Source organism: Rattus rattus, chromosome 9 (assembly GCF_011064425.1).
Source record: "Rattus rattus isolate New Zealand chromosome 9, Rrattus_CSIRO_v1, whole genome shotgun sequence".
In the NCBI taxonomy this organism is placed as follows: domain Eukaryota; kingdom Metazoa; phylum Chordata; class Mammalia; order Rodentia; family Muridae; genus Rattus; species Rattus rattus.
The window spans coordinates 55,183,558-55,255,256 of NC_046162.1; the positions used below are offsets into that span (position 1 = coordinate 55,183,558).

General features: G+C 43.5%; 2 protein-coding genes across 6 annotated transcripts; both read left to right on the plus strand.

Moving 5' to 3' along the window:
* Positions 1-17,621: 17,621 nt before the first annotated feature.
* Krt222 (keratin 222) lies at positions 17,622-27,830 on the plus strand. 2 transcript variants are annotated; one of them, XM_032913359.1, is made up of 6 exons: positions 17,622-17,938; positions 21,963-22,091; positions 23,758-23,978; positions 25,861-25,937; positions 26,128-26,263; positions 26,965-27,830. In XM_032913359.1, the coding sequence occupies exons 1-6, from the start codon at positions 17,843-17,845 to the stop codon at positions 27,191-27,193; spliced, it is 888 nt and encodes a 295-aa protein (XP_032769250.1). In that variant the 5' UTR covers positions 17,622-17,842; the 3' UTR covers positions 27,194-27,830. The 2 variants fall into 2 exon arrangements, with proteins under 2 accessions (XP_032769250.1, XP_032769251.1); XM_032913360.1 differs by having other exon boundaries at positions 17,837-18,019.
* Positions 27,831-33,310: 5,480 nt separating this feature from the next.
* On the plus strand, positions 33,311-54,325 carry Smarce1 (SWI/SNF related, matrix associated, actin dependent regulator of chromatin, subfamily e, member 1). 4 transcript variants are annotated; one of them, XM_032912136.1, is made up of 11 exons: positions 33,311-33,925; positions 35,769-35,820; positions 35,998-36,041; positions 39,097-39,201; positions 43,456-43,536; positions 44,298-44,429; positions 44,674-44,845; positions 49,091-49,263; positions 49,944-50,045; positions 50,575-50,785; positions 53,172-54,325. In XM_032912136.1, exons 2-11 carry the CDS (start codon positions 35,814-35,816, stop codon positions 53,378-53,380), a joined length of 1,236 nt encoding a protein of 411 aa, XP_032768027.1. In that variant the 5' UTR covers positions 33,311-33,925; positions 35,769-35,813; the 3' UTR covers positions 53,381-54,325. The 4 variants fall into 4 exon arrangements, with proteins under 4 accessions (XP_032768027.1, XP_032768028.1, XP_032768029.1 ...); XM_032912137.1 differs by lacking the exon at positions 39,097-39,201; XM_032912138.1 differs by lacking the exons at positions 35,998-36,041; positions 39,097-39,201.
* Positions 54,326-71,699: the final 17,374 nt, after the last annotated feature.

A 71,699-nucleotide genomic window follows, 5' to 3' on the forward strand; every position in this document is an offset into this window, starting at 1 on the left:
TAATCTCTTGGTGAGTTGAAATGTAGTTTTTCCAGCTGTCCCTTGTGACCTCTTAGTTTAAAATAGTGGGACACAAGCAGCGTTTTAAAATGGAATGGAACAGAAAAATACCAAAACCCTTTACACAGAGTTAAACATTCCGAGGTTGGGTCAGCAAGATGGCTGGGTGAGTAAAGGTGCTTGCGGCCAAGCCTGATGACCTGAACTCAGTACCTGGGACACACATGGTAAATGGAGAGAACTGATTCCTGCAAGTTGTCTTCTGGTTTCCATATGCATGCTGTATCGTGCATGTATACACACACACACACACACACACAAACACACACACACACACAAATGCACAAGTAAATGGTTAAATGAATAAATGTAAGTTTTAAATTTTAATAAATAATATTTCATATATTTCAGGTATTATCTCATATAGAGATAACCACCCAGACATTAGCTGGGTATGCTGCTACATTCCTGTTAGCCAGCACCCCAGAGGAAAAAGTAGGAGGTTGGATAGTTCAAGCCCACCCTGAACCACATAGGGAGAGGTGTCCACAAATACTATTTTACAAAGGTTTTGTTTTGCTTCCATATCTGTGTGGCGGTCGGAATGAGAATCTTCCCAAAGGCTCAGATGTTCCTAGACTTTGTCCAGATGATGACAATGTTTGGGTAGGTTAGGAGCTCTGGTCTTGATGGAGGAGTGACCCTGGGGGTGTGCTTGGGGGACTCAAAGTCTCACACCACTCTCAACTTTCTCTGTTTCCTACTTGCAATTTGAGACTTGAGCTCTCCGCCTTCCGAGTCGCCAGTGAGCTGTCTGATGCCGCCATCTACTACCATAATGTGCTCTAAGCCCTCTGGAACAGGAAGCCTGAGTAAACCCTTCCTTCTAGAAGGTACCTTGATCATGGTGTTTTATCACAGCAATAGAAAAGAAAATGATTCGATGCGTATGTGCGATGTGCTGACGTCACAATGCAAAACGCGTTTCTTCCGGTAGACTGCGGTGAAAACCCGTGAAGAGGGTTTTTCTTACAATCTGTCCGCGCGCGCGCTCCCATCGGGCCATCGTCCACACTGCTGCCACACCCGCTAAGGTCAGAGCTCATCCTTCTCTTCTTCCCAACACCCTTGTGCTTCCTGTGCATGGCCCACCTCACCTGCTGGCACCAACCTGATTAATTCCGTTCTTCTCTCCCAGCTGTACAAAGGCTCTAACTTCCGGCCACGTCCTGACCTTCCCTCCATCCTTGCTACCCTCCTTCCTTTCTGCTTGAGCTATTGCACTTGGTTCTGCTCTAAGCAGTTCACATGCATCGGCTGAGTCTACCTTCTCTCTGGTCCTAGAAGATGGAGTGTTTCTTTCTCCATGAGAAAGCCGAGACCCACCAACTAAACAACTTGATGAAGCAGCTGCTCCGTCATCCCTTCAAGCTCCCAGCCCGTGTAGTACGGCCACAGAGCCCACGCTCTTATGCCAGGCAGCCCTTGCTTTCCTAAAAGAACCATTCCCAAACTTTGAAAGAAGCACAGCGACCTCGGTGACAATCTCATTCAGTGGAGGCGTCAGCAAGTGAGTGCACGGTGGCAACTCGCAGACATCTCAGAGATAATGGTTTTTGAAGGTGACCGAGCTTGTGGTACCTGTAGGCCAGCAAATCCTCCAGTCCCATGTCTGGACTCAGCGGTGACAGAAGGCGCGGAGCCACAAGCGAGTTACGAAACGTGAGAAAAACAATTAAGGATGCGCCGAAGCTTGGCGGATCCACATAATGGATTTTTCTCCTGGCAGCCGTGTGAAAACTATCTGGGAAGGGCGTGGCCGAATGTGGGCTCTCATCCATTCAGCCTGTCCCACCAAGGGCTTTGCTTTCACATCCGCCGCCCGACTGCATTTCAGAAAGGCTGGCGTGGTGTTCGCAGTTTCCAAAATGGAAAAGCTTGCAATCGAAGGCAAAGGGCATTTGAAAAGGCGATATAGCTTTGCGTGTGTGTGTGTGTGTGTGTGTGTGTGTGTGTGTGTGTGTGAATGGACCAATCACATGAAATCAGAGAAAAATAAAAGTCAGGGCTGGCAAGTTGGTGTGGCAGGCAAGGTGACTGCCACCAAGCTTTATGACCTGAGTTCCATCTCAGGACCCATGTGGTGTGTAGAAAAAACTGATTGCCGTCAGTCCTTCTCTGACCTCCATATTCATATTCTCTCTCTCTCTCTCTCTCTCTCTCTCTCTCTCTCTCTCTCTCTGCTTGTCTCTCTCCTTGTCTCTCTTGTGTCTCTGTCTCTGTCTCTCTGTCTCTGTCGTCTCTCTGTCTCTGTCTCTGTCTCTCTCTCTCTCACACACACACACACACACAAAGTAAATAAAATGTAGAAGGAAGAGGAGGAGGAGGAGGAGAAAGTAAAGAAATATGTTTGCCAGGACTGAGAACCTAAATAAACAAAATAAGAAAAGAAAAAGAAACATTCAGCTGAAGAGCTAATTACAAGGATATACAAGTCACTCAATCTGAGAACTCTGTGGCACCAAGTGCAAGAGTATTTCAGACTACAGTGTTCAGGAGTACACCAAGCACTCAGTGGGTTGGTTATGCTTAGGCAAGGTGACCGGGAGCTGGTCAGCTCACCATCTGGAGAGTGGACTGTGCGTGCCTTCGCTTTACTGCTAGATGATCACTCCACAGAGAGCTCAAAGCCCACTGAGTACTCATCAAAGTGCCACAGTCACCTCAGAGAGCGTAACTCTCAAAAAGGGTCAAACCTGCTATGTTCACACTTTCACACTGAAGAGGGAGGGAGGTGCTTCCCCTGATCCCCACAGCGGCGCTGGCCTCAGCGCCCTCATTCCACTCAGAGTTGCTTGTCCAGTGGCTGTTTAGGGAGGTCCCAGAAACAATGACTTCTGAGAGTTCAAAAACTATACACCCTAGCATCCTCTCCAAATGTTCAAAGCTATTTACGGGAACACATGTATTCTATTTGTGCAAAATGAGATGGTCTGTTGACACAATTAAGCTGCCACAGACTGGATAATTGCTGGTATGCTGTATTCATGTCTTTAATCTGCTCTCACGCCCAAGAGGGAAAGATTATCGTTCCATCCTAATTACACAACAGCAGTGCCCAAGTGAGCAATCTTCTCCTGCTACACACACCACAGGGAAACTTGGACCCCGCAGTGGATATTTTCTGAGCGCAAAATGTGTACGATGGGTTCAACATTAGTCCATTCCATTAGGGCAAGATATAAAGGAAATCCAGTAAAAGATCGATTGACTGCCCTAGAGCCAGATGTTGGACACACCTCTGTGATCCCAGCCATAAGGGTTGTCCGGGAGAAGAGAAAGGAAGAACTATTAGGGAAGAGGGCAAAGGAAGAATGGACATGACCAAGGCATAGCACACATATGGATGGATGGATACTTCCATGCACAGATGAAGAGAGGCATAGGTGAATGAGTGGGTGAATGCATGGATGAATGAATAGTGCATGGATTGATTAATTTGTCTATTCATTTGTAAAAATTAATTTGCATTAAAAATTATCACTATAAAAAAAAAAAGATTGTTAGGCCAGTAAGACGATTCAATGTGTAAAGGGAAACAAGCCTGATGACCTGAGTTTAATTCCTGGCCCCCACATGATAGAAGAGAACAGGCTTGGGGCTAGAGAGATGGCTCAGTGGTTAAGAGCACTGACTGCTCTTCCAGAGGTCCTGAGTTCAATTCCCAGCAACTACATGGTGGCTCACAACCATCTGTAATTGGATCTGATGCACACCTCTGGTGTATCTGAAGACAGTTACGGTGTGCTCATATACATAAAATAAATAAATCTTTAAAAAAAGAAGAAAAGAGGAAGGAGGAGGAGGAGAAGGAGGGAACAGACTTTCTGCAAGTTATCCTCTGACCTACACACACACACACACACACACACACAGAGAGAGAGAGAGAGTGGTACATGGACCCCACCACCACCTATACTGACAATTTTGGAATTTCGGTTTCTTTAAAAAGCACAGAAATAAGCTGGGCATGGTGGTCCACACCTGTAATCCCAGCACTCCAGAAACAGAGGCAAATGGATCTATGAGTTTGAGGTTAGCCCGGGCAACATAGTGAGTTCCAGGAAAGCCAGGGCTAGACAGAGAAACCCTGTCTTGATAAACGAAACAAACAGAAACCAGAAATATCATCAGGAAGCATTTCCGTTTTAATCCCAGGTGTGGGGATTTGGGGCCGCTTCAGACTGAACGCAGCAGCTGACTATTTGCCTCAGGCTCTAGCAGAAGACATTTTACCAGCTGTAGCCATTTGGGATTCTGGGAACTTTTCCAAGAGTATACAAATGCTAGGGCCCTGGGAGACATAGTGGGTGGTTGTTGGTCATTCAGGGGGATTGGTTGTGCTTTGTTAGTGGTCATACTCAAAAAAAAGAAACAAAATAGATTCAGGGATCTCTCTCTCTCTCTCTCTCTCTCTCTCTCTCTCTCTCTCTCTCTCTCTCATTTAGTTTTAGAAATCAAGGGCAGGGGATAAAGGGTGGGAAAAAGAAGAACCCACGAAGTAGCAAAGGCCAGCAACAACCCCCACATGCACACAATGTAAAAATGCAAAGTAAACTTTAAAACAAGATTGTCTGCTCTGATATTTATTCACAACAACATTAATTGCTAACCTTAAAGGGCAAGTTCCGAAGAAATAAGAGAAATAAAATGGTTTAGAACGAGAGGGTGATGAAGGTGACAGTACTTTGTGAGTGGGTCTGTTTATTTTATCAGAACTTTACTTTGGTTAATTTTTTGTTTTAATTTGAAAGTAAACTCTTTCCTCCTCCTTCTCCTCCTCCTGTTTAAAATACTATTGTATGGGCTAGAGTGATGACTCAACTTTAATATTCTGCGTGGATAGCTGAGTGGTTAGCTCATAACTGACTTAACTCCAGCGCCCTCTTCTGGCTTCTGTAGGCATCTACACTCACGGGCACAAACCCACACTCAGACACATAATGCATATTTTGAAAAGTAAATCTTGTTTGTTTTTTGTTTGTTTAAAGCATTTTTTAAATGTTATTTACTTATTATTTATAAGTACAGTGTCACTGTCTTCAGACACACCAGAAGAGGGCATCAGATCCCATTACAGATGGTCATGAGCTACCACATGGTTGCTGGGAATTGAACTCAGAACCTCTGGAAGAGCAGTCAGTGCTCTTAACCCCTGAGCCACTCTCCAGCCCCGGAAATAAGTAAATCTTAAGGTGCCCCATCTGGAATTTAAACTACAAATAGGAAGTGTTAGATATTTCAAATAAATCACTTATAACAGAATAATATACTAATAGCCCCCATGTATCCATTGGGGAAATAAGATTCTTCACAAAAGATAAAACATTTTATTATCCAATAAACATTAAGCCAGGATGTAATGTGTGTGGCAAATGACTCACTAAGAGTTTATAAGCACCGAGCAAAAGTTAACATATTAGACTGTCAATCAGATATATCTACAAGGTTGTGCTCTCAAAATACGCAATGATTAATTCTCTAGGAAGATGGTTCAGTGGACCATTTCTCACACAGATTTAGCCTAAATATCAGTAATTAGGGTGATGTCTGTCTTATTTAATAGGCTTTATATACAGGACAAACAAACTTCTCCTACCTTTATAACAGGAGGTAGTTTGAGAACAACGAACCCACGGACATTAGGCTTTTTTTTTTCAACCTACTTAGTATCTTTTGAATATTTACATCCCAAAGAGAGAGTTTCCAGGTCCTTAAAAAAGGCATTTCTTAGCTAGGAGTGGTTGTGTACCCTTCTAATCCGAGCACTCAGAAGAGGCAGGCAGATCTCTGTGAATTCGAGGTCAGCCTGGTCTATAGGTGAGTTCTAGGACAGCCAGGGCTACACACACACACACACACACACACACACACACACACACACACACACACATCTCAAAAACCTCGAACAAAAACAAAAAAGGAGTAATTTTCTGCTATTAAAATCCAGCTGCCAAAAAGTCATACTGAACTGCTTTGTGTGCTTGTCCCTTTGCTCTGGTGTGTGTGTTGCTGCTGGTATGGATACATTGTAGGCAGAGGTTCTTGCCCAGTGTCTTTCTCCTTCACTCTCCGACATATTTGTTTTTCTTTTAAACAGGGTCTCTTCCTTAACCTAGAGTTTCCCAGTTGTCTACAGTGAGGAGACACTGGGGATCCACCTGTGTCTGCCTTCAGCCCTGAGGTAGCAGGGGCACGCAGCCACACCCCACTTTTGAGGTGGCCTCTGAGAATCCTCATTTCTCTCCCATGCTTGCACCACAAGCCCTTTGCCCACTGAGCATCGCCCCAGCCTGTGCTGGACTTTTCAGAAGACTAATGCTTCAAAAAGCTCAAGAAATAATTTACAAAAGCATGTGTAAGTGATCAAATTAAAGGGAGTGAGGGGACAGCAGCCTCCTGGTTTTGCTTGTTTTGAGAGATGGTCTTACTATGTAGTCTTTGAGAACCTTCAGACTAGAGCCTTCTGCCTCAGCCTTCCCAATGCCACTGGGTTACAGCCATGTACCATGCCCACTTCTTCCCTTGTTGCTGTTGTTGATGACGATGACCATGATAATGTGTGTGTGCATGTGCATGCGTGCTTGTGTGCTTAAATGTGTGTGTGCATAGTATATATGTGTGTGGGCATATGTGTATATGTGTGTGCATGTGTGTGCTTGCTTGTGTGCTTATGTGTGTGTGCATGGTGTGTATGAGTGTGCATGTATGCGCTTGTGTGTCCATGTGTGTGCTTGTGTGTGCTTATATGTGTGCTTATGTATATATGTGTGTTTACGTGTATGTGTATGTGTATGTGTATGTGCATGGTGTGTGTGTGTGTGTGTGTGTATGCACGCATGTGTGGTTGTTCTGGGAGTTAGAAGAACTACTCTTCCCTTTTTCTTTTTTCTTTTTTTTCGGAGCTGGGGACCGAACCCAGGGCCTTGCACTTGCTAGGCAAGCGCTCTACCACTGAGCTAAATCCCCATCCCCGTCTTTACTTAATCTTACAACAAAATGTAAGTAGATAAATGGTAAATCAATTGAGAGATAATAGATAAACTATAGATACATAGAGAGATAGAAAAACTATAGAGCGAAGATGTATTTCCATGACAGATGCACACACTCAGCACACAGCAGGTCCCAGCTTCTATTCCCTGTACGAAACAATAAATTGTTGCCCCTGAAGACTGTTTCTTCCTACCTCCTCCTCTAAATCAGAGCAATCTCTACAGCGTCAGCATCAGTTTGTAGAAACTTAGAAAGCACAAGGACCTGAGGGTGGGTCTGCAGCACCTCAGAAAAGGCTGAAAGTGGTCACGTACACCATAGTTTATAGCTCAGCCCTGGGGAGTAGAGACAGAAGGATCCTCGAGGCTCACTGGCCAGCGAGCCTTGTCCAATCCATGGACTTCATGTTGTGTGGGTGATCCTGCCTCAAGAACTAAGAGACAGGGTGCGTTTGAGGAAGACACCCGGCATTAACCTCTGAGCTCCACAAACACAGGCATATATTCTAGAGAGAGAGAGAGAGAGAGAGAGAGAGAGAGAGAGAGAGAGAGAGAGAGAGAGAACAGATAGATACACATGGATAGGTACAAATACACAGCACCCACACATAAAAGATTTTTTTTACATGTTGATTTATTATGTGCACAATGTTCTGCCTGCATGTATATCTGCACACCAGAAGAGGGCATCGGATCCCATTACAGATGGTTGTGAGCCACCATGTGGTTGTTGGGAACTGAACTCAGGACCTCTGGGAGAGCTCTTAACTGCTGAGCCATCTCTCCAGCTCTAAAGAAAAGATATTCTTAGCATAGACTTAAGTAGGGGGCTACTAGAAAGAGAAGCACTCGGGAAAGAACTGCACATATCCAAGCACGGGCACTGACTTTCAAGGCAAAGGTAACACTGAAGGTTTCTTATCAGTAGCTTGTCCCAGGACTCAGGATTCTCTCTAGTTCTATCTCATATGGTTGCAAAGAACCCTGCCTTTGGTAAATGGCACATTGGGTAACTCCTGGGGTGCTTTAGATAAAAACAAAATCACATAAGATGAACCCATGGGTCACAAAGGTTAAACAATGGGACTAAGGCAAGCTTTATACTGTGAACAGAATTTTGTAAATGTAATTCTTGGGGGATTTCTATGCCCCTTTTGCTCCCAAATAACTTCAGGGCATTTCTACGCCTGCTGTAGCCCATTTTAGCTCCCAAATAAAGACACAGAAATTTGGTATCTTTATTAATTAATCTGCAAGCACTAATAGCTAGGCAGACTCTGATCTGTTCGAGCCCATCTAGGCTCCTAGCTCCTAGGCAAACGGTCCTTTAACTGCATCTGAGTCTTGCCTTGGCTTGCTCTGGTCCATGTGTTTCCTCACGGCTGCTCTCTCTTTTATGAACCAACCACAGGTGACGGAAAATAATTTTTACATAACATAAAGACCAGAGATTCTTGACCACGCCATCCTCCACTCAGCAAGTGATAACTGTGTTTCAACCCCATCATTAAGCTCTCACGGCCACCATCTGATATGATTGGCTAATTGTCACAAAGAGGAAGGGGGGAAAGTTAGGAAACATAAATCCTTGTCCAGCTAACTGCCCTTTGATAAAAAAAGAAAAAACACAGCTGAGCTGGCCATGAGTATACCAGATGTCTGAGCATAGATATCAGCATCTGAATACACAGTGCACAAAACCATCCCCCAACAGAAGTTTGTTTGATTCCTAGAAAACTGCAGGTTTGCATCTGGGCAAGGAGAAAGCCACACTTGATCACACGCACTTAGGCCTGAGTGAGGATCTGTTGGTGTTTCAACACTCTTGTTTTAAGTAGTTATATGAAGGAATTAGTCTTTCCTTCGGCAACCTTCGCGGCTCATGGATACATTGTGCTGGTACTCAGGACCCTGGGAGACTTCAACCGGACACCAACCAGAGGGAGGGGCTATTCTCTCTAAGCTTTGTGTTTTGTTTTGTTTTGTTTTGTTTTGTTTTGTTTTGTTTTATCTTGCCTTTTTAGGTCCCAACAAAGATCTTCCTCTCTTTTCTGGAAAGTGAGTCTGTATCTATGGCACAGGAGTGTCATTTTAGTCACAAGTTTTAATCCAAGGCTGGTGTTAGAAGTAGCTTCAGTGTGCCACAGAGGAAGGTAGAAAGCAAAAGTACTTCCCCAAGGAAATGTTTTTGAAAAAGAAGGGGAGGGGAAGATGTGAGGAAACTCAAACTAGGATAAGTAAAGGCGCCAACATGGCCCTGAGTTCTTCATCCCTCCAGCAACTGGTAACTGTGTTTCAACCCCAATTAGTAAGGGCTCAACTCCACCATCTGATGTGATTCGCTAATAGTCACAAAGAGGAAGGGGAAACTTAGGAGATGTGAGTCCTTGTCCAGCTAAGCACCCTTTAATAAAAAAGAAAGCACAAAAAAGCAAACACAAACCATGTTTCTCACCATGGCTACGGAGAAAAACAGGGTGGAGAGGAAGAACCAGATGCTAAAGTTTTCAGTCTGTCAAGCTAACAATAGAATGTAATTGTGCTACTCTGTAACCATGTGTGATTAAGGTTCTAACATGAGCTCATCCAGTAATAAAGTGTTTGCCTGTGCTCAACAGCAAGAAACACAGCAGGAAGCGGAAGCATCCTGGAAGATGCCAGAGGAGACTTGGTCCTGCTTTGTACCATTGAGCTCCAGGGACAAGAGATGAGCTCAGTGCATGGCAAGTTCCCTGCTTTATCACTCCACAGGAGATGTCCGGGACAGATGGGCATGCGTGTTAGCATTTCTCGTACACACAAAAGCCTGCTGGAAAATGCTGACAAGCGAGCAGGTTCATTGCAAAACTCTCCATCAAAGTGTCTCCTTAGCTAACACACAGAACAAGCTCGACCACACCATGTGGAGACACGCTCTGTTGTGTGAGCCGAGAACATCAGCCGCATCTCAAAAAAGGGGACTAGCCGGTAAGGGCTCTCATCCACAGCAATTATTTTGAAAGTTTAAAAGAAAAAAAAAAAAAGCCTGTATTTGCTGGCTAATTGGGTATCTTTAATCCTATTAAAATATAGGCTTGATTAAGAAGTATCTTAAGCCGCTAATGAAATTATACCTTGTGAATCAGATAATACCCAAGCCCTGAGAGATTATTGCCCAAAATTAAAAGATAGTGGGTAGACCTGTCTATCTAAAGAGAGGCAGAAGCACAAAACTGCCCGGAGGAAAAGCCAACGAGTACGAACTTGTATAACTGTTTGTCTCTCGGTGCCCCTTTTTTAGAATAAAAACACCAGGAAGTCAGCAGGATGCCTCGGCAGGTAAAGGTGCTATGTGCTGCCAAGTCTTATGACTTGAGTTTGATTCCAAGAACCCAAAAGATGACGTTATCTTCTGACCTCCACACATGCACCATGGCGTGTATACTCACACCTGTAGATAAATAAGTGTTTAACTATATATGTACAGGTAGATGATGATGATGATACCTAGATAGATAGATAGATAGATAGATAGATAGATAGATAGATAGATAATTAGGATCATAGAGATAAATGAGTATGACAGATAAGAGTATTAAGTGGATTAAGACTTATCATCCTTTGGCTCAGCGGTTAAGAGCACTGACTACTCTTCCGGAAGTCCTGAGTTCAATTCCCAGCAACCACAAGGTGGCTCACAACCATCTGTAATAAGGTCCGATGCCCTCTTCTGGTGTGTCTGAAGCTACAGTGTACGTATTTAATTAATTAATTTCCAAAAAGATTTATCACCCTTGTATATAGCAATACATCATATAAAATAAATTGATCCATAACCTTGCTTTCAATATTTTTTTTCCTCTTCAAAGCAAACTTTCCCTTCATGATTGTCACAGGCTTTCATAAGCATAGGCTGAAAGAGATGTCATTTACTCTAAAGTCAATGCCAAATTCCTACCACGTTGTTTAGTTAAAAAAAAAAAAGAAAGAAAGAAAAAGAAATCCCCAACCTGAAAGACAGCTGCCTGTCTCCGATGCTTGAGTTTATAAACATTAAAAATTCGAGGAATGGGGCATTGTTGACCTACTCCTCTATCTCCTGGTAATTCACTGCCTTTGCCTCTAAGTAGATAGGGAATATGGAAGACGCAAGCTAGTTCCTCTACAAAGGGCGTTTCCACTCGAGTAAGAGGACATAGATATGAGTGGAACACACAAATCAACTCCTTACAAGTGGAAAATCTTGACCCAACCAGTTGCTTGGCGCAAGATAAATGATGAGGCTAACTACATCCGCTTGACTCACTTGATATCAGATCGTCACAGGTGAGATAGAGACTCAGAACAGCCTTATCGCCCGTTACAATCTTAGCGTTGCGGATTTTTAAGGCAAAGCGTTTCTCAGGCACGGAAAAGGGGATTTAAAGGGACGTTCTGATTCGTCTCTCTCTTCCTGTATAACATTATCTCTCTGTGATCAGTCTCCTTGGGGAAATTTGAACAAAAGTCAAGCAATCTTCCAGGCCTTCATCTCAGTGAAGAGAACTCAGGTCCAGACACAGGTTCAATGGAAATGCTAATCTCCTGACGTGTTCGCTCTCTGCCATCTCTGAACCTGGCCCAGAGTTAGAAAGCGCTGACACCCTGGTGCTTGCATCAGCCAGACAATGCAACGGAGCATCCAGCACTGAGCAGGGATTTCCCTCCCACCCCCAGAGAGAACAGCCTTCCCACCCTAAGGGGAAAGAAGACAAGATCAAGGGCATGGGAAGAGGTTGTCCTTAAGATTGAGACTGCAGATCCTGCCCCTGCACCAGAGAGCCTGCAAACCAACCAAACTGCAGGGGTGTTTGGGGACATAATCCTGTAGGAAAACTGTGCCCTGCTTCCTGGATTGTACCCCAGGAAAGGAACAAGAGCCAAATAGGTCATGGGTGCACATGGAGTGTGGACAGAAGAGGCCAACAAACAGCCGACCTGCTCTGTCCTTGCTGCCAACTTTCAAGCCCTCGCATGCGGGATGTGTGGGAGAAATGTCTGGATGCTAAGAACAAGAGGCTTGGCTTGGAGGTACAGCTCAGTTGGTCGGACACTTATTTTGCATGATTTCCAGCACCTCATAAACTGAGTATGATAATAGAAGCCTGTGACGTCAGCGCCAGGGGTATTGGAAGATCAAGGTCATCTTGGCTACATGGAAAATTTCATTCCAGCCTGAGCTACTTAGGACCCGTCTCAAACCCATTTTTAAAAGTTAATAATTATCTAAGTCTTCTTCATAGTGGATGGCGGTGACTGTGGAGACTCGAGGGTGCAGAAGGTGGCGGAGAATAAGTGACAGATGAGTATTCAGCCTTAAAGAAAAGGTGTAACGTTCTATCTAAGGGTTGGAAACATGGAGGAAGAGGGCAGAAAGAATGTAACAAACCGAAGGATAAGGAGAAAGGATACAAAATGCTACCCTGCGCTGAGCTGTTTGCTCCCGACAGACTTTAGGGAGGAGAGTCATTGCCTTCAGTCCTGCATCCAATGGCAATCCCACCAGTCTCCAATGGACAGTTTCGATTAAACGCTCACACAGAGGGCTGTAGTAAACAAAATAGGTACGAGGCAAAGCCTGAGGGCGTGGATCTGAAAAGACACGACTGTGGGGCATGGGGAGGAATGAGAGGGATGAGAAGATGAGGGGACTTGAGAGTCCTCACCTCTAGTCCTAGGAGTTCAGACTCCCTCTTCTGGCCTCTTCAGGCACTGCCTGAACATGGTACACAGATACAGGCAGGCAAACACCCCATTACACATATAATAAAAAATAAATATTTTTTAAAGGGTAGACAAAAAAGCAATTATGCATATGAAGTTGTCAAAGGAGAGACTATGTTAATTTTATTTTTAAAGATTTACTAATTTACTATGTATACAGTGGTCTGCCTGTACACCAGAAGATACCAGATCCCATTACAGATGGTTATGAGCCACCATGTGGTCGCTGGCAATTGAACTCAGGTCCTCTGGAAGAGCAGCCAGTGCTCTTAACTGTTGAGCCATCCCTCCAGCCCCAGATTAACAATTTTAATGGGAAGGTTTAATGATCCCAATTGAAAATAAAGTAGGTGTGCCTCTTTTTCTTCAGGTGTCTGTTTTTTACAAGAATGTTATGGCGTGTATTTGAAGTCTGCAGCATATGCTGTGGTGTACACAGAGGTGGGAAGGGTTTCTGTGATGAAGAGAATGAATTTATCTACCATCTCACACAGCTACTTCTTCAATGGCAAGGGCGACTAAACTCTACTCAATAAAAAAAAAACCCACATAACATCATTTTGGTTTTTCTGTTTTTTGGGTTCTTTTGGTTTTTTTGTTTTTTTCTCGGAGCCGAGGACCAAACCCAGGGCCTCGCATTTGCTAGGCAACCGCTCTACCACTGAGCTAAATCCCCAACCCCTTATCATTTTGTTAACTGTGTATTAGATCTCTAAGCGTAGCAGAAGTGGTGCTGCACACCTTCAATCCCAGCAGTCTCTGTGAGTTCAAGGTCAGCCTGGTGTACAAAGAGAGTTCTAGGACAGCTAGGACTAAATAGAGAGACTTTATCTCATTAAAAAATGAATTAACTGGGGTTGGGGATTTAGCTCAGTGGTAGAGCGCTTGCCTAGCAAGCGCAAGGCCCTGGGTTCGGTCCCCAGCTCCGAAAAAGAGAACCAAAAAAAAAAAAAAAAATGAATTAACTAATTAAAATAAAAAATAGATCTCTAGGTTTAGTCACCCTCCCTACCTGGCACGTGGTGCCCTTTGACCTTTAGCTCCCTTTGTCCTACTCCATCTCCCACCCATAGCTTATTCCCACGGCTTGGCTATACTGCAATGAACACAAGAGCCAGGGTTGGGGATTTAGCTCAGTGGTAGTGCGCTTGCCTAGCAAGCGCAAGGCCCTAGGTTCGGTCCCCAGCTCTGAAAAAAAAAAAAAAGAAAAGAAAAGAACACAAAAGCCAGGCACTTTTGAGTGAGTTTATGGTCATCTCCGTAAGAACGGCATCCATGCTCACTTCTTCTGATAGGACTCTGAAGTCTACAGCTAGTCACCAAGAGTCGCATGAACCCCACAAACGGTGGTGTGACTGGATTCTTAATAAACAGCGTGATTTTTCAAAAGTAGCAACACTGTTTTTTCCTCTTTAAAACAAGGGGGAGGGGACTGGATCTGAAATCTTGAAGTGGTTAACCTTTCCGGTTTCGTGCTTGCACATGTGCAAGTACTAACCCCTCAAAACCAATCTGGTGCTATTACTTTTATGCATGCGAAAAATATGTGAATAGCATTTCCTGGTGGGTACAAGGAGGGTTCCCAGCAAGGGGCTCAGATTTCAGATTTACACTGTATTCAGTAGCTCTTAGTCACATCCCCCTCCCCCCTCTCCCCCTCCCACCCCACCCCAACACCTGCCCCCCCCTCCCCGGGATGCTAGGAGTAGAACCTAGGACCTTGCTCTCTACCACTGGATATATCACTAACCTATTGAACCTTATTTATTGGTGTATGTCTGGACTGTATGTGCACTTTCGTGTGGCTGCGTAAACGGGTACCTGTGTGTATAAAGGTAGGTGTTGGGTATCTTCTTCAATCACTTCCCACCTTCTTTTTGAGGCAGGGTCTGTCACCAAGCCTGGAGCTCCTAAGTCTAGGAAGAGCTTCTGGACAATGAGTTACAGGGATCCACCTGTTTTGACCCCGCCATGCAGGCGTTAGAAACATATGTCACTGCCTCCATTTTTTAAAAATTCACTTTACATCCCCATCACAGCCTCCACCCCCACCTCTTTCTAGTTCCATCCTTAAAAAAAAATATCTCCGCCCATTATCCCCTTCCCCTTCTTCTCCAAAAAGGTATCACCCCACCCACCCTGGGGTATCCAGTCCTGGAAGGTCTAGGCACATCCTCTCCCACTGAGGCCCAACCAGACAGTCCAAATAGGGGGGAAGGGGATCCAATGGCAGGGAACAGAAATTGAGACAGTCCCCCTCCATTTGTCAGGGGTCCCACATGAAGACCAAGACACTATATTCACTTCTTGTGCAAGAACTGGACATCCAAACACAGGTCCGCACCCTGTGCAGTAGGCATGTTACCATTGAACCATCCTCCCCCCAGACCTCCACTGAGTACTTTAAATGTGACTTGTCCAAACTGAGATGGGATATATAATACTTCTCAGATTTTAAAGATATTACCAAAAGAAAAGAGTAAATATATTATATTTTCAATATATGGGATTAAACAAAATATAATATTAAAATTGAGTTCACCTATTTTTATATCTTCTGATGCAATTACTAAAGCACTTAAAACTTCATGCATACCTCAGATTTAAAGTTCACATTGTATTTCACTAAGAGGCACTGGCCTAGGTGTACAAAAGTGCTGGGAGGACTGCTTGAAGTGCAGACTGACAAGTCGGGCCTCCGCTGCATCTGACTCGGCTCTCTGGGTTCAGGGCAGGGTCAATCTGAAATAACAGGTTTTTCACTCTTGAATTTAAGTCGAGTTTAATTTGGTGGCTGGAGAGGTGATTTAGTGGCTAAAACCACTTTTTGCTTAATCATGAGGACCAGAGTTCAAGTCCCAGGACCCATTGTGTGTGGTTCACTGCCACCCATAACTACAGCTCCAAGGCCCTCTTCTGATCCCCTCAGGTATCCAAATACACACGTGTCCATATACCCACACAGATAACACACACACATGCATATGCAAGCGTAAATTAAAAACTTACACTCGTAAGTTAACATAGAAAGAAATTTAAAAGCAATAAGTGGGTTCATGAGACGGGTCAGCTGGTAAAGACATTGACCAACAAGCTGACAACCTGAGTTCAATTTCTGGAGCTGCATCATGGAAGGAGAGAAACGATTGCAGAAAGTTATTCTCTGACCTCCACCCACACACACACATACACACAGACACATATACACACACACAGACGCACACATACACACACACATACACACACAGACACATACACACACAGACACACACACACACACACACACACGCAGACACACACAGACACACACACACACACACACACACAGACACACACACACACACACACACACACACACACACACACACACACACACACACACACACACACACACACACACACACACACACTTAAAAAGCATAGCAAAGGCCTGCCGGGTTCTAGAACCAGGATCTGATGAGTCTACTCTGTAAACAACAACAGGCCCATTCTCAAAAGTATTTCAGTTGCATCTAACAAGGTCGCCATCTTGACTGGGAGTCCTGGTGAGGAGAGAATGAAGTAGCAAGCATTCAGCATGCAGTCAAAGTCCCCAACGCAGTGATGCTGCCACTTCAGTGAACCAACCTTGGGAAGGACACTTGACCCCTATGACCACAGTCCTTCCATCTTTACAGGTCCCACGATGTCAGGGACTGAAAAGATTGGGTGGAACGATGTTGTTGGAAGAGCTGAAGGCGAGTGTCTTAAAGGAGAGGTGTTGGTCTCTTTTCTAGTAACAAAAGTCTCCCTCAGTGGATGCCCCATTGCAGGGACCGAAGGGCTCAACTTCACAACAGTAGTAGAATTAACTCATAGCTCCCACCCCGCTCCAGTGCCTGCCTCCAGCCTTGCTTCATCTGTAAGAAGAGTGACTTCAGGAATTCACCTCCATCCCTCACACTCTCACATTCTACTCTTGGGCTGGTGGTTCACCCCCGCTTGAGAAATACGGTTAACGATAATTATCAACCTCACCCGAGAGTAGCTGTCGGAATGCTTGACATGTACAAGCACATTCAGATGACTTTCCATAGCATTTGGGGTTTTTTAAATTAATTTTTTCAAATTAGCATACAAAGTCACAGGGAATGCCATTTCAGCTTTCCAACCATAGGCTGTCACCTGTCACTTTATTCCTTGGTTTCCTTCCACATTCTCTCTCCTTCAGCATTTTGTTAAAATAAATAAAAATACTTATATTTTTTTAAAAAATACAATAAAGAAAAGTTTAAACTATCATATTTGGACCCCAGTTTAATTCCCTTTTTTTAAAAAAAAATATTTATTTTATGTTTATGAGTACACTGTAGCTGTCTTCACACACACCAGAAGAGGGCGTCCATTACAGATGGTTGTGAGCCACCATGTGGTTGCTGGGAATTGAACTCAGGACCTCTGGAAGAGCAGTCAGTGCTCTTAATCACTAAGCCATCTCTCTCCAGTTTAATTCCTATGCAATAAGTTAGGAAAGCTAAATAAAATTTTGTTTTATTTTGGGTTGGGGCCGTGGTTCTTTTGGATATTGTTTTGTTTTGTTCCCCATCCAGGGTCTCACTATGAAGTCCGGACTGGCCTTGAACTCAAAATCTTTATGCCTGAGTGCTAAGATAACATGCCTGCCCACTGTAACTGGCTAAACTACAATTTTCAAAATGTTGGGACTACATTCCCTACCCCAAAATAACCGAACGCCCCGCCCCCACAGGCAAAGCATTCTCTTGCATAGGAAACCCTTGCAGTGACCCTGTGGGTGTCATTTTCCTCTCTTCCTGGAGACTTGGAGATTTCTGCCGTAGTAACATTGGAAGGGAATGGCTTCTCACATTTGCATGATTAATTAGCAAGCCCGGAGTTTCCCTGGCTTCTGGTGGGGGAAATGGATCTCTGCATCTTTAAGGCTCCGCAGGGCTGTCTGCTCCGGCGACGCAGGCAGGGCAGGCTCTGCCGCAGCGACTCATCCCATCGCTAAGGTCCAGTTAGCCAAGGTGGAGGATGGGAAAAGAATGGAGCTGTCCCAGCTCCTCAATGAGATCAGGGCAAACTATGAGCAGCTCCTCACCAGAAATCAGATAGACACGGTGCTGTCAACACGGATCCAGGTAATGATTTCATTCAACCAGGCACCTTCAGGATAAGGAGACAGTCCCTGTCTACCCGATTCCTGTTCCGGCCTCTCTGAGGTACAGTATCTCCTTTTCCACGCAGCATCTACTGGGGAGGCAATGTAGGTGTTTCTGCACCGGGTCTGGGGTGACAGGCAGGGAGAAAAACCCTTTGGCTGTGCTGTTGGACGACCATTCAATAAATATCGATTGATGCATTGGAATTTGATAGAGATCGTAAGGTGACCGTCATTACTAAAACATGGAGTCAATAAGCAATAAAACGGCGCTCTCTGACCTCTTTAGATTTTTTTTTCAGGAAGGAAGCATTCCGAACAACTCCTCAAAGATATTACGGAGTTAATTATAGAGGCGATTTAAATAACATCTGTAGAATCGAAGCTTGATAGTCAAGATTGTTTGCCTTGCACACTCTGGGAGGAGATAAAAGGGAGAAAAAATATTTCTAGAAGGTTTCTATCATCTTTTCCCAAGCATTTGGTTTTACACTGATGGTTATAAATAGAACCATCGGGGGCACGTGAAGATGGCTTTCAGAACCAAGGATACAAATTCTGACAACCAAAAATCCTCCAGCTGAGTAGTGAGTGACTCTGCCCTTAAAAGTACCCACTTTAGCTTCGGAGCTATGAGAACTGTTTACTTCCGACACAAAGCTTGCAAGATATTTAAAATAAATAATAAACGAAAGAGAGCCAACTCAGAGCAGGGCTCCATTCAAATTCCATAGGCTTGGTTTTAAATGCCTTTTAATAATTAAGGTCTCGATCTAAATAAGTTTAAAAGCAAATATTTGGGAAACAAAGTTTCCAAAATTTAGGACTTTTCTTTATTAGTTTATCTCTTATACTCAAGTTCAAATTATATTCCCGCACCTAGACAGAGCAAAGAGTTAGCTTAAGGATGGGTCAAAAAAAAAAAAAAAAAAAAAAAAAGAAAAGAAAAAGAAAAGGTAGTTTAAAAAAAATCACAGGACTTTGTTTCGTGAGCAACTTATTGCCATGTCATAAATTTTACCTGTGGGTGATATTCTCAGTTTTCCAAAAAAAAAAAAAAAAAAAAAAAAAAAAAAAAAGATCAGTTCTGTAGATTAAATGAGGTCGCCAGTTTCCTGGTTTAGATGCAGAAGTTTCCACACAGTAGAGAAGAAAAATACTGAAAGAGGATGAGTTTTGAAAATTACAAACCCAAATAAATATTTTACGAAGCAGAGATCTAAGTTGAGTTTACAAGTCAATGCTAAACTGACTTTGAATAATAAAAAAAAGAGTTTTATAACATAAAAGTTCTTGAGAGAGATGTGTTTTCCCGAATAACTTACAAAGTCAGTTTATTTTATTATCATAACATATTGCAAAGCCCTGGGGAGGGGGAGGTTTCAAGCCCTAGAACCACACAAGTAAATAAAGAAAATAAATACACAGTTGCTTTGGCTAGCAAGTCACCTCCCAAAACTCAACAAACCAAAATTTAGACCAAGGTATCCTGTCTGGTAATTCTGTGGGATGAGGAGGCTATGAGGAGGCTGTGTGGGGAGGACTCTGGTGCTACACAAGATGAGCTGCTGAATGGTGCCCTACTGACTGGCATAATCAAAGTGACTGGCTACTGTGTGTGGGACCTGGCAAAACATTGCTGGAAGGCAAGCTTGAGAGCCTTGAGCCTTCGACCCGCCCTCTCCATGTGGCCTCGGGTCCCTCTCCACCGAGCCTCCCTATACGACCTCTCCAGCCAGGCATCCACACTTCTAAAATGATGCCCCAGGCTCCCAAAAGCATCTCATGGAAGCCAACAGCCTCCTTATGGCTTAGCCCAGAATTGGCACAGCATTGCCTCTTCCATAGCTAAGTGGTCACAGCAAGACTCAGGATGGCTGATTCAACCTGATGTTGAGTCACAGGACGAACTTGGGGAGGTGTGGCCCACTGGGGACCATCTTGGGAATCTAACTAACACACAGTTTATCTGCCAGCTCTCCAATGGGACTTCAAGATGCCAGTGGTCCTGCAACTTTATCTTGATTCCAAAAGTCTTTACATTCTATTTTGGAGTTTCTCCTGTACATACCGGTTGCCTGACTTTGTCAAGTTAATGCTAAGAACGAGCTGGCGGAAAAAGGGGGAAAAATTCCCTCGTGTCACTCTTTTTCCATTTTTTTTCAGAGGGAGGGTGTGTGTCTGTCTGTCTGTCTGTGTGCATGCTTGCATGTATGGGTGAACTGAGTGAGATTTACATGCATGTTGGTCTGTACGCTAACGGAGGGGCCAGGGTTGATCTCAAGAATCATTCTCCATTGGTCTTCCACTGTTACTTGAGGCAGCGTCTCTCAGTTGAACCCAGAGCTCACTGATATATAGGATTGAGATTTCCTATCCTACCTCCCCAGGCTAGAATTACAGGCGCCCATACCCACCCAGCATTTGCATGGGTTCTGGAGATCTCCTGTCTGTAATCTTGCATAACCACACTTTGTTACTGAGCCACCTCCACTGGGCTCTAATAACTGGTCCTAAACTTTATTCACAGACTTTTCACAGACTCTGACTTCCCTTCAACAAAATCCACCATATAAACAAATTTGCAAGTTTAAAAGAACGTTAAAAGTTGCCTTTTTTTTTTTTTAAACTTCTAATCAACTCAACACATGGATCCTTATGAGATCAGCATTGGTAACGCTGTTGACAGGTGTTTTCTTTTTAATTCCATCAGAATGGAAAGATTTAAAGCAAAATAGAAAATAACCCCACTCTCCCACTGCACTTGCTACACGAGTGTTCTACCACTGAGCGTCTTCCCCTAATTATTTTTATGATAGGAGAACAGTTAGAAAATGATCATCAAGATGTATTTTAGGGGACTTGGAGGATAGATCAGTGTTTTATTGTAAAAGTACGAGGACCTGATTTTGATCTGCAGGACTACCTGTAAAGGTGGAACGTGGTGTGGACACTGTGATCCCAGCAGTGAGATCTGGAGACGGGCACATAGATCCCTGGGGCTCACTGGCCAGCCACTCTAGCCTAATCAACCAGCACAAGTCCCAGTGAGAGACAGCATCTCAAAAAAATTAAAATGAAAAACAAAACTTCTGAGAAACTATACCTGAGGCAGATTCCAACATATAGTATATGTAGGTTATACATACACACAAACATAGATCTGCATGGATACACACACACACACACACACACACACACACCTGCATGGACACACACACACACCTGCATGGACACACGGACACGCACGCAGAGGACCGTTCTTCTCACCCTAAATATCCAAACTGAAGAGCCCTCCTAAAAACATCATTTTGAGAGCAGTAAAAAGGTTTCTGTAATACAGAACTTCATTTGAGAACATTGATGCCCAGGACAACTTAAGCTTCCAGTTTACTAGTAGAGTAACACGGTTTTTTTTAGCAGTGTCTGCTCCTAGTCCATACAGGCAGAATTGACCCCTTTGGGATATACAGATGTGCGTCTGCTTCTGTGAAGCAGCCTACAAAGCTTGCGGGAAAATAATCACCAAATTTCAAACGACCTTTCTTATTAACACATTCAAAACAGTGAAAGAATCGGAGGTCGAAAATTTGTCTCGAAAACTTTTTGTTAAAACGGATGTGGTTTGTTTTTTCCTGTATTTCATAGGCTGATATCATCGGAAGGAACTTTTGATATCACTTTATAGCAGAGAAGATTGGGGCAGAAAGCATAACTGACTGGCTCGAGCATTCGATTGATTTAGTAATGAAGCACCAGAACACACACACTTGTGAGCCACCACGTGGCAGCTGGGAATTGAACTCAGGGCCTCTGGAAGAGCAGTCAGTGCTCTTAACCGCTGAGCCAGCTCTCCAGCCCAGAATGCACATTTGTAATCTGATAGAAGTAGAAAAGGTTATTTGGTCCCTGTATAATTGTTCTGTGGTTGCTTTCGAATGCCTCCCTTTCAAGAGCGTCTGTGGTTTTCTTGCTCCCTGTTGCTGTTGTTGGCTTTCTTGCAGCTGGAGGAAGATTTAACCAAAAAAATGGACAAGGATGGAGAGGCTCTGAAGGCCGCTCAGGCTGAACTCAAGGAGGCTCGCCGGCAGTGCCACCACCTGCAAGTGGAAATCGAGTCTCTCCATGCTGTGGTAAGGAAGACCCCAAGGCAGCTGGCTCCTCCCCCAAGAGCCTATGTGGTTTAGAGAGAGGAGGGGGCTTGGGAAGGGAGCTTGCTCACAGAGCACCTACCCAGTGTGTACAACATCGAGACACCAGAACTTTACAGTGGAGGCCACCGAATGCTAGCCCAGATCCTCACCCTTTCCCTGGCTGGAATGAGCTCACTCGAGGTTCGGTTTGTACTGGGAGGAATTCCGTTGTATTTGCTTCTGGGTCTGGGCCTCCCTGACTGACGCTATGAGAAAATGGATTGTGTATTGTTACTACTATCTACAGTCTCCTAACCGCTGGCTTCTTGCATTCGTGTCGGTGAGACTTCTAATGGGAAAAAAATAGTTAAGCGCTTTTCTAGCACGCCTTTTTGGAGTTACGTTTGTTTGCTCATTTCTTCATTCATTTGTCTGTTTGTTTAGTGTGTGCAAACATGTGGACGTCAGAGGAGGACTTTTGTGAGCCAGTTCTCTCCTTCCACCATGTGGGACCAGGGGTTTGAACTCAGACTGCTAGGCTTAGCAGCAATACCTTTATCCAGAGAGCCAAGTCGCAGCCCCGAGCATCCGTTTTCACCTTTGACATTAATTAGGTTTCCAATCCTTTTTTTAAAAAAATCAAATAATTCAAAATAACAGAAAGTTAATCCCAGTGTAAAGGACTTCTTTTTTTCTTGCCAAAAGAATGATTACAAGATTATTTTGAAATACAGAAAGCTATCTAGTTGTGTATGGTTTTTTTTTTTTTTTTAAATATCCAGTACTGAAGACTGAACCCAGGGCCTTGTGCTTGCTAAACAAGCGCTTTACTATGAGGCTGCATCCTTAGCCCCTGCTCCTTGACGTTGTTGAGGCATCAGCTCACAAAGTTGCCCAATCGAGCCTTGAACTGGTGACCCTCCTGCCTCTGTTTCCTGAATAGTTATTTCCGATTAAGTGTCATCGTACTCAGACACTAAATATAATTTCCTTTAAAAAAAAAAAAAAAAATGAAAGTCAGGTATGGTGGTTCACGTCTATAATCTAGCATTTGCGAGGCTGAGGAAGAAGGATTGGCCTTAGTTCAAGGTCATCTTAAACTACAAAATGAACTAGACCTGCTTACACACAGCCATAATTCCAAGTTCAGGGCCAGACGGGGCTAGCTATATCACCAGACCTTGTCTCAAACAGCAAAAGAGAGGCCAGCAAGATGGCTCAACGGGTAAAAGTGCTTGCCACAAAGCCCGACGATACCCTAAGTTCGATCTCCCAAACCCACATGGTGGAATAAGAGAATCAATTCCTGAAAGCTGCCGTCTGATTTCCAGAGGTGTGCTGTGACACGTTCACATACACAAATAGAGAAATGTAAAAAAATAAAAAATAAAAAAATTCAAATAGCAAAAAAGAAAAAGTCCTCTTGAATAACTGAAGCACGATTATTATAACCTTTAAATTAAAACAAAACAAACAAAAAAGGTGGGGCTACGGGTGTGACTCAGTGGCAATGCTGTTCAAGATCCTGTTTTGCTTGCTTATGCCATGAAAGGAAATAAATAAATAGGAGGTAAATACGTGGTCTAGACGGCGGAAAACATTGCAAATGAGATTTCAGAAGCCCTTGTCCTGTTGCTGGTTCACTGCTGAGGATGTCTGTCAACAGGAAAGGGGCCTTGAAAACTCCCTCCAGGCCAGTGAGCAGCATTATCAGATGCAGCTGCAAGATCTGGAGTCGGTGATTGGCCGACTGGAGAAGGAGCTGCAGGAAGTGAGGCGTGGCATCGAGAGGCAGCTTCAAGAGCACGAGATGCTTCTCAACACGAAGATGAGGCTGGAGCAGGAAATAGCCACGTACCGCCGCCTGCTAGAACAGGAAGAGATCAGGTACTTAAATCCTCGTCAATAATGGCACGAGAGGTTCAGGGTCAGATGCACAGAGCCACTGGTGATGCCATCAGAGAAATCAAATCCAAACCAAAGCCCTCCACCACCACGGCCTGTTCACTGAGCTTCTTTTGTGACGCAGGCGTAGCGCACCTTCCTGAGAGCATGAAGAACGAACTAGCTGTGTCTGCTGCTAAAACTGACACGTTAATAACCAGAGTTGGCTAATACACTTCTTGGTCACTACGGAGGCTTTTCTCAGTCTTCCCATTTTCCCCACTGTTCCTTTTAGGACTAGTCTTTGCCTTTTATAGATCACCCCAAGAAGTTTGGAGACTCAGACATCACCACAACCCTGCCCAAGGGCCCACTCCCACCCCCAGTAAAAAAATAATAACACTATAGTGGGGGGGTGGGGGGAGCACAGCCAGAACAGGGCTTGACCACCATGCATGAAACCCTGAGTTTGCGCTGAGTTTGTTCCCCAACTTCACGTAATCCAGCATGCCTATAATCCCAGCATTTGGGAGGTCAGGACAGGAAGACCAGGAGTTCAAGATTATCATCAGCTCCATAGCAGGTTGGAGGCTAGCCTGGGCTACAAGAGACCTCTCAAAAAGTGAAAGTAATAATAATGTGATTCTATTACACAAGCATGAAAAGCAATAGTGGCTGGAGTCACAATTTTAAGGCTTTGAATAATCCTAAAAGACAAATATGCTAGCCGGGGAACTCTTGTTTATTCAGTATTATATTTTACAACATTTATAAGGTCTTAGATCTTTAAACAGCGGAATCACCTCCAAGTTTCTATATTCCCATAAAAATAAATCTTTGGGGGTTGGGGATTTAGCTCAGTGGTAGAGTGCTTGCCTAGCATGCGCAAGGCCCTGAGTTCGGTCCCCAGCTCCGAAAAAAAAAGAAAAAATAAATAAATAAATAAATCTTTGTTCTTGCTTGTTTCAGAATCCTGAATCAGAATTCTGCATGGAATAGGGTTAGCCTATGATAAGCCTCGGCATATGTTAAATCTTTAAAAATCATAAATGCAACTCAAAATATACCACTTACTAGCTGAATGACCTTGTACAAATTACTTAACCTCACTGTGCTTCCATTTTCCCAACAAAATGGGAATGATAGTGTCTACCTCACAATATTGCTGAGGCCTTAATGAGCTAACATTGTGAAGTGCTTAAGGCACTATCTAGCACATTGTGCTGTGTAAAAAAAAATACACAATTTTATATATGATGTGTGTGTAATATATTATTAAATAATGATGGTAGAAGTCGATTTCTAATCATTCAAGATATTGACAAACTGTTAATATTTTATAATTTTCTATATTTGTATCATTATGTCTAAGATATAAATACAGGAAAATACAAATAAACAATGTTAGTATACAAAACCCAGAAAATATAATGAGCAATGTTATTATTATACATTGTATCCCTACCGCCTTTGACCTGTTAACATGCTTCTCCTAGTTTCTCCAGTCGAAGAAGTAACATTTCTAAAGTTGTCCCTGCCCCATTCCCCCTCCCCCACATGCCCTCTACATCCCGCACCTCAGGCTGGCTCAGAATCTGATAACTAATCGCACCCAGCTCCTTTGGTAATGCAGATGCAGCTGTACACAGTGTAGAAAATCGATCCATTATTTCAACCCTTATAAAACCAGCTCCTAGTTTCCCTCCACCTTCCTTGTGCCTGGGGGATTCACTGGGATGCTGCATGGCCGGGCTCACCACTGTGAGTGCTGAACAGTTCCCATTGTGTGACTGTGCCGACTTACCCATTCTCTTCTCTCTTTCCTTGTTTGTTTTTATTTAGTTTTGCTACCTCGGTGTTGTTTCTCTGACTCCTTCCATTTCAGGTATTACGGTTGTATCCAAGGAGAGAGAAAAGAAGACAAGCCCGCCAAAAGTAAAGTTGGCTTTCTTCTCCCCTCAGGTGAGTTTCTGCCACAATAGCCTCATTTGAAAGTAGATGGGATTTTGGTGGAGATGAGACAGAAATCCCTCCAAAGCAGCAAAAAGAGAGCCGTCCAGTTCTGCCAAGCTGGGACCCCACCCCCACACCGAAATGGACTTCATTCTGCTTCTCTTTTTCAACGTTGTAATTTCGTGTAACGTTTTCACAGCCATTATAAATGAAATATCTTTTTCGACGAAAGTCTCACATAAGTATGAAAATGAAAGTGTGGAGACAGTGACCAAACAGGCAGTGGTGAACGGAGACGTGGCGAAGGAGAGCGCGGAGGCCCACGGCACCATTCAGTAAGTGACTGCTTGACTGCGGGCGAAGTGGGAGGAAAGTTACCTCAATTGAGCAGTCTTAGCGGTCGTTTTCAAATATTTCAAACACTTCCAGGACACCGCGATATTTCAGGCAGACATGCCATACCCACATAGCGACACAGAGAGTGTGTAAAGAATTCACTTCTTTTTTCTAAAACTAAACTCGGAGCATAAGAATTGGATAGCATCCCAGCACTCGGGAGGCAGAGGCAGGAGGACCTCTGTGAGTTCAAGGCCCGCTCGGTCTACATAGTGAGTTCTAGAATAGACAGGAGTATTCTTGTCTCAAAAATAAAATTAGAAATACGAAATTTTAGAAAAAGTGTAGAAATCCCATACAGTTCTATATTAAAAATCATATTTGTAAGGTTGTTAAATGTGTCAATTAGAAATCCCGAGGCCTGGGGGTGGAGAGATGGCTCAAAGGTATAGAGCACATGCTGCTTCTCAACCACTGCTACTCCAGGTCCAGGGAAGCTGAGGCCTTCTTTTAACCTCTGTGGGCACCAGGCATGCAAGTGGTACACATACACACAGGCAGACAAAACACGCATGAAATAAAGTAATCTGAATTGTTAAAATCCTACAACCTATACACTACACACATTTCTTCTTCATTAAGATGAACTATACATTGTGTCTATTTCGTCTATTAAAAAAAGTTTATTTTCTCATTTCAGGACAGAGAAAGTGGATGAAGTTATAAAAGAATGGGAAGGTTCGTTCTTTAAGGATAACCCTCGACTGAGGAAAAAGTCTGTTTCCCTCCGGTTCGATCTCCACTTGGCAGCCACGGATGAGGGCTGTTTAGAGAGTAGACAAGATAATTTGCCAGATATTGAAGTCAGGCTTATCATGAGAAGGTCCTGTAGTATTCCCTCCATCAAACCCCCACCAGGAACCAACTAACCCAGAGATCGTATTTATCAAGGACGGTAGGATGGACCTAAGTAGGCCATACAGACCCCCCAGTCCCAAATGTAAGTTATTTTTTATGTACAGATAGTGAGAGGATGCTGTGGGCTGTGGCTCTCTTCAGAAAACACATAAGAAAGAGGAACTTTGCTAAGACTCCAAAGATGAGCTTTTTTTTTTTTTTTTTTTTTTTTGAGCAGGGTTGCTTAAAAATAAATCAGAAATCCAGTGTGGTTTCTGTTTTATTTGTCATCTAAATAGTCTTTATTCTGGCAAGCTTTATCAGAGACTTTAAGTATTAAGGTGGCCTCATCAAGTCTGTAATTTTCCTCAAAGGCTGAACATCCAAAGGAAAATAGAATAGCTTGTTTGAAGCCTGAAGAGCTACAATGAGTTTCTCTCCGTGGTTCCAGGACCAGTTGAACCTAAAATGTTCAACTTCTAAGAAGGAAGGCAGCAGTTAGGGACAAACGTTGAAGGAGGGGGCTCGATATTCACTTAGGACTTCTGCTTTTGAGACAATCATTGGAACCCTGGGAATTACGAAGTGTTCTGCCCAGGAGCAATTCTGAGTGAAGTGCAAAGCACGCCCCCAGGCTATTTTGCTGATTAATAAAATTTGGTTACTCTATATCTTAAAACTTTTTAAAAATCAGTATGAGAAGAGTCAGTTTGTTGAAAGATACAGATTGTGTACACACACACACACACTCCAGCTATACAGACCTTTTAAAAGCACATTGAAAAGGTGGTGACTCCAGTTACTAGGACAGTTTCTCAACAGCTCACTTCTGCTCTTCCAGTTGTAAAATGAAGTGTGAGTAGCATTTACTATGGGCCTCAGAGGAGAGATTCTGTGAACTTGGAAAAATGGTTCTTGCAGTCATTTCTGTGAACTCACAGCATATCATTGCTCTCTGAGCTAAGAGTGTCTGCAGGACTTGTTTTTAAATTGTTCAAACTATAACAAATAGAAAAGTAAAAATATTTGTGAATAAGTGAATTGTTGCAAGGGTTTTTCCTGATTTATTTATTTATTTATTTATTTATTTATTTATTTATTTATTTATTTACTATATGTGTATTTCTGCAAACTAGAAGAGGGCATTGGATCCCATTACAGACGGTTGTGAGCCACCATGTGGTTGGTGGGAATTGAACTCAGGACCTCCGGAAGAGCGGCCAGTGCTCTTAACCTGTGAGCCATCTCTCCAGCCCCGTTGCAAAGTTTTTTTAAAAACCTAAATTTAATGCGGGTGCATTTACTTTGAGACCTTAAGTAATAAATACCTGTCTTACGACATTAGACCTTTCTAGGCTTTTTTTCCTAAACAACAAAAAGGGAACCCAAACCATTCGCCACTGTTCTTCGTTTGCAGCTGAAGTATCATCTAAGGGCTACAGCTATACTAGCATTTTAGTGGGGCCTTCAAAACCCATTCCCCTCTCCTCCTCCCTCTCTCTCCACGTGTGTGTATATATGCATATATGTTGACTAGTAAATGTGCTTTAGCCACAAGGAACTTAGGTTAACTTACTTCAGTATAATCCAGGGGTTTAATGTTCGTCTTTTCCATTACTCTAGGTTTCTTTCAGCCTGACTCAGTCTGGTTAGTAAAAGAGGAATGATGTTGTTAAGCGCTTGTTCTTGAATAAGCATCTGCCCTAAAATTGCATCCTCTACATAAGATTGTTTCTTCAGGGCTGGGGTATGGCAGGGTGCAAAGCTCCACGTAGCTCACAGGAGGCACTGGTTTTGGACCTCAGGGAATAAAAAGTGGGGGGAGGGGGAGTTTCATTCATCATTAAGTGCTTCAACTTCATTAAAGCTTTGACTGCAGTCATATGAGCTGTTGTGCTGGCTACTGTATTATGCAACCACGGTTATATACGGCGATACATTTAGTGCAGTCACCTGCCACATTAGTGCTGGGCCTTGTAAATCAACCGCTTGCTAGAGAAATCCCCCTGTGCCGCTGTTATGTGTGTAACACGCAGTACTTGAATTCCTAAATGAGTTTGCTTCTGTTTGCTTTGAGGCATTTTAAAAATCAGAATATGAGTTTACCAAAGTAAATGATACCACCATAATAAAAAAAAATTAAACATGAACTCTTAAGGCTTCCTTGTATTTCAGCTCTCTTATTTCAAAGATGTCTGTGCACGGCCGCTAAGCCAAACAAAGCTAGCTCGCTTGAGGAAGAAAGAAAACTGCAGTCATAGGGGATGATGGGTTTAACTTGGTTTTCAAGATAAATTAAGGATTACATTTTAAAATCCGGTGGGTGTTGACAGTACACACCGACAATCCCAGCCCTTGGAAAGCAGAGGAAAGATTTTGAGTTCCAGGCCCGCCTGAAGTACATATAAGATCCTACACACACATACACTCACTCACACACTCACACACACATACACACACATACACACACAGACATACACATACAGACACACACTCACACAGACACACACATATTATACATACACACATACACACACTCTCACTCACAGACACACAGACACACACAGACATACACATACACACACACATACACACATTCACACACACAGAGACACGCACACACACACAGACACACACATACACAGACACACACAGACATACATACATACACACACTCACAGACACACACATACACACACAGACATACACATACACACACAGAGACACACACACACACACACACACACACACACACACACCATAACCATAATTATAAAATCCTATAATTCTGGGGAAAACATAATAGCAGACAGCATTATCTGCAAAGTGCTGCAGGACCGAAGGCACTACAGTCAGCAAATTTTTTTTGTAATCTTCACAGGAAGTCTGCAAAACACTCTTTTAGAGAGGAATAGAAATGAATATTCCTCCAGCTCCTGGAAATATTTCAAATGTCTGAGCTCATAACAAAACACAAAAACAAAGAGTAATTGCAATTACCAACAGGCATAGGATCGTAGCCCTGGCTCCGCCAGTGAGAAGCAGTGTGAGAGGAAATCACGCTGTCCCCTGGGCCTCACGTTCATCCCTGAAGACAAAGCGAAGGCAAGACAAGCCTCTAGTTGCTGCCTTCCCTGCCTCACAATTGCTTGAAATACTATGCACATGGAAATACCTGGCAAGGCCCTACTCAAACGTACAATTCGACTTAAATGAAAACCGTCTCTGGGAGTAAAGAATGTGTGAGGAAAATTATAGCTGACGATGATTAGGCAATATCTCAAAGTACAGTAGCTACTTTAAATTCAATTATTAAAAAAATAAATGACTCTTTCCTGGGCAATTACCAACTTGGACTGTTCTGTCCTGTGAGACAGTGTTTGATGTATGAGTAATGTCTAAAGAAAGAGGGACAATTTTTTTCTTTTTTTCTTTTTCTTTTTCTTTTTTTCGGAGCTGGGGACCGAACTCAGAGCTCTGAGCTTGCTAGGCAAGCACTCTACCACTGAGCTAAATCCCCAACTGACAATTTTTATACTGAGGTTTAAAATAATTTACTTTAGAAATGTGATTTATCTATTGTATGTATATGGCATGTTATGATTTACCTATTCTGTACGTATATGTTCATGTGGACCACGTGGATCGTGTGGATGTCAGAGGACAACTTGAAAGGTTTGGTTCTGCTCTTCCACCACAGGAGTCCTGAGGTCAGACTCAGATGGTCAAGCTGTAAAGCAGGCACCTTTTCCAGTTGAGCCATCTTAACAGCCCCTTTATACATTGCTGAAATCTTCACAGGTGAAGGGAGAACCAAAGGCGGATACTGAGATCCTCATCCTCTAACTTTACAGATATTAAGTGTGTATGTATATCAATCACTGCTCAAGATATCAAATACCCTGACCCCTAGACTGAGAACTACAGGCAACCAGGCAATTCTGAGAACAGGAGAAAAAGTCTTCCCCAGGGATGAACCCCCTAGTACCAAATGTTCAGCTCTGAAATCATATACGTAGGTACCATTAAATGGACTGAACGGGTTGTAGTCATATAGTTATACATATACACATGCACGTGTGTGCTATATATTAAATATCGAGATATATATAAAACAAAGAAAAGGAGGCCCTGAATTTGAGAGGAAGCAGGGAGAGGAACATGAAAAGTGTTGGAAGAAAGACAAAGGGGAGAATAATATAATTATATTTTAATTTCAAAATTAATTTTAAAAATATATCAAACATCCCCATTACAAAGAAGCTTTCACTCCAACAGGAGGTCAAAACGAAGAAATAAAAGAAGTATTTACAGATAACATATAAGCCAGAGGGGGGGAAAAAGCAAACCAATGAAATACAGGCCATCAAGAGGAAGCAAGGGTTGGGAAACAGGTCTGATTTTAGGTCAGAAGACCTATCAAGATTCCCTTGGAATAAAGGCACACTAGAGGGCTGGGGATGTAACTCATAGGCTCACCATGTTCAGGACTCTGGATTCGAACCCCAGCACCACACAGAAGTAAAAAGACTAAGAAAGAACACCCATCCCGCTGTCCACTTAGAACTCCATCCCCTCGTTTTTGTTTTGTTTGTTTGTTTGTTTTTTGTTTTGTTTTTTTTCGGAGCTGAGGACCGAACCCAGGGCCTTGTGCTTGCTAGGCAAGCGCTCTACCACTGAGCTAAATTCCCAACCCCCATCCCCTCGTTTTTTAAACCACTTTTTCTTAACATTTATTTATTTTATGTGAGTACACTGTTGTCCTTAGACACACCAGAAGAGGGCATCGGATCCCATTACAGATGGTCGTGAGCCACCATGTGGTTGCTGGGATTTGAACTCAGGACCTCTGGAAGAGCAGTCAGTGCTCCTAACCCCTGAGCTATCTCTCCGGCTTTTAAACCACTTTTGTGCCAGCCTTGTCCTACCACCATTGAGCTTCAGAGAACTGCCCAGTTGGGAATGGCACCTTGTAGCACGCATGCGTGTGCACACATGCCAGAGAGCACTGTGCCCTCTACCCTCTTTCTTACCATTCCTTAATCCCACAGTTGCTAAAGCAGGGACGTAACAAGGCTGGAGTTACTGGGCAGAAAGAGAGAAAAGACACTGGATCCCTGACGTAACTGTGTGGATCCTACATTTATCTTCTCTATGCTTTTTGTGTTAAAAAAAAAAAAATTTTTTTTTTCAGATACATTTCTTTATGCTATTCACTCATCTGGAAAACTCTCCTTTAGCCTTTCCTTTCAATACACTTTTATTTCATTAATTTCATCTCACCAGAATGAAAATATTGGACAATGGAAGAACTGGACCATATTATCATTTATTCCTGGCTCTGCAGACTTCTAAAGATACCTCACGAGGATAAGGGCCAACAGGTAGTCCCAGAATTCAACCAGTTTCTCTAGATGCTAACACTGTCCTTAGAACACTGTCCTTAGATAACCACAGACGGTCTGCTCATTTTTTCCTCCACCGTGACGTGACCCACATTAGCCAACTTCTTATGGTCCGCCAAATACTTGCATTTGTAAAAAAAAAAAAAAAAAAAAAAGAGCCCTGGAATAGTCCAGAAAGGTGGCTACACACACACTTACTGAGCACCTAATTACAAGTCTAGCCCTTCGAAATCATTGGTAATTATGAAATTGTCCAGTCCAGTTGCCTGAAACTTGGGTTTTCAAGACTCTCCAAGATTGCAGATGGCGGGGTTGGGGATTTAGCTCAGGGGTTGGGGATTTAGCTCAGTGGTAGAGCGCTTGCCTAGCAAGCGCAAGGCCCTGGTTCGATCCCCAGCTCTGGAAAAAAAAAAAAAAAAAAAAAAAAAGAAATGTTTGCCACCACCTGGCTCTTTAAAAAAAAAAAAAAAAAAAAAAAAAAAGATTGCAGATGGCCCAATCCCATCAAGAGGGTTTCAGACACAGGCCCTGGAAAAGTTCTAGGAGGGCACCACAAAGAAACATCGAGCTGACTATTTAAAGACAAGCGAGGGTGAGCTGAATTAGCCCTCCTGCTAAGAGATGTGAATTGTCACAGGTATGCAAGCTGGAAGGAGTGAGCTGACATCTGAGGACCCTAGGCTCAGAAACCTGTCGCCATCATTCAACCTCTAGAAGCATCTGGAAAAACTACAAAACTCCCGTGTTGCTTTTCGCTTAGGCGGAGGCAGGGAGCCCTGCTGGGCGCCAGCAAGGACCAAAACGCGGGGATCCGGGTCCTCCCCGCCTACATTCTCCATCCTCCATCCACACGTCCATCAGCGGAGTACAGAGGATCAGAGCGAAGGGGAACGCCAGGGTTTGGGGTGTGCGGGAGCTGCGTCCCGCCCTCTCCCGGGAGAGGCTCCGGCGAGCCTTCCCCCGGCGCTTGCCTCACGCAGCGGAACCCACCGCCTCAGTGAAGCCCGGGTGCGCAGTGTGCGCAGTTCCTGACGCCGGGCCGCGAACCAGGGCCCGCAACGCGGCCCAACCTTCTCCGCCCTCCTCGCCGTGACGAATCGGCGCCCGGCTGGGACAGGATCCAAATTGAAAGACTTCTGAGGGAACCGAGGAGCCTGAAAAAAAAAATCTTTGGCGCACTAAGCCTTGCCACGTCTTCACTGGAAGGGCTGTTCGTCCGAAGAGGACCGGCCGCGGCCCGCAGAAAATTCCCCGGAGCGTGTGGAAAGTGCGAGCGCGGAAGCTCCGGCGCGAGGGGCGGGGCGAGCGCGGGACAAAGGGAAGCGAAGCCGGAGCTGCGGGCGCCTTCTCGGCCCGCGGGTGAGTGTTTCCCAGTGGGCCCGACCCGGTCGGGGAGGGTGGTGAGCTGTGGTGTTTCGGCTTGGCGGGACCCCGAGTTCCCGCGGGGTGCTGGGGTTCGGCCTCGGCTGCGAGGCGGGAGCTAGAGCCGGTGCGGCCTCTGCGAGGCCTAGCGGCGGTGGGGGAGCCCCATCCGGTACAGCTTCTCGGAGGCGCCACTAGTCCCTTTATGCTGGACTCCGGACGCTGGCCGGGCACCCATGCACAACCCTCTGCGGGGGAGTTTCCAGAAAAGCTCACCCTCCGCCCGCCACAAACTCAAAGGAAAGGATCTCGGGAAGCCCAATGGGCAAGGCTAGCGGGAGTCCTCACCCACCAGGAAGGTGGTTCCCTTTTTGGGGGGTGGGGGATGGGGGGTGGGGTTCAGGTAGCGGCCTAAAGACACCCGGGGTGGCTTGGATGAAGTCTGAGACGGTGTGGGTTGGGTTTAAACCCACCTCTGGCATTTCTGGGCCTATGGCCTTAGACACTTAATCGCCCCGGGACTGTTTTTTTCCTTTGTAAAATGGGGACAAGCCATACGTATCTGGTAGGGTCATTGTGACTAGTGAACAAGACTGTGTTAAAAGCCTGACCCGTAAGGTAATTAATTCAACAAATACTGAGTTGCATGCCAGGCACTATGGTTAGATCCACTCACTACTTGAGTTTATAGCCCAGGAGAGCAATCATTTGTAAGTATTAGCAGTGAAGTGTAAGGTGCCAGGGACCCTGTCACAGTTTCTGTCGGGGCTCCCCACAGCAAGGCCTACTGGGTGTTGATGGAAGTAAAAGAGATGGGTTGAAAAAAAAATTAGCAATTAACACATCAGAAACTCTTAACCCTGATGGTTTGAGGCACTTCCTTTAAATGAAAACTAGAAGAAAGAAAAAAATGTATTCACCATCTTTCTAAAAATAAATTTTCATCTCTTTATGCATTACCATTTGTGGTCTGTGTTGAGTAAGGAGCAAGCTCAGATAATGTCCGTGTTTTGAGCTGGTAATACTAGGACCCAATTTATGAAGAATCGAGCAACGTTTGAGTAATAGGTTAGACCATCCCTCCTCTCTTGCAAGACAGAACCCAGCCACATTCACATGTTGTGTGAGGGAAAATGCCACTGATCTTTAGTAAGCCCTGTAGGAACGCAGAGACAAGGCAATTAGTTCTGTCCATATAATTCACTAGAGAGGACCTGAGGTAATTTCTGAAATGGACAGTAAAGGAACAACAGGTGTCCTGTAAGTAACCTCAGAAAATTGTTCCAGCTCTTAGGAAACTATTTACCAACAAAAGAGAATGTAAAGTTTGTTAGCATGAGTTATCTTTCACACTGCCTCCAGGAATAAGACGTTGCTCTGTTTCGATAAAAAGAGGCCCCCTCGATAGGGCAGAGCTTCTGATCAGGTGTTATTGGTCAGTATCTGGAAGGCCTTGTTGGGGTCACCCTGATAATACATCACATTCTATTGTCATTATTTTTTTTTTATCAGTCTTAAGTAATCGTTCGCATGGCATCAGCAAAATGTTTTCCATACAAGACGTGGCTCTCAATGTCATAAGCAAAAACCTAAAAAAAAAATCCATCTCTGATAGAACTCTAAATTTCCCAGTAATTCATTTTCATCACTTAATTCTGATCAATCAAATGAATATAAGAACTAGTTAAAATATGCAAAAAGGCTTGATTACTAGCAATTAACAGTGAAGTAATTTTGCTCAGAAATACCAAACTACCCTATTCTTTAGGAAAACATTCTCTTATGCTTGCTGAGTTTTGATTCTCTTTTTTTTTCTTTTTTTTCTTTTTTTTTATTTTAGTGTCTCAGATTCATTCTTAAGGAACTGAGAACTTAATCTTCCAAAATGTCAAGTAAGTTTCAATTTTTATATTTATCAATCTGTGTTAATACGAGACTAATGCCCTAGCAAATGGGAATTCCAAAATACTCTCATTTTTTTTTTCTTCAAAGCAGGACCATTGGTAGTTTTGTTGCATAGTATTATATCTCAGTTGTTTACAAGAAGTTATTTATTTTCTTTCAAACAGAAAGACCATCTTATGCCCCACCTCCCACCCCAGCTCCTGCAACAGTAAGTTTTAATTTTCTTGTTAATGTAATAGCCAAGTCTGGCCTTGATACAAAAACCCAGATGTCTTCCACTGACAGTCACTCAGTCATCACAGCCACAGCATAGCAAATTCAGCTAAAAACCAGCACTTCCTACTAAATAAAATAACTCCTTTCATCCTTACCTTGAACCAAACCCAACATTTAAAATTACATACTGTGAACTCCCCACCTCCTGTGCTCTCTTCTCCTAGCGGGAAGTCAGTGAGACACTCCTTTCTAGCCTTTCCCCTGGTAAAGGGCCTGGCAGCTGACAGTGAGTCAGTGCTCATCCTGCTGTTGGTTATCCCTTTATTTGTTGTTTTTAAACCTAACCTTCAACCGGTTACATTTTTCTCTCACTGTAAGTAAGGGCTGGGGTAGCTCAGTGGCAGCACCCACCTAGCATGCACAAGGCCCTAGGTTGGAACCCCAGCAGCACAAATTTTTTAATTAAACTTTCTTATCTGTGTATAAAATTTTCACATTAAAGTGTCTTGTTCTAAGGATAACTACACTCATAAATCTTATTTTCAAGCTGCTCAAGTAAGGGTTTCATTACCCATGGGTCAGATCTCGTTACTAAATTTTGTTCAGGTTGGTTTGCCAACTGCTCTGCTTAAAGGTGTCTGATGGCTTTGAGCTCTTCTTACCCAGCTTGAACAGCATGTAAAATAATTGTCCAATCCACAGTTCCGATTTAACGGCAACCCATGCAGGTTTGCCTAAAATGCTGAAATGGCTTTCTTTCCGTTTTAAAACAACCATGAAAGACCACTTAACCATACCCTTCAAAATCTGAATCAGGATTATTTTGTTTTGTTTTGTTTTGTTTTGTTTTGAGACAGGGTCTTTATGTAGCCTAGGCTGGCTTCCAAATGGTGATCCTTCTCCCCTGGCCTTCCAAACGCTGGAGTTATCAGCATGCCCAGCCCAGAATTGATTCTTTAATGTCTGCTAGCTCTTCCTTCCATACCCTCTACCGACTAATTTCAGGCTAGTCTACTTGACTACTAATGAGTTCCTGTGTCTTTTGTTTTCTCCGCTAGGTAACTAGTCTGATTTACTAACCCTTGGTGAATGTTTTAGTTACATTGTTTTTCCTCAGATGCTCCTTTTAAAAGGCACATCATACATTCTCAAGGTCACTTCATGTGATATGCAGTCTGTAAAGTTGCTCCCAGGAGACTGTAAAGTCTTGGGCTTCATTTTTTCTCTCTTAAAGAACATTCCTTACCACTGTCTCCATCACATTACACTCATGTGTGTGCAGGTTGAGTTGAGCGAGTAAAAGCCTCACCTCAAAAATATAAACTTTAGACTATAATTGCAATATACTAGTTTCATTTTTTTAAAGTCCCTTATTTGCTTATATTAATTTTTAATCAGTGTTCGGAGGTATAAGTTTTATGTAAATACTACCTCCAGGAGTGTAACGTGAACAAACTTGCTATTATTTTTTAAAGAAAATATTTTAAAGACTAAGATCCCCTTCTGAGTTTTCCCACAATGGAAGGGATCCTTTTTTTAACCCTCATCATAATTGCACATTTATACACAAATCCAGAAACTAGGCTTTCTAATATCCACAGAAGGGATCCGAAATGAGTTAGTCTTTTCTTTTTTAAATGTCATTGCTTTTACCACCATTACCACCACTCACCCCTTCCACTGCCACCGCTCGAATGAACCACTCCACGCGGAACACGCCCTTCTCTTGTGCTTTATGATTTCATCTGTGTTTTGCTACTCAAATATGCTTAATCAGCGTCTTTCCTAACTACGGGCTATAAATTGATCACTTTGTTTTCCTCTTAAAAAGTATCACATGTGCTGCCTGCTTGAATGTCTTTGGATACTAAGGATGTATACGAGGGCATGTCTTAGGAAATGGCATTTGTTTTGTGACAACTAAAGTTTAGCAGGGATGTTTCAAGTGTACTTTTGTAGAATTGAGGAGAGTATGTTAATTGCATGTAAAAATGGCTATCACTTGTTATGACTGAGTGTCACTAAACCAGCTACACTTTTGGTCTCTTCTTTACCACATTCTTTTTATGCATTTTGTCTTGATTTTATGAACACTGGATGTCATTGTATTAACCACAAGGCCACAATTACATAGGAACCCATTTGTGATTATATCAACATGTAATTCACAAAAATCAAGAGTTTTGTTGCTGCAGTGAGCAGTTGTATTTGGAAAGGCTGAGAGACTTCAGAAAATCAGATGAAAAAGGAAGTTCAAGTCTGTCAACTAAAAAAAGTAGTTCCCATTAAAATTAAATGCATAAAGTGTTGATGATACCTATGGAAGATGGATCAAAGAAGAGATGGAGGAGAAAGTCTGTAAAAGAATGACTGGGTTAAAGATCAGATAGCACCCCAGTATGAAATCTATGCATTTCTTACAAGTCCTTGTTTTGAAATCATGCATGTGACATCCATTGACATATTCTATCCTATTGACAATTCCTGGCTTCCTGATCTGAGTCTCTTTTCATTTGTCACATATAAAAGTATTTAAAGCTGTCTTGGAAAAGCAGATCCATTTCTTGTTTTGTTTTTAGTAAATGAGTGCATTGGTGGCATCCACATAACTGTCAAATAATCATGTTTTGTTTGCATGTAGTGTTTTCAGACTTTAAGGTTTATCATACTTGAAGCTTTCCTATCTCAGACATTAAAGATTGCTAAATTATCTCATACTGTTGACCATGAAGTAGTTCTAGATGTTTGCAACTGCAGTGTGATGCTTTCCTCAGAACAAAGCACAACATACTCAATCTCTCAAGCATCCCTAACCCCTGCCAAGGAAGAGTAGGAAAGAGGAAACATGCATACACCCCTGCACATGCATACTTGCAGACTGGTTTCTCAGTGGAAAAAAATAGTAACAAACAACCAGTTACAACACATCATTGCTTGTTTAAATCAGGTTGCTTTTGCATGCCATATGCAGATCATTTTTCATTTCTGTGTTCCCCTCGTTTGAGCTCATTTCTCATTCGTGTTTTTGTCTCATTTGTTTCCATCAGCAAATGCCCAGCACACCAGGGTTTGTGGGATACAATCCATACAGTCATCTCGCCTACAACAACTACAGGCTGGGAGGGAACCCGGGCACCAACAGCCGGGTCACGGTAGGAGAATCAACTATTACAGCCTCCGGCAAACAACTGGAATTGACCAGAAATGCCTCCAGAGCTAGGTTCTCTTGAATCAGAAGCACAGCCATTAAAAACAATTTAACCTGACTTTTCAAATATTTTGTACAGTCTTACACTGAACAAGAAAGTGCAGTCTGGCTATGTACCTGGAAGAAAAGAAATCCCATTCTACTTGGTGATCAGTAGGGATAAAGCCTTGAACACTGAATGCTCATGCTGTATATGTAAACAAATGTAGAATTCTTTTGGTTAAAATTCCTTATGACGTGAAGAGTATCTTTCATTGTTGAAGGTAATTGGCGTTATTCTCAAGGGCAGTTTCTAAAGGAGTGCTAGGACTTTGAAGACCTGGCTTTGTCTGAACTAGAAAGCTCTTGGCAGACCTGCCTGCCAACCTACACTCAGTGTTTGTCTTTTGGATTTAGTAATGGACATGTCTGAAACTTGTTTCTTTCCAGTTTAATACAGAAAAGCATTTTACTGTCTTCTCAAGGAATTTTGGAATAAAAATTTCCAAGTGTTAGATAAGTATAACTTTCCAATCCATTATAGACAGATGATTCTTAAAACTTGAGGAATTTCATTTCATTGATTCAGCTAAGATAATCAAAATTGGATGATATATTTCAAAGCTTTTATTTTAAAATTATCTTAAACTCAAAAGAAATTAAGGTAATAAATCCAAAAGTCAAACACCTCCATGAGAATGTGGTATTGGTGAGAATATCTATGACACAGATGGCTGGAAACTTTGTAGTATCTGGCTTTCATTTTCTGTATTCATAAAAAAGCCCTCTCACCCTGTAGTAAAGCTAGAGCTGAAAACTTGTCACTATCAACTGTGTGTCTGTCCTGGTAAGCATATTGCTTAGCTGGATAGGTTTTGTTTGTCTAAATTTTTCATTGTTTCTGCATAATCTGTACTTCATAAGCATATCAAGTTCTATGTGCCATACGTATTTCACAGTATCTGAAAGGTGTTCTGACAAAATGTTTATGTGTATACTGTACAATGCACACAGTCTCTGTGTGCAGCAGTACATGTTTTTCCCTGGTCTAAATGTGTTGTTTCCTAAGTGGAATGAGAGGCAAGGTTATCAGATAATAAAGAACATTATAGTTCACACAGTAAGCACAGCTAGTTTTGGATCACTTGTGTTAACACAGAAATTTATTTAAGGGTGGTGAGTAAGAAGATGGTTCTGAATAGTTCTATATAGTTAAGGCTCTTGGTGGCCATGCTAGTGGAACGGTCAGTGTGCTCCTAGAGTAACTTAGTTTGGGGTTTGTATAAACAGCCAGCTCTTCATTTGTATGTAGCCATGAGACTTCTCTGTTGCTAGAAAGATTAGATCATACAGTGAGAACTAGAACGAAGGAGACACTCCTTGTCTAGGCTTAGGTTGGTCATCTGTTTCAATGCTTTTCTTCCTGGGAAGTGGAAGAACTCAGAAAATTTTTGGAATGAGCTCTAGCCTTCAATATAGGGGAGCGGTTAGGCTGAGAACTTTGGTATCTTCGTTCTTTGTAGTTGTTTCCTTGTATTCTTGTCCTTTTGTCCTGTTATCACCAGATGGACACCTGAGCAAACTGCTAGAAGCAGAGGGGTTTGCATTCTCTTTTATCCTGACTTAACTGTTTCTCGGGACTCACTTGCTTATAAAAGGTGTTTGTAGAGACCCCAGTGCTGCACTGCCTCCTGGGGAATGCTCCTCCTGAGTAAGCTATGATAGATAAAGCCACAGTGATTTGGTGGAATAGATCTGTGCAACCCTAAGCAAGAGCTTTGCTCCATGTGGGTAGTTTTCAGAAAATAAAGCACTTAGGTACCAGATTGAGACCTTTGGAGGACTTAGGACGGCTTTTAAGTGTAGCCCATGCCTGATCACTCTGTTCTGGTGATGGTTCATGTTCTCTGATTTGTAAACAGATTCAAACAAAATGTTAAAAGCAGCCTACTTCTTGCTAGTAGAAATCCTCTCTCCAGTAGAAAATTCTTAAATAAGACCTTACCAGAGAAACAGCTAAGAACTGAGAAAGAAACAACAACAAAATACCCCTTTGTGCTATTCAAGATCAAACAGGATGGTGGACTTTATCACACAGATTGCCTAGGACCTGACTCTTAGATAAGAACAGTTTTAACAAGCATGAGTGTTTGCTTCCCCACCCTCAATTCATAGAAATAGGAAGACAAACTGGATAGATGGAGAAGTGATGCCGAGGGTGGGTTTCCTGATAGCAACCAGGAAAGATCCTCATTGACAAAGCAAAGTCGAACTCCCCAAAATCTCGTTCCTGGCCACTTAGTGAAAGGCCATTTGCAGTTTTTCAAACTAGGAGCACAGCACACACAGCAGTAGCTGTTTCTAGTTGAGTCTTGTGAAAGCAGAACAGACATGTTTGAGGTAGTTCAAAGATGTCTGAGATATTAAGCAAACTGGTCATGTGTGGTGCTAAAGATCCTCAAACCAACTGGAATTTATTCTTAGGGAATGGGGGACATTGTTTTGTGTTGTTTTGTTTTGATTTTTTATTTGTAAACTGATAGTGTAATAATATGAATTCAGTATTATTTGGGTACTTTTTTTGTAAAGGGGGGTGAATTAGCAAATCTATTAATGTTCTAAAATACTCTTTGGAACATATGAGCAAATATTACTAAATTTTGTTTTTTAAATGTTTTAATTTATACTTACAACTTTAAAAGTACACATTAGAATTTTTAACTGTTAATAATATTTTGGTACCTTCAAATATTGGCACAACTTTTTTTTTTTGGAACCCAAAGTGGGTTCCAAAAGTTAGTATGGAGCCTGGATTGAAAATGTTTTCTAAGCATTTCCTGTGTTGAGAAGGAGGCTTTCCATGGTGTAAGGTTACTGATGACTCCGACTTCTTTGGACTCCTTCAAACCTTGGTGCCTGCTTCCCTGAGTGGCTGCCCTAACCACTGACAGTTTGTGCCTCCAGGTCTCATTCCATTCCTTTGCCCACTGCTGGCTAAGACCAGATCTGTCTGAGTCAGAGCAGCAAGTGTGTGTTTTGTAATTGGAGCAAAGTGGTCCTCTTTCCCATTCGGGGTCAGGATCCCCCTAGTGACAGCAGAGCCAATGAGATAGGCCACAGTACTTCTTATTTTGGCTCCTCCATCAAAGCACTGATAGGAGATAGTTCAGAACCAGTTGCCGCTGAAGCAGCTTTAAATGGGGCTTCTGCTACAAGTCACCAGGTGTCTCCTGGCCTGTGTTTCCTCACACAGATAGGACCTAGCACTTAACTCTCTCCGTGCTTCCTTTTGTACTTTATCTCTCATCAACTAACTTCCTCACTACTTTTCTGAAAAAAATTTTAGTCCCTTTTCTTGTAGTTTTCTTTTTCCATGTGGCCTGCCTTTCCTTGTCCTTGTTGCTTTTCCACAGAAGCAACATTGAGGACTGGGCCTCAGAAGTAACATAGCAAGGCCCTGAGTGCCAGTGCTCAGTGCTTTAGACGGTTCTTTATTTCTGTTACCATAGCATTTGGAGACAAGAAAAGGATGGCTTGAGTTCACACAACTTGATCCCTGTAAGAAAATATGCCCCGAGACTGCTAAAATAGAAAACAGAAAACTATGAGACTAAAAATTTAACAGAAATAAATCTCTACTTCTAAAAGAAATTTTTTCTTTTCCTTTTTTTTTTTATTTGCTAGATTTCTAGTTTATTTGCTAGATCTCTGTTTCTTATTTGTGATTTTTTTTTTAACCTGGAATTGTGTTGTTTGTATGAGGGTACATTCCTGATATGGTAACAAGATCCCCTGTAGACAGTGTGTGTATGGTAAGTGCTAAGAGCTCAGAGTCTACAGATAAACCAGTGTTGACTGTATGTGTAACGGTACTAAGCAAAATAAAAGGATACAGGTAATGTCCTAAATGTGAGGTGTTGACATATAACTCCATTTTCAGTGTATGGATTATTATATAATATTTTATTCTTGCAGGCAGCTTGTCAAAACAGTGGCAATAAACTGCTAAGTAAAACATTAAATATGTGTTTAAAGTCGTTTCTTCTGATATAAACATTTCTGAATTTGCAGTGATATCTGTTTTCTTTGGAGGAAATATAAGAATCTTGTACCCATGGACGAGTAGAAGAAAGGCGCCTTAGAATTTTTAAGGGACTTTCTTTTCAGGTGGCAGTGAAGTCCTGCAGTTGAATAATGAATGTATTTCACTCTTTTGCAGGCGTCCTCCGGCATTACAATCCCAAAGCCTCCAAAGCCACCAGATAAGCCGCTCATGCCCTACATGAGGTACAGCAGAAAGGTGGGTGCCAGAAGCTCTGCCCACTAGCTCTACATGCAGTTCCAGGCCGGTTTGACACCTTCCATAGACACATTGAGGGAAGAATTTAAAAACTTGTAATTGTTTAAGTAACTCATTCTCATTTCAGAATTCTAGAACTCAGGAGCATGGTTAAATAAATTGCTAAGATCTTTTTAAACAGATTAGTCTACAGCCATGAAAATGATATCTTTTTGAGAATATTGAAAGGCATGAGAAGGATGTTAAGTGTAAGACTATATATTGATACCTTATTTTTATTAAAAATAACAAGTCTGGAAGGTAGTTCAGTGGTAAAACGCTTGTCTAGCCTACATGTAAGAGCCCTTAGGTTCAATTCCAAGAATATAAAATAATTAATAAGTATAGTAAAAATATCGATCATAATTATTACATATGTGTTTGATAGTATGGTACAAATTACGTCTAAATTCACTTAACAGCTAGAGACATAGAGTTAATTGTTCAGTTAATTCAATATAAGTGTGAACAGTGGTTAAATGGTGTTCTAGCTTAATCAGTTTGAAGTACTGATGAGGAAATGACAGTGGTGATGAGATCCAGTGAGGTAAAGATAAAATGACATCATAAGTTGGCAGTTTTGAAGCAGGCTGATGGCCACAGATGAGTTTGATATTGTCATCTTTGCTTTTGTTTGTATTTAAACGTTCCCATATTAGAGTATTTTTAAATGACTATACTTTAGTCACTAATACTGAATTTTCAACTATTAACTTTTTAAGGTCTGGGACCAAGTAAAGGCTTCCAACCCTGACCTAAAGTTGTGGGAGATTGGCAAGATTATTGGTGGCATGTGGCGAGATCTCACTGATGAAGAGAAACAAGAATATTTAAACGAGTACGAAGCAGAAAAGGTAGGAGGACCACCTTCGCTCATTATTTATTAAAGAAGCAAAGCATGACCAGACAGCTGAGGCAGCACTGAAGTTTTGTCCACCAAGCCCCACTCACCTGAGTGGCACATTCTCTGTTCAGAAGGAGAGATGACTGTCACAGCCCCCTGTTCACCTTTGCCCTCTGACTCAGATGAACAGTGCAGCTGCCCACGGTGACCTGGAGAGTGGAATGTACATTAAAAACCAACCCTTTGAATTTCAGATAGAGTACAATGAATCTATGAAGGCCTATCACAATTCCCCTGCATACCTTGCGTATATTAATGCAAAAAGTCGTGCGGAAGCTGCATTAGAGGAAGAAAGTCGACAGAGACAGTCGCGCATGGAGAAAGGAGAGCCTTACATGAGCATTCAGCCTGCTGAGGACCCAGACGGTAAGGTGGAAAGTGGGGCGCTGCATGCGCTCTCTCTGAATTAGGGAAGAAATCTTAGTTCAAGGCTTTTATTTTTTTAAATGGGAAAGCATAATTTTGTCTTTTCAATAATAAGATTTTTGTGTATGACTTTCCCATGGGAAAAAATACTCCTTACAGAGTGGAAAGTTGTTAAGGGAAAAAAAAGCTGTACTTCTTACTTTTCAAAGTCTTTATACTTCGAATAAAGGATTTGTTTGATTTTTCAAGACAGGGTCTCACTGTGTTGTCCAGATTTACCTGATTCTCCAGTCTCAGCTTCCAAATTCTGGGATAAGTTTTTGCTGACACGCCTTGCCTTAGTCAGGGTTTCTCTTCATACACAAACATCATGACCAAAAAGCAAGTTGGGGCGGAAAGGGTTTATTCAGCTTACACTTCCACATTACTGTTCATCACCAAAGGAAGTCAGGACAGGAACTCACAGAGGGCAGGAACTTGGAAGCAGGAGCTGATGCAGAGTCCATGGAGGAGTGCTGCTTACTGACTTGCTCTGTAGATTGACCTCGAAGGCAGACATCTGCAGGGCTCTGTCTCCTGTAATGCTGGATGGGATTAAAGGCCTGTGCCAGCATGCCTGGATCTAAGCTTTCCTTCACCTAGAACCTGCTTTGTCCCAGGCTAGCCTTGAACTCAGAGATCTGTTTGGCTTTGTCTTCTGAGATTAAAGGTGTAAACCACCATGCCTGGATCTAAACTTAGCTGGAAGGGATGATACCAAATCCTTTAATCTGTTACCTCCTAAGACAGGATTCAGCTCCATATCACTTCCTGGTGCCCCTTTAATACTTGAACCATGTATTTTATATTTTTCCCTTCTAAGCTCGCTACACTTGTTCAAAACCCTCTTCATGAGATGTAACCTGAGAACAAAGTCTCTATTGGGCTTTTTTGAGACTTCCTTTGTCATGTAATTAATATCTCTTTACCTCAGACTCAGGCAGACTTCAGACAAGGGCAAAAGGCAGCCAAGCCGCATTCTTCACCAAAATACCACAAAAATGGTCTCTAGGCCTCATATTGAAATTCTTCTCCACTGAACCAGGTCTGCAAGTTCAAATCAATCTCAGCACCAGTGTCTTCCATACTAGGGTGCCTCATTAAGCCCCACTTAAAGCATTCCAGTGCTTTCCAAATCCAAAGTCCCAAAGTCCACATTCATCTAAATAAAAATCATGATCAGGCCTGTCACAGCAGCACCCCACTCCCAGTACCAATGTCTGTCTTAGTTAGGGTTTACTGCTGTGAACAGACACCGTGACCAAGGCAATTCTTAGAAAGACAACATTCAATTGGAGCTGGCCTACAGGTTCAGAGGTTCAGTTCATTATTATCAAGGAGAGAATATGGCAGCATCCAGGCAGGCATAGTACAGGAGAAGCTGAGATGAGAGTTCTACATCTTCTTCTGAAGGCCGCTCGCAGAATACTGCGTCCATGCAGATAGGATGTGGGTCTTAAAACCCATATCCAGTGACACACCTACCCCAACAAGGCCACACCTTCTAATAGTGCCACTCCCTGGGGCAAGCTTATACAAACTGTAACACACTCTAACCTGATAAAATATATGATTTCCCTTTGTGTTTGTTTTTTGTTTTTTTTTCCCCTTTCCTTTTAACTTCCTTTTTTGTTTGTTGGTTTTGTTTTTTTTTTTTTAGACATGGTATCCACATAGCACTGACTGTCCTAAACTTGCTATGCATTTCAAGTTGGCCTTAAACTCACAAAGATCTTCCTTCTTCTGCCTCAAGCTTGGGGATTAAAGGTGTGTGCCACCACACCCAGGTTCTTTTCTAAAAAGTTAAATGCCTTACAGTTACACCCAGTCTTCTTTTTTTAAAATGTGTGTAGCAAGCCTGTAGTTTTGTACACTTGAGTGTAGTGCCTGCAGATGCCAGGAGTGGGTGTCATTCTCTGCAGCTGGACTTCCAGGGAGTTGGGAACTGCCTGACGTGGGTGTTGGGAACTAAACTGTGGTCCTCCAGAAGAGCTGTTCATGCTCCTAATCGGCTTATCCAATTTATCAATTACCTAAATTTGCTCTTAGGAGCAAATTAAACTAAACGCTCTTAGAGTAAAATTTAATGAGTGTATTATAAAAGCCTTATTATTTTAAAATCCAGTATGAATATGAGAATACCACCCATAATATCACTCCTGAGTACACATTACACACAGACAGCCAGGCTTCTGAGTTAGCATTCTATGTGCATATGGACAGATTACTCTTCTAGCCCATAGTAGCCAAGTAAAGGCCATTTAACTTTAAGTAAAGGCATTTAACTTTAACTGAAGCTGAAGGGGTCCAAGATAGCCACTTCCATTAAAGAGCATGCTCATCCACACACCCAGCATGCTGGGTAAGTGTTTACTTTGCTCTGTGTTCTACTGGATCGTGGACAGAATTGGAAGCAGTAGCTACCAGCCACAAACACAGCAAGAGTGTAATTTAAGATCCCACTTAGGAAATACCAGAGGAAGTTCTGAAGAGTTTAGGGAGGTAACAGTGGAGGAGTAATGACACCCAAAGACATGAATATACCTGAGTAGGAGGAAGAATTCAGTTCAAAGCCAGTCTGAGCTACATAGTGAAATTTTGTCTCAAAAATATCACACACCCTGGAGCTCCAGAGCTCTTGCTGTGAGTACAAGGACTTAAGTTCAGACCTCCAGTACCCATGTAAATTGCTTGGCTTGGCACATACTGATAACACCAGCATTGGGGAGCTGAAACAGGCAAATTCTGGCACCTCACCTCCGTGAGCAGCCAAGCTAGCCAAAATGGTAAGCTTCCAGTTCAGTGAGAGGTGATAAAACAAAAAGAGATAAGACACTTGTTATCCTTTTCTGGCCTCCACATGTATGTACACGTGTGTGCACACCTGTAGACCATATGGGTGCATCACACTAAAAAAGAACAACCCACACACATAAAAAACATATAAGCCAAATGTGTACTATATGTACCTAAGTTTGGGTGGCACCTTTATCCATTAATAACAGCCGTGTGCATGTATAAACTGGCAAAGTTAAAAATAAGTTTAGAATCAAGTATGAGTGTGTAGTGTGTGTGCATGTTCAGTATCTATGAGTGTGTAGTGTGTGTGCATGTGTATGTGCATGTGTGCGTGTTGGGTGTCTTCTTCACCTCTCTCTGTGATAAGGTTGGGTCTGGTGTGTGCACTCATACTCCCTGTCCAGGTTCATGTGGAAGGTAGAGGTGCTATTCAGATGGCTTCCTGAGTGGGTTCTCTGCACTGTTTTAAGACAGAATCTCTGTCTCTCTGAATATAGAACTTGCCATTTTAGCTAGGATGACCATTGAGCCTCTAGAATCTGCCACACCCATCTTTTACTTGGATGTTGGCTAGGATCCAAATTTAGATCTTCATGCTTGCCTGGCAAACACTATCTTAAACACTATCTCCCATCCTTGAAATCAAATTGTGTTTTTTTCTATAAGATTAGTTTGAGTCTTTACCATTTTTTTTAATGTGATAAAACATAAAAACCACCTGGAAAACAGTAAATATTACTAGAGAAGATGGTGATGAGTTAATTTTACAAATGGATATTTTCATTAACAACTGTGATAAAAACACCTCCCCGTCACAGTGTAGTGCGTATCGAGTGCCTTTGATAATTACTAGGACATCTGGCAAAATTTCAAGTTTTCCATCACATGCAGGTTTTACATGGATCCCAGGACTAAAAGAGATGTGAACATATGTTGTTTGTATTTTAACCAAATATCAGGCACTTATCATCTCTTAGTACATAGTTTCTCAGTCTTCCTAATGCTGCTAACCTTTAAGACAGTTTCTTGTGGTGTGTTGACCCCCAACCATAAAGTTACTTTTGTACCAACTTCATAACTGTAATTTCTCTGCGGTTATGAATTGTAATATAAATATGCCGGATATCCAGTGTGCATCCTGAACCCCTGTGAAAGGGTTGTTTAATCCTCAAAGGGATCAAGCCCCACAGGTTAGAATCACTGCCTTAGTAGCTCTCTGAGAACAGCACCTGGGTGGGTTGTGTCTTCTGTCTCTGCGTGCTTCATAACTGTAGCCTGCCCAGGTGCCCCTGATGTTAGACAAGGCCACTTGCTAGGGAACTGAGGACCACACTTACTAAGTGACTGCTTGTTAACATTGTTGTGGTAACTGGTCACCTAATTTCCAGGACACTTCCTTCATTCCAGATTATGATGACGGCTTTTCAATGAAGCATACAGCCACTGCCCGTTTCCAGAGAAACCACCGCCTCATCAGTGAGATCCTCAGTGAGAGTGTGGTACCTGATGTGCGGTCGGTTGTCACAACAGCTAGAATGCAGGTCCTCAAGCGACAGGTCCAGTCTTTAATGGTTCATCAGGTAAGTTCAGAAACATTGATTATAGTAGAAGGGGTCTGTGTCACACATCCCAGGTGATGTGACTCTGCACAGTCATAAGGACACCTGGGAAGTAGTGCCACCTATGCATGGTTTAAGACAGAGGCTGAAAGAAGGGGACCATTCAGGAAGCTTAATAAGTTTGTCATTGAAAACTGTAGTAGAACATTGTGGTGGCAAATACTATCTGTTAAGAGATGGATGCAAACTGAAGAATTTAGGGGCCCCCATCCGCCTTTGCTGCATTACTATAAAATGTTTTCCCAAAAAAAAAATAGTCATTAACATCTTATTAATCACAGCCATTCCTCTATGTAACATTTTTAAAAACATAGCTAGATTTAATTTTTTAATGCAAAATTAGTGGGCTGGAGAGATGGATGGCTCAGTGGTTAAGAGCATATTCTGCTCTTCCAGAGGTCCTGAGTTCAAATCCCAGCATCCATGTAAGGTCATTCACAACCATCCGTAAATCCAGCTCCAGGGCATTCAATGGCCTCTCTGGCTCCATGGGCACCCGCACTGGTGCACCTACGCACACATGTGCACACAATTTAAAATTTAAATTATACTTGAAAGTATTAACTAATGGCATGCTTTCTGCACTTAATCTGCCTTAGAGAAAACGTTTAACTATACACATCTGCTCTGTCACCTTACAGCGGAAACTAGAAGCCGAGCTTCTTCAGATAGAGGAACGACACCAGGAAAAGAAGAGGAAATTCCTGGAAAGCACAGACTCCTTTAACAATGAGCTTAAAAGGGTACCCATTCCATTCACTTTCCGTGTGCCAGTTGCTCTTGTTCTTAATGTTTCTACTGAGTGTTGGTCACTTTGAAACAATACCAACATCACAGCACAAACCTACAATCTTTATAATAAATCAGCAGTGTCATGTAGTACACAAAGACGAGGTCACAGGTGCTAGAACTCTCCAGTGCGTTTTTAAAATCTTTGTAGTTGTAAATTATTTTCACTTTATTATAATCTATTCATAGATGTCTGCATTAGATATAATTCAGTTGCATTTTTGTATCAGCTCAGTGGGGCGTGGTGGCACGCACCTTTAATCCCCCACTGAGGAAGGTGTGAATGGGGAGGTGCCCTAGCAGCCCCTGCTCCTGTGTGTCTGATGGCTACTAGAGCAGCTCTCTTCGTCCTGTACTTTGAGGACATTGCTGCTTTTTCTCCCCATGTAAACACCATTACATAAGCCAGCAAACAACTTATTGACTCCAAGGTCCTAAGGAGAAGCGTTGCTGAGCTCACTCACTGATCTTCTTCTCAAGCAGCTGTGTGGTCTGAAGGTGGAAGTGGACATGGAGAAGATTGCAGCAGAGATCGCACAGGCGGAGGAGCAGGCCCGCAAAAGGCAGGAGGAGAGGGAGAAGGAGGCAGCCGAGCAAGCTGAGCGCAGCCAGGGCAGCATCGCCCCCGAGGAAGAGCAAGTGGCGAACAAAGCCGAGGAGAAGAAGGATGAGGAGAACATCCCGATGGAGACAGGTAACCGCCTCCCCAACCCAGGAAGTGTGAGGGCCCTGACAGCCAGCACTCTTGCCATTCCCTGTCTCTCTCTATCGTAGGCTCGCTGCTACTCTTGCTGCTCCACAGAGCAGCATGCCGGCATCAGTCTTGCCGTGTGAGCTCTTAGTAGTACTCAAGTGGGGGTGGCTCTGGAGACGGGCGTGCAGGGCCCTGTCTGTTTGCCCATTGCTGACACTGACTTTGCTGAGCTTTCTCTCATCTCCTCGTTTGAACAGCTACTTGCTGCTGGATTTGACATAGGATTAATAGGCAATAATATTTTAACCTTTATGGTACTATTTACATAAGATGTGTCATGGGCCCGAGATTTGTCTTTGTCCTTAGATGGCAAAGTTTGACTAGAAGATGGCCAGACTCACTTGTTGCCACACTACATGTGACAGCTTTGAGGTAACAGTAAAGAGAGAGAGCGTGCGTGTGTGTGTGTGTGTGTAGTTTGGGACTTGAAACAGACTTCCTGGCCAACAGCCTTTAGTGATGACTGTCTAAGCCTTACATGTTGGTGCCAACCGACCTCAGCCTACTATGCTTTTTTTTTTTTTAAAAAAAGATGTATTTATTGTATTTAAATGAATTTACTGTAGCTGCCTTGAGACACATCGGAACAGGGCATTGAATCCCTATTACGGATGGTTGTGAGCCACCTTGTGGTTGCTGGGAATTGAGCTCAGGACCTCTGGAAGAGCAGTCAGTGCTCTTAACTGCTGAGCCACCTCTCCAGCCCAAACAATGCTTTTTGATGTTTTGGTTTTCCTGAATAAAGGCATTCCTCATGGTTTGGATTTTTTTTTTTTTTTTTTTTAAAAAAAAAAGGGTAAAACTTAGATCAAATACTGATGAACTTGGTTGTTCTTGAAGTTTTTGAGATCACCTTGCCCCTCAGCACGATTGACCCTGCCTAGTGGATAAACAGGAGTAAGCCAGAAGTAGTCAGGGGACACTAGCACTTGCTGGGAAAAGGGACATGGGCACACTCTGTACTCAACAGTAACTCCTGGCAGTGTTTAAGGAAACATCAGTATCTCTGCCAGGCATTTACACAGTATTTAACTCAGTGGGTTTTCTTTCCAGACAGGCTGGTTTTAGTCTTCATTGTCTGGGCCTCTTTCTGGTTTTGTGAACCCGGTTTTGGTTTTTGGTTTTGTTTTGTTATTTTTTTACCATAAATTGGGCAAATCAGAGTGTGGTTCTTTGCTCATCTTGCAACCAGACCATGTCTTCGGTCTTGAGTCTGTTTTGCCCCAAATGAGGTCTGTCTCCCTCTGACAGCGTCTGGGTGTCTGGGATGTTTACTGAGATGTCTGTCTGCTAGCTTAAGGAAAGTAAACGGAGGGAAAAAATTAAAGATATTAGAACCTTGTGTTCAGTTTCCTAAAGGAAGTGGCCAGCACCACTTTAAACAGAGCATCTGCTCCTTTCTGTGCCTTCAGTTTGTGTATTTCAGGCAGGGTCCTGCTCTACTGTGTTGTCTAGGCTGGCCTCGGACTCGGGAGCCTCAGACGGGAGTGCAGTCTTCCGGTGCCACCGCCGCTGGCTTCTGGCCTCCTTTTCATGTTACATTTAAACCAAGTCTCCAAAAAAATATTTAAATGTTATCAGATTTTAAAAATTAACACTCTAGGCTAGACAGAAAGCTTAGTAGATGGACCTGAGCGCATATGGGAAAAGCAGGCTACATCTTCAGGATCCAGTACAGGAGCTAGGATCAGCAGATTCCTAGGGCTCGTTGCCTGCCAACCTGGCCTACCTGGCTACTTCCAGGTCCGTGAGAGATCCCAAAGTGGACCTTCCTGAGGAACGGAACACTGTGGTTCTCCTCTGACATGCACATGCAAGACTCGCTGTCTTACATTCTTTTATTGTATCAAATCTTTGAAATCTAGCGTGTATTTTATATACTTTTTTATTTATTTTTATTTTATTTACATTAGTGACTTGACTTCATGTATGTCTGTGTGAGGGTATCAGTCCAGATCCCCTGGAACAGGAGTTACAGACAGTTGTGAGCTGCCATGTGGGTGCTGGAAACTGAACCCCAGGTCCTCTATGGAAGAGCACCCAGTGCTTTTAACCTCTGAACCGTCTCTCCAGCCCCTTTCCCAAAAGCTCAATTCTCACCACAAAAGTGTTTGATATGTATTTAAATTTCATAATACTGTAGGTAAAAATGTAGATTTTCGCACCCTGAGTTGTCTCAGGTATTCATGAATATTCCTGAGTCACAGGACTGGCTCATTTCAGTGCTTCCCACGTGTGGCTGGTGGCTGGCACACTGGACAGGTCATCTTATGCCGCCAGCAGAGTTAGAGTGAACGGAACTGATGGTGCAAATGTGTGCTTACAGAGGAGACACACCTCGAAGACGCTGCGGAGAACCAGCAGAATGGGGAGGAAGGCACGTCTACTCCTGAGGACAAGGAGAGCGGGCAGGAGGGGGTTGACAGCATGGAGGTGGAAGGGACCAGTGACAGTAACACCGGCTCAGAGAGCAACAGTGCAATGGTGGAGGAGCCGCCCATGGACCCTGTACCAGAAGACGAGAAGAAGGAGTAAATGTTGCCTTGTTTTATGTGACCTAAAACTTTTTTAAATGAAAAAAAAATGTGTTTTTTTTTGGTTTTAATGGTGTTATGTGGTTTGTGTATTATTTCCATTGATACCGTGAAGGTCTTCGATAGCATAGCCTAATGCCATCTGCTCACCTTTCTTAGCTCTCAACTTCTGAAACCTCAGAACTGAGATCAGTCGAGAGACCCATCTCTTTGCGAACCACTTGGACGCTGCAGAATCTACTCTTCCAAACGCCTTCCTTCAGCTCACTTGGGTGCTCATCAAAGCCATAGCTTTAACCCCTCCCAGACCAACTACAGCTCTCCGAGTCCCCTGTCGTGTGTATTTATTACAGAGTGCCCTCTTTATCTCTGGTATCAGACACCAGGCGTCCTCTTACAGGGTAGGGTGTAGCCTGAAACCAGCGAAACACAGATGAGACTGTGCAGAGATGGCCCTGGAGGGGCCGGGGAAGTAGTTACTGCTGTGGATTCTCATTAGGTGAGCCCTGCACGTGCATATCCATATCCGTGCAGTTATTATGGGATGTGTTCTGGGAAATTCATCCTTATTGTACAGGGGAAAAGAAATGTGTTTTTACCAGATTGGTTTTCCAAAGACATGATAGACAGCAGAGCCTAAGGAATGGAATATTCTTATAATGGACTGCAGACTTCAAAGTGGTTGGCCCATTGCAAAAGGAAAACAGGAACTACGTTCATCCACTTGAGCATACTTCATAGTGATGAAAACCTCAAGGCTCGAGATCCCATAGATCAGAGCCGAACCTACCTTTTTGATAAGCCCTTTAGTGGTGTTAGAGACTAGATACGAGATAGTTTGTAGTGCGTGCTCCCTGATATCTAGAATAGATTTTTACTGAATAGTGGTATATATGATGTTATATGTTTCTTAAAAGCCCAAACATAATAAAGAAATTAAGACAAAGGTCTCAGTGTTTTTATTGCACTGTAAAAAATCGACATAATTTGGTCCCTATGATACATCAAGAAATGCCTGTCACTCATAGGAAGCTTGCCTCACGAACTGTCAGTATTAACAGGACTGTGAAGGAATCTGTTCGAGTGGTGTGGCTAACGAGTGAATACAGCCTGTGCTCATGGGGGAACCTTCACTCCCCCCTTAGTGACTTACACAGCAACAAGCAATTTCCTGAGAGGAAGCTTGATGTGTGGGGTCATTCTTAGGCCAGTTTTTCCGTGGTTCTGCCCTTCCTTGAGAATCAAACAATTTTTTTTTTCAAGACCGGATTTCTCAGTGTAGCCCTGACTATCCTGGCAAAACACTTATCTATGAACAGGTCTGTTTGGGGTTTTGAGCATGGAGAGCTAAAAATTCCAAAATGTCTCATCTTAGATAAATTGGATAACCACAGATAAAATCCTCTGGAAGGTGAGGTGGGTGAAAGAGCTGTCAAGTAAGAGCAGAGAACTTTGAAGGCCTGGGTTCCTAACTGCACCATCAGTTGCCAGGAGCAAGACATGACCCCTCCTCTACTGAGGACAGCCCTGGGGAAGGAGGCCTGGAGCAAGGCTGCCCGGGCAGGACAGGCTGCCACCTGCCCAAAAGGGGCCAACCTCGATGGAAAAAGATAGAAACGACCTTTTCAGTTAAACAAGTACATGTAGACACCGACTCGTGAAATGGTTCTTAGTTCAAGAACACAGAGGACGGGGTTGGGGATTTAGCTCAGTGGTAGAGCGCTTGCCCTAGCAAGCGCAAGGCCCTGAGTTCGGTCCCCAGCTCGAAAAAAAAAGAACACAGAGGATAGCAGAGGTCTGACAAGACCTCACAGGCTTGGGAAAGTAACTCAGACAGTCTATTTCAAGTATAAAATACACTGAAATATCTTAAGCCTCTCTACTTTCATATCTAGTGCATCTGTTTTATTTATGAGTGCCTAAAATTTGTAGGTTTAAGTCTTACTAGATTCTAAGAAAACCAAAAGGGGAATTCACAGTCATGCGATTTTGTAGAGATGTCAAGTTCTGCAACTTGCCTAGACAACCTCCAAGCCTTTCTCTAAATGACTCTGACCTGATAATAGCCAGGTGTGAGAGACCATCACACAGACACACACGGTCCCTACTGCTCAGAACTTCTGCTGTACCTCCTGCTTAGGTACAAAGGCTTTCGGTTGAATTATGGCTGCCTAAGTTACTGAATATGATAACACACAATACTGAATGATGAGGCAAGGCAGAAAGGAAAGAACACAGTTGACATTTGCCGAGAAGACATAGGCTGACAGAGTTGACATTCCTTTCCAACATGGCTGTGTTATGAAAACAGCAATGAAGCAGACTTAAGCGCTGGAGTATGTGGTCTTGTGGGATCTCACTCCTTCACCCAGACATTTTCTAGGAATTTCAACACTTTGTTACAGTAAGGACTTCCTGTCTCTCACCCTTGACAGTTTATAATCATATCAGCACCCCACAGGAACCACCGTGTGATCTCATTTGGGTTTCTTAGCATACTTTTGAAGATAATAGCTTCAAAACCCAAAATTTTCTATATGACTATTGTAAAAACGATGAAGTGTGACTGAGAAGTTCACACACATGCTCTTGGGTATTTGTTTTCTTTCTGAACACCTCTCTATGACTATGGCTTATAAAATCTAAATTAAGATACCTTTAATACAAGGTTGGAGAGACAGCTCAGTGGTTAAGAACAGCGGCTGTTCTAGAAGATCCAGGTTTGATTCCTAGCACACATTTGGCAGCTCAACCTTCAATAACTCCAGCTATAAGGGCTCCAATGTCCTCTTCTGGCCCCTGAGGGCACCATGCAAACAGGCAGTCCACAGACATATATGCAGGCAAGACACTCAAATTTTAAAAAAAAATTTTTTTAAAGATGTCTTTAATAAGCCCCAAGTTTGCTTCATACTGTCTAATCCTAAAATTAGTTTCTATGGCCAAGCCAATGATCTCAGGTCTCTGAAAGATAAGAGAACCCAGGCTTCAAGATGGCTGCATGGAGCTGTATCTCCCTCCCTATTCAGGGACTTAACAGTAACAATCCTTTGTAGCACAGTTGTATAGCCGGATAGGCTTGTACACATGCAGTTCATGGTGTTTGCTTGACAAAAATCAAACAATGGTAGATTTTTTTAAAGTAAAAATATACTTTTGGCTAAACCATTCATATATATATATATATATATATATATATATATATATATATATATATATACAGACTAGCCTGGCCTTGAACTCAAAAATCCATTTGCCTCTGTCTCCCCAGTCCTGGGATTAAAGGTGTGACCCAGCTCTGCCTGGCAGAGCATTGGAGAGAAGCAAAGAGCTATCTCATTTCAACGTGATAATGTAAGGGCCAAATGGAACATATAGATTCAAGGGCTATCCAAGAAGGGGGGCTGAGATCATGGATAGCTACTGAGTGTGGCTAATCTCTGTCCAGCTCTTTAGTAACCCTCCCCGTTTCCATACCAGCGCTGGAGAGGAGACAGTTGGTGCCACAGTGTGAGACTCCTATCGCCTGCAGTTAAATTGAAGCTTTAGTTATTCATGGGAACAGGCAATGAAGCGGAGATCATAATTTGTTAAATCCTCCTTTTAGAAACACAGTTTCCCTCTACCCCCGAAGCACTACCCTAGTGAGTCCACCTGCTCCACTTCCTGAGTGGGTTTTCTCTCATTCCCTTCGCCCTGGGCAACCTTGCTGGGACAACTAGCAGGGGGCTTAATGCCTTTCAAATGGAAAACAAACTGTGGGGCAACAAGCTTGAAGGAACTCTGAGTCTTTTTAGACGACACCATACTGAAACATTACTTGGCTTAAGCTGTGAAAATGTTTCTTCCGTCGGTCTGGTAAGGAAAACAGTGTAGTACAAAATGACATGAGCGTGTTAATAGTCATTAAAGCTGTTTATAGATGTCTTAATTGTCATCTTGAACTATATAAAATTGCCCGTGTAGGTTTTGTTTGCTTTTGACTGCATGTGTCATTGTGTACATGTGTCTACATGCTCATGTGTGTGCATGTGTGCATGTGTGCATGTGGAGACCAGAGGTTGACAACAAATGCCTTCTTCTCTATCACTCCACCTTTTTTTTTTTAAATAGATCTCTCACTGAATTTGGAGCTCATTGTCTTGATGAGTCTGACTGACCAGCAAGACCCTAGGTTCACAATCCACTGAACATTAGGAATGAGCTCACAGGGGGCTGGAGAGATGGCTCAGCGGTTAAGAGCACTGACTGATCTTCCAGAGGTCCTGAGTTCAATTCCCAGCAACCACATGGTGGCTCATAACCATCTGTAATGGGATCCAATGCCTTCTGGTGTGCCTCCAACTATGGTGTGTGTGTGTGTGTGTGTGTGTGTGTGTATGTGTGTGTGTGTGTGTATAATACTCTTAAAAACAAAAAAGGATACATAGCCTTTACTCCCAGCACATGGGAAGCAGAGGCAGGCAGATCTCTGTGAGTGTGAGGCCAGTGTGGTCTACAAATGAGTTCCAGGATAGCCAGGGCCATTACATAGAGAAACCCTATCTTTAAAAGAGTGGTTATGGCACATACATTTTACATAGACCTGAAGGATTCGAACTCGGGCCCTCCTAATTACACAACAAGCACTTTGCTGTCTGAGCCACCTCCCCACCGTTTATCTACGGAATGACAGTTCCACCTGCTTACTAACAATTGTGCATTTTACTCTGCAAGAACGAGCGCTTGCTCACAGCTTTGAGTGTGAAATGACATTTGCAATTTGCCAACTACCAGCATTCCCTTGTAGTTCGGGTGTTCATGGGAACCCAGATTAAAACTCAAATCCCAAGGGACTCAGTACTTAACATCCTAACCTTTAAAGACTTATTTTGATCTTCATTATTACGTGTGACGTGCATGCATGGGAGTGCAGTTACCATCAGAGGCCAGAAGAGGGCACCAGGTGCCCTGGTACTGGAACTGCAGGCTGTTGTGAGCCACCTTATATGGGTACTAGGATCTGAGCTTGAGTCTTCCGCAAATACAGCAAAGGCTCTTAACCACTGAGCTCTCTCTCCAGCCCCAACATGCTGGGACGCACTCCCCAGGAGCCATACAGTCAAACCACCTGTTCTATGCTCACACGGTTGCGCTACGAAGGAAGTTTTTCCTCATTCTCACTATCAACAATGTTTACTTAGGATTAAAAATGTTAAGTATGGAGGGGGAATTCCCGAGTGCAGCTTACTCTTTACATAAAACTCAGATAGAATCTGCAGACAGTGGCTTCTTTTGGTGTGTCATTTGAAAGGCAGGTGTGTCGTTTAGGAGAGACAAGCTTAGATGAGCCACCTCCAGTTCCCACCAAATACTTGGTCCACGGGTCCCCGAGGGCATCACATCCTGTTAAAAGAAATCTTTCTAATCTAGGCCAACCCATTGTCTTTGAACAGCTCATGACCTCCTTAAAAAATTAATCTGAAATCTTGTTACAAATACATCTTGGATTGAAATAGAACCAAGGCAATGTCCTTTCCAGTGAACGATGAACAATTTCAAGACAAACGGACAGGTGTCCCTTGAGATCCTGAGCTCACGACCCTCTTACTTCTCCTTCATGCGACTCTGCTTTGCTTTGTCTACCTTTGAGGTCCAGACCCTTGAAAGTGGTTTTGTCTGCTACAGAAAAACCATTCTTCTCCGTGTTTGACCCTCAACTGAGGCATATAAAGATCTTAGGGTCCCATACAACTCAAAAACTTTTTTAAAGATTTATTATTTATTTATGTATTATGTATACAATATTCTGCTTGCATGTATGTCAAAGAGGGCATCAGATCCCATTACAGATGGTTGTGAGCCACCATGTGGTTGCTGGGAATTGAACCTAGGACCCGTGGAAGAGCAGTCAGTGCTCTTAACCGCTGAGCCATCTCTCCAGCCCCAACACAAAGCATTTTATCTGTGTAATAGACCCAACCTCCATGAATATTGACAGACTTGGTTTTTATTTTGTTGTATTATTCTGTTTTGGTTTTCGAGACATGGTGTCTTAGGTGGGGTTTTACTGCTGTGAACAGACACCATGACTAAGGCGACCCTTATAAGGACAACATTTATTTAATTGGGGCTGGCTTACAGGTTCAGAGGTTTAGTCCATTATTATCAAGGTAGGAACATGGCAGCATCCAGGCAGGCATGGTTCAGGAAGAGCTGAGATTTCTACATCTTTGTCTGAAGGCTGCTAGGAGAATACTGGCTTCCAGGTAGCTAGGATGAGGGTCTTAAGCTCATACTCACAGTGACACACCCACTCCAACAAGGCCACACCTTCTAACAGTGCTACTCCCTGGGCTGAGCATATACAAGCCATCATACATGGTTTCCCATCATAGAACTCTCTTCTCTCTCTCTCTCTCTCTCTCTCTCTCTCTCTCTCTCTCTCTCTCTCTCTCAGGTTAGCCTCAACTCATAAAGATCTACCTGTCTCTACCTCCTGAGTACTGGGATTAAAGGAGTGTGTGCCTATCAGCCAGTGACAGGTATTTTCATAGGTAGCAAAATGGGGAGCATGCAGATAAAATTCGCCAACTCAATACTTCTTTTTTCCTTCCTCCCTTTGTCTCTTTCTCTCCTCTCTCTCTCCCTCTGTCTCTCTGTCTCTGTCTCTGTCTCTGTCTCTGTCTCTCTGTCTCTCTCTCTCTCTCTGTGCATGTCTGTGTGTGTGTGTCTGTCTGTCTGTGTGTCTGTCTGTGTGTGTGTCTATGAGTGTCTGTGTCTATGTCTCTGTGTGTGTCTCTGTGTGTCTGTCTGTCTCTCTCTGAGTCTGTCTCTGTGTGTGTGTGCATGTCTGTCTGTCACTGTCTGTCTGTCTGCCTCTCCCCTCCCTGCCGTGTGTGTGTGTGGGGGGTTTGGTTTATGAGACACCCCCATGTATCCCAGGCTGGCCTTGAACTCCCTATGTAGCAGAGGATGCTTTTGAACTCCCGATCCCCGTCCTGCCCCTCTCCGGTGCTGGGATTTTGGAATAAGCCACACCTTGTTTATTCTGAGCCCAGGATCCTCGAAGCTCATGGCACAGTTAGTAGCATTTCTAGGTACCACCTCTACTGTCATTACTAACAGCCTTCTTGGACTTGGCTTCTTCTACTTCTCTATTTTAAGGGGAAATTTTCAGTTAGCAGAAATAGAAAACTACTGCTCTTTGTAAAAGAAAATAGTCTTAAATACATATTTTATTAATTGTACTTACCCTTAATTGTGCGTGTGTGTGTGTGTGTGTGTGTGTGTGTGTGTGTGTGTGTACATATATATAATTTCAAAGTTGCTAGGACTGCATTAAAAGCACTCGGGCACAGAGTAAACACTCTACAAGAGGAAATTACTTCCATAGTCACCCCAACGATTATAAGAGCCAACATGAATGTTTACTCTATTCCTGAGTGCTTTTAATGTAATTTCTGTGTTTTTTTATTTTTGTTTTTGTTGGTTTTTTTTTACAAAGATTTATTTGTGTACATATAAGTGTATATGAGTGTGTATTTGTTGTAAGTACACGTGGGTAGGAGGAAACGAGAGGATGCTAAGTGTCCCCCTCAACTCTCTGCCTTGTTCCTTGGAGAAATAGGGTCTCTCAGTTAACCTAGGGCTAGACTGGCAGCCCCAGGAAGTTCCAGCGATCCCCCTGTCTCTGTACCCTTCCAACAAAGTGTTGGTTCATACAAGCTCGTGTACAAGACCACACCCAGCTTTTCATCAGGGCTGTGGGGATTTGAACTGAGGCCCTCACACTTGTACAGCAAGCCCTCTTACCCACTGAGCCCTCTCCCTAGCCCTTTAGACTGAATATCTAAATCCTACAGTGAATATTAGAATGAATCGCTCTACCAAGGCAATCTATGTTTGTGATCTCTGGCCTGAGTTGATAAATAAACTCCCATAAAACACATTCCCCGGCGAAAGAGGAAAATGGCCTCAGGCTAGTAAGTGTGACATAAGATATGAGTCAATAATTCAAAAGATTCAAGGCAAACAAATCCACCCAGAGACAAGAGTCAAGGCAGACAAATCCACCCAGAGACCAGCCTCTTACACTGGAAGAAACGCATGTAAAAATGACTCCCTTCTGAATCATCCTCTGCCCTCCAGTGCTGTCTGGGCTGCCAAAACGAAAGTGTACACACACAGACTGAAAGCCAACAGCTCCAGAAAACCTAGGATAATTCAAGATAGGCAACACAAAGGTTTTTATGTGGTGCTTGCGTTCACGCTTATTGTGGTTTTCCTGCGAATCTGCATTCTTGGAGTGCCACACGCCTAGAATCCTATTGTTGCATTAGATAATAAAAAAGGATGCGCCAGCCCACGCTAGTCCCAGCTACTCTCCGGCCCCAGCGGTCTGGCTGCCTCCATGGCTAGCCCCATGTAGTGACCGCCCATCTTGTGGTTAGCTGTCACAAATCCCTGTAACCCGGTAAAATCAAAATTATAGAGGCTTGTAATTTATCAGTGAGATTTATATCAGTGAATTCTCAACCCACAAAATGCCCAAACAAAGAACTCAGAGCCAATTGACATTGATATAAACTGCCCACTTAGACTGGACAATTTGCCCTGTAATAATCCATCCCTTATATTCAAAGCTACCTGTGGCTATTTAAAGCCACAAGGATCTGAGTCATCCTTCTCTTCCACCATCTTCCTTCTTCTCTCCTCTCTCTCCCACCTCTTGAAAACTCTCAGCCCGCCCTCCTTTTCTACTGTCCAATCACAGGCTCTAGCCTTGTCTTTCACCTGCCCTCACCTGCTGACAGACAGCAATCTACATCCTATCACTCGGGAGGTTGGGGCAAGAGTGTGAGGTCAACCTAGGCTGCATAGTAAGACTCAGAAACATAGGAAATAAAAATGGCCTACTGTGTGTGCTCAAGGTATGCCTTCTTCCTTAAGCTCTCCCTGACTCTATCTCTTGAGATAGTGGCTTTAAGTACCACCTCAAAGCCCTCCATTAAACACCAGTGAGTGGCAGTTTTTGTGCAAGTTCCCACACTGAATGGTCAGTCAGCGTTTCTCTAGGAAAAGATGCCTGGGACCCACCCTCAACTATGGTATCCCAGGTGGTCAGGATGGAACCGAGGAGTCTAGCACATGGATTTCACTAACGTCCTTCATTTGAACAAGGGAGAAATCAATACCCAAAGAATAGATATGAATGATTCATCTCAGATCCAACTATTTCAGAATGAAGAGTTATAGAATTCTGTAATTTTGGTATATATATATATATACCAAAAACATAGAAATGTGCTTTTGTTTTAATCCCAGGGATGTGGGACTGCTTTGAACTGTCCATGGCAGGTGACTATGATTTTCCTCGTGCTCTCACAGAAGCATGATTTTGCCAGCTGCAGATAATTTCTATGATCCTATGACATTTGGAATTCTGGGGTGGGCCCCTGAGAAGTGAGGTTGGTGGTTGGTGATCATTCAGGTAGGCTAGTGCAGTTCGTCAGTAGCCATGGTTAATGAAACAGAAGAAAAGAAACCAGATTCAGAGACCCTACACATACTGCTTGTTTCTCTCCTATCTAGTGTTAGGTGATAGGGGTAGGGGGTGTTAGAGGGTGAGACAAAGAACTCACAAAGTAGCAAAGACCAGCTACAAAGACTAAAATTGTTCTAAGTGGACTTTTTTTCTCCTGGAGCAAAGAGATCCTCCAAAGCAAGAACGTGGTCACACCTGGCTGCGCTGATCCTTGCCAAGAGTCTGACATCGTCCAACATGCGGGACCTTCTCAGTGTTTTCTCCCCATGACAGTGTCCTGCCGCTGTCAGCAGGTGATGACATCGATAGTGATCTTTCCCTCCCTGGCATCCACAGACCTCAAAGCCATGGTGACCAGCACCCAGGAACTAGTTTTCTGAGCTTTCCAGAACAGAAATGATAAAAATCCAATCCGCAATCGGCTCTGTTAGGGCAGGCAGTGAAGAGCTGAAGTCCAGAACACAGATTTCAGTTTGGTATCCAGCTTATATTCAGGTTTAAGTTTCCTCGTGTGTACAAGAAGGAAAATGACTGTAGAATCAGGGCTTCAGTTGGGTGATGGAGGCTCTTGCTTTGCTTTTCAGTTTTTTCAGGATAGTTTTCCTTGTGTAGCTCTGGCTGTCCTGGAACTCTTTATGTAGACCAGGCTACCCTCAAACTCAGAGATCCATGTGCCTCTGCCTCCTGACTAAAGGCATGTGTTACTCCCAACCTTTGTATCAGTTTCTTAGCATGACCATGAGAAACACATGAGTTAGTGTAGAAAACACTTTGTCCATTACCTGAAACAAAGGATTTGGTGACTTTTTGCTAGAATTGTTACTATTGTGGATTATAATGGCCGTAGGGCTCTGGTGCCTGGGCTCCCCCCCCCCATCTCTGGCTCAGTTAGGTGCATGGGTTCAGACAAGGGGGAGAGAACTCAGTCAGGGAAGGGGAACTGCTCCTTTCTAGGACTGACTAGCTGGAGGGGTGCGGGGAAGCTTCTGGCAGCGATTTTGGGAGAGCAGATCTCTCTTCCCCAAGCTGCAGTGTTATAGCGCCTATGAAGAAGCTCTTAGACGATGGAATAATTCTTGCACACCTTTAGTCCTGAACACGATTCTTTTTTTTTTTTTTTTAAAGATTTATTTATTGTATATGAGTACACTGTAGCTGTCTTCAGACACACCAGAAGAGTGCATCGGATCTCATTACAGATGGTTGTGAGCCACCATGTGGTTGCTGGGATTTGAACTCGGGACCTCAGGAAGAGCAGTCGGTGCTCTTAACCACTGAGCCATCTCTCCAGCCCCTGAACACGATTCTTAAATACAGTTTTAGATGGGTCAGTGTCTGACAGCAGGTACTTCTTATTGCTTTGGCCTGAGAGCGCGGGAAGACCTCATCTACATATTCGGGAGCGTGGTCCTGTGTCTAAGACTGATCTGTCTTGAGCCTGCGAAACTTGTGGTCACGTCCTCACCTCTGGAGAAGGGACTTGGGGCATTGCCCTACAATGACTGGTCTGTCTCAAACCTCTCTACAGGGGTCTGGGGGGGGGGGTGGCTGCAGCTAGCGAGGCCTTGATCTCTTAGGAGACTGGTAATGCGCCTGCCGTCCCTTTTAGGGTCTCTGAGATTCGACCTGTCTCAACCAGGAACCAGGGTACCTTTCACAGCCAGCTGTCCCACAGGTGATTGTGCTTTATTTTAGTTTTTATTGTCAATTGGGCACAATCTAAAGTCACCTGGGAAGAAGGAGCCTCAGTGAAAGAATTGCCTTGATCAGACTGGACAGTGAACCCATCTGTGGGACACAGTCTTAACTGATGATTAATGAGGGAGGGCCCAGTCCACAGTGGGCGGTACTACCCCTAGGCAGGCCAATTGTTAAGAACAGTCAGTGTTCTTCTCCACTGAGCCATCTCTCCAGTCCGTTTTTTTTGTTTTTTTTTTAAGTATTTTTTTTCACTCTTTCTACCCACTGTGAAAGTAAATATTGTCTTTTTCCACTCAGCTCCCCAAGTGATGTAGATAAACCCTGGAAAAAGCAGTAGAGAGACACATTTGAAAAAAGTTGATGGGGCTGGAGAGATGGCTTAGCGGTTAAGAGCCCTGACTGCTCTTCTAGAGGTCCTGAGTTCAATTCCCAGCAACCACATGGTGGCTCACAACCATCTGTAATGAGATCTGATGCCCTCTTCTGGTGTGTCTGAAGATGGCTACAGTGTACTTATATATAATAAATAAATCTTTAAAAAAAAAAAAAAAAAGAAAAGAAAAAAGTTGATGGAGTTCAGGGAACACTTGCCCAAAAACAGGGTGTGGAGTCAGTAAAATATAACATCAGTACAGGGTCAGAGAGATGGCTCAGTGGTTAAGAGCACTGACTGCTCTTCCAGAGGTCCTGAGTTCAATTCCCAGCAACCACATGGTGGCTCACAACCATCTGTAATGGGATCCGATGCCCTCTGCTGGTGTGTGTGAGGACAGCTACTGTGTATTCATATACATAAAATGAATCTTTAAAAAAAAAAAATCAGTACAGGCATTTGCTGTCAAGACTAATGGTTTGAGCTGGATTCCCAGGACCAAGACCCAACCAAGCTGGAGAGAACTGGCTCCCAAAAAGTTGTATTCTCATTCTTCATCCCAAAGATTCAAGGAGAAAGACCACCAGCCAAAGTCATCATGACCAAATTAATTTAAGCAAGCTTTTTTTATTTGTGTACGTGAGCTGCTTCTCCTAAGATAGGAGGGTCCAAGAGGAAAACAAGGTTTCTATAGCTCAGGGCCAGGGGGGGTTCCAAATGAACAAAGGAGTCTGGGTCATAGGAGCAGAACGTAAGCCTAAGAAGTTAGTCATATCCACCTCCTGAAACAAAGACAAGATGGTTGTAACAATGTAGCTATAACAACCTTTTGAAACAAAGAGAGGGTTGTAAGATGACTTTGAAGCAAGGACGTGGTTGTCTTTCCTGGAATAGGCAGCCAAGAACTATTTGTAGTTAAGGTTATAGGTGGGGCATAGCCCAGTCTTTGAGAGGCTTAATCATAAACAGGAATGAGCTTAGTTTGTCTTTATTATAAGATGGCTTCAAAGCCTGAGACAGGGACAGGCTGGTTCATCATCCTGACCCCTGACCCTTGTCTGTGTGCCTCTGTCAGATCTTTGATAGAGTCTTAGCATTCTTTTTTTTTTTTCGGAGGTGGGGACCGAACCCAGGGCCTTGCGCTTGCTAGTCAAGTGCTCTACTACTGAGCTAAATCCCCAACCCCGGGTCTTAGCATTCTTTATCTTTGAGGAGAGGAGGCGGTCAAAATTTGTCATGCATCGAAAGACGCATGGCCACTTTATAAATTATGTTTGGTTCGAACAAAATTTTAAGGCCATAGAATCTGGGTATGCCAATAGGTACTGTAGGCGGCCACTTGTCCTCTTGACCAGGGAGTTTTCCTTGGACCTAATATTCCAGCCCTTTGTTGAGGACAAGAGGCAACATACTCTCTTCTTTAACTACTTCCTGCTGAAATTAGGATGCTGTTCTCAGGGCCAAGGAAGGCTGGAATATTAGCCAAAGGCTAGGAGGGTCAATGGGGTAGCGGCTGATTAATGGATGGTGTCTACCAGCTGAGTGGAACTCTGCCAAGACAGATACAGACAGACCTGGGACAGAAGTTAACGTTTAAGAACTTAAAAGAAACATTTGTATTTGGAGCTTCCCCCTCAGGAATATAGGCGGGGAAGTATAGGCCATTGATTGACAGGAAAACCTAGCTGAGTCCATCGGACCAATGAAAGGCGGACCCAAGACATGACTTTCTCCACCTTACACTGTTTGTGATCTGCATTGAAATCCGAGTTGTTGAAAAGGCAGCTGGTCGGTGTCTGTAAAACATCTGGACTAAATTCACACCTTGGAGTCGTGGCAAAAGGGGCCTTGAGTTTAAAAGCACAAATTTTTTTTTTCTATCCAGATGGCTAAGTTGAAGAGAGATGTTTTCAGCCGGGTGAGGCACATCTTTAACTCTACATTAACTCGACAGCCAGAAGAAACCCAAAATCCTGAGCTTGTGACTAAGAGCAGTAGTCGGCGCTTTACAGCTTACTGGGATTCCACTGATTAGCGTTAAATTTTTGAATTTTTGAAATCTCAGTACAACAGCATAGAGTGTCTTGTATTTATATACCCGAAACCACTTTCTTACATTCTCACAATTTATTTAGACTTTATATCCTTAGATGTTTATAATTTTTTCTAGACTATTATAAGCTATATAGTAAACCTGAAACTTTTTTTTAAAATCCAATTATTTATCACTAGGCTGAAGTGGAAACGTAAGGGTTCTTTAGAAAATCAGTTGTGTTGGATGGTGTTTTGCTGGAGAGTATTTTCCTCGAGGCAGACGCAGGCGAAAGGCTAAGGCAGATTCGTGCCTTTAAACAGTGAAAGTTACATCTGGAACTTGTGTGTCCTTCAATCTGAAGCTTGTTAGTAGGCAACCCCGTCCGTTGGTTTGCTTTTTTAGTCTAGTGACCTAAATAGCTCTAGAAAGGTAAGTCATGGATTTCATATGTGAAATACATTGACCAGGTAGCCACTGCTAAACTGACGAACCTACGATGAGCTGTCAGCACCATCAGAAATCGAAGAGTAAACTACAGAAACCGAATAATGCATTGGTTAAAATGGCAGAGACTTAGCCCTACCTAAGATGGTTGCCCTAGGCTCCCATGGTCTCGACGGCTTCACTGTGGGCAGTGGACAGTCTTCATGCAGAACAGAATTCAAGTTTTAGCTGCCATAGAGAGTAGTAGCATCAGCCTTAGGCTGCCAGACCCAGGTTTGAGAGGTTTTCCTGTGGAGAAGGAACTTAGGAAGATTGGCGCCACTTTGACTTAGACAGAATAGGACAGTCAACCCAGCAGTGTCTGTAGCTTGGGCAGAACCCTGGCAGCAGGGGAGGCATAAGCAGTTTCACCAAGTGGTCAGGGTTGCCACGTGCAGGTGGAGTCAGTGGTGCTCCGAAAGAGTTTCATTTTTGTCTCTGTTTTGTTTTTTTAAAACATGCTGTCCCCCCCCCAATATTGAATATTTTAGTGGAAAGAATTTGAGAAATGGACTCTGCATTCCTCTTGAGCCAAGTCTTAAGACTTCGCAAAGAGGAGTCCTCCCTATGGCTCAGGAAGGGAACATCCTTGTCCCCCCAAGAGGGGCATGGGGGATGGGTTAAACTGGCCTGCCACCTCCCCTACACACCAGCTTTGCCTCTCCTGCCCTCAGGTTCCCCGCCTCCACCCCCACCCCGTCTTGTGGGGTGTGGAAGACTGTGCACTCCCACTAACCTATTTTACACACACACACACACACACACACACACACACACACACACACACACACACAGACACAGACACAGACACACATTCACATACACACAGACACACACAGAGATAGACACACACACACACAACAGACAGACACAGACACACACTCACACACACACAGACACACAACAGACAGACACACAGACACAGACACAGACACACACTCACACAGACACACACAGACACAGACAGACACACACTCACACACACACAGACACACACACACAGATAGACATACACACACACACCCCTGTTTCTTGGGGTCTTTGTTAGGTCTCTCATCCTGTGTATATAGAAAGGAGCTCAAGCTGGACAACGGAAGGATTTCAGGTGCTTAGGTAAAAGCCAGCATTCCTCAGTGATTCATTTCCTTCCTGTTTCCCCATTGTTACACCAGGGGCACTTATCAGCATATCAAAGCCCTCGGGCTCCCACAGTCCCTACCACTAGTTAGACACCTCCCTACTGGTTTACTGTCTCTCCTCACCTCCCCAGGCTTCCCTTCTCCCAGACACCCATTCACTCTCCACAGAATGGTCAGGTCGCCCTCTCTATTCGCCACAAAATGGCGAGGTTGCTGCTCTCTCTATTCCTTATCCTCTGCTCTCTATCTCTGGCCATATCCAAACTCTGTCAACTTCCCTCTCCTCTGGATTCTTCAGATGCCTCTGGATAATTTCTCTTCTTTATTTACAATAAAAAACATTTCCCTCAATGGAGTGGCCACGTCAGCAGTTACGTTACTGCACCCCCCCCATACAGTCTTCATTCTTTATGACGTGCTTTTGTCCTATAAAATACTACATTTTTCACATGATTTTCTCTTTTTGTTAATCTGTCCTTTATTACAGAAACCCGGACAAGAACCAACAAGTTTAAAGTAGGTTGGGTTGAGGGAGATCCCCTTGCTTACAAAATCAACTTTTTCACTCCTGTTCTGGGTCTAAGTTGATCTAGGTCATTGTAACCGAAATGCTGGGTAGTTAGCGCAAGAACGTTTGGAAGCCTGGTAGCCTGCAACACACCAATTATTTACAAGCCATTTACTTCATTGGGATCAAGTAAGCCTAGCCTGGTGGCTCATACTTAATGATTTTAGCACTTGTAAGCTGAGGCTGGAAGATTGCTGTGAGTTTGAAGCCAACCTTGGGCGGCGGCTACATGAGTTTCAGGCTAGCGTGGGCTACAGTGAGACCCTGTCTCAAAAAAAAAAAAAAAAAAAAAAAAAAAAAGGAAGGGAGGGAGGGAGGAGCCAAGGGAGTGCGGGGTCAGAGAAGTTTACAAGCGTCAGGACTGCATCTTTCTCAAGCATCATTTCTCTGACAGCACTTCCTGGTGGGAAGGCTAAGGAGAGAAGCAATGATCCCACGGCAGGGATGTGCCTGTGGTGCGCTATTTCAGCCTTACCTGGAAGTGTCAGCCGGAGCCGAGTAAGAGCCGCCTCCTCCGCTTGACCTCTAGCGCCCTCTACAGGAGCTTAGCAAGAACTGGCTTCAGGGAGCTCGGACAAAATCTGACATCATTCAGCCCGTGACTGAGGAAGGGCATTTACCACAACCTTGGGAAAGTCCCTGGGCTAACTGAAACTAGTTGGTCATCTCGCTAAATAAAGGTGAACCTAAGCTGTATGTAGATCGGACAGGGACCTGTGCCGTCCTACCTTCATTTTTATGGTTGAAATGAGAAGAGACAGAATGGGAAACTTACCAGTTTCCTTTGGGCCGTTAATCATTCGCCTTTCATCCGTTCAACATTATCATCTGTCAAGAGCCTTACTTGGCATGGATGAGATCCTGCCCTGCGCTTTGTCTAGCTGAAGAGCTATCTGAACATGTGACAGAACCCAGGTGGCTACAGGACCAAGCCGGCCTCAGAGTTGCACACTGTAGCGCCACGGCCAACTCCCAGGGTAGCCTCTCCCAGTTCTGTGCCCTCGGCTTAGCACCGGAAAAGAGTGATTCGGAGTCAGAACAATGTTGAAGGCCCGGAGGCCTGGGTGAGGTGGGGGCTGGAGATAAATCAATGACGAGGGTGTGTTTTTATACCTCCCAGTGTCACTGTTTGGGAAGACTGTGCTATGGCCTAGCTGTATTGAGAAGAGCGTGGATTGTAGATGGGACTGGCTAGGAAGGATACATCATGGTGGCTCTCTCTTACTTCCTGTGGGCTTGGGTTTGGTGTGGGTTTGGAGTCTTAGGACTGGAGGTCAGAGTGACTAGAAGAGAAGAGGCGCCAGTTGCTCTGCTGAACAAAGATCAATGGGGGGCGGCATTTGTCCTTCTTTCAGGGCTAAGGAAAGCATGCTGCTCAGAATTCCTCTCCCACTCATACTCCAAGACAGGCCCCTGCGCCTCCTGGCAAGAGGACTGCTCCAAGGGTGGGATTCAGTCTGGGCTGAGAACCAGAGCTCTTCCCAGGCTCCTCCCCTCCACTTCTCCTCTTTCCTTCCCAGCTTAGCCTTGTCCAGTCTCTTTTCTAAGAGGGAAGGGCCCAGTTCTCAGAGCTCTCCGCCAGCTGTCCCGCTTAAAGATATTCATCCTCCTACTGCCTGCCCTGGCCCACAGGACCACACATGTGAGTCAGAGTCACCTAAGGATTTTCCTTTCCTTCGCCAGTCTTCAAGATTCCCCTGGGAGCTGGGCCTAAGGCTCCTGCAGCTCAGAGTTGTCCCCTTTGCCTGGCTCTGTGACCCTGACAGCAAATCCTGGATGTATACAATGGAAGGCAAGCACAAGTGACAGCCTGTCTGTGCTCTGTGCTGGGGAAGACAAGGGGGTGAAAGAAGAGGTAGGAGGGAGTTGTCATGGCAAACTCTTCCTAAGGGTCTGGAGAGCCAAAGTCTCACAGGGTCAGGATTCTAGACTCAGGGGACCCTTAACCAAGGCACTTAGCAATGACAAGCTGGTGTGTTGGCCTGGGCAGGTGTGGGGAGCACACAGAGAAATCAACCAAGCCTGCAGGGTTGGGAGAAGGGTTAGTTTTTAGGGTGAGGCCAGAAAGATTCTACACAGGTTTGTGTCAGTGACTTCCGTCTCTGTTGGTACAAGTTGGGGTGAATGATGGAGAGAGGAGGGGAAAGGTGACCTTTGAAGATGATGACCTCTGACCCCAGAGCCTTGTTTCCAAGTAGATAAGGCTAATGCATGCCCTGTGTCCCACTGCTATTCTCTTTCCTTTAGGTTAATTAGTCCTTTTCTGCCAAGGGCTGCTTTCTCTGGGGAGAAGCCTCGAGTACTCTGATAGGTGTCAAGTGGAGAATTTGAGACAGTGACTTTCTTGATGTCCTAGGGGACTAGATGGACAAGAAGCCTCTAGTTGTTTGTGGCCTTACGCAAATGCTCTCGAGCCTTCTGTGAGGCCCATGGAGTTGGTGCGGCTGTGGCGTAGGGCTGGCTCTTGTCGGCATTGAGTCTGCCTTGGGTCCCTG

What these genes read in the sequence shown, in the direction of transcription:
- Smarce1 (XM_032912136.1), top strand. An exon ending in AGTCTTTAATGGTTCATCAG is followed by an intron (nt 49,264 to 49,943) that starts GTAAGTTCAGAA and finishes GTCACCTTACAG; the next exon opens with CGGAAACTAGAAGCCGAGCT. An exon ending in GAACATCCCGATGGAGACAG is followed by an intron (nt 50,786 to 53,171) that starts GTAACCGCCTCC and finishes GTGTGCTTACAG; the next exon opens with AGGAGACACACCTCGAAGAC.
- Krt222 (XM_032913359.1), top strand. Translation starts at nt 17,843, where the DNA reads ATGGAGCTGTCCCAGCTCCTCAATGAGATCAGGGCAAACTATGAGCAG. An exon ending in TGCTGTCAACACGGATCCAG is followed by an intron (nt 17,939 to 21,962) that starts GTAATGATTTCA and finishes GCTTTCTTGCAG; the next exon opens with CTGGAGGAAGATTTAACCAA. An exon ending in GAGGCCCACGGCACCATTCA is followed by an intron (nt 26,264 to 26,964) that starts GTAAGTGACTGC and finishes TTCTCATTTCAG; the next exon opens with GACAGAGAAAGTGGATGAAG.